Source organism: Melozone crissalis, unplaced genomic scaffold, assembly GCF_028551555.1.
Source record: "Melozone crissalis strain CALT ecotype California unplaced genomic scaffold, PUWL_Pcris_2 ptg000019l_1, whole genome shotgun sequence".
In the NCBI taxonomy this organism is placed as follows: domain Eukaryota; kingdom Metazoa; phylum Chordata; class Aves; order Passeriformes; family Passerellidae; genus Melozone; species Melozone crissalis.
The window spans coordinates 13806511-13866056 of NW_026535797.1; the positions used below are offsets into that span (position 1 = coordinate 13806511).

General features: G+C 49.7%; 3 protein-coding genes across 4 annotated transcripts; all 3 read right to left on the reverse strand.

Moving 5' to 3' along the window:
* Positions 1–10196: 10196 nt before the first annotated feature.
* FGF8 (fibroblast growth factor 8) lies at positions 10197–18179 on the reverse strand. The gene is made up of 5 exons (XM_054277229.1): positions 18148–18179; positions 18027–18063; positions 15778–15958; positions 11458–11564; positions 10197–10478 (listed from the first exon to the last, which is right to left on the reverse strand). The coding sequence occupies exons 1-5, from the start codon at positions 18177–18179 to the stop codon at positions 10197–10199; spliced, it is 639 nt and encodes a 212-aa protein (XP_054133204.1).
* Positions 18180–30660: 12481 nt separating this feature from the next.
* Positions 30661–34624, reverse strand: NPM3 (nucleophosmin/nucleoplasmin 3). 2 transcript variants are annotated; one of them, XM_054277298.1, is made up of 6 exons: positions 34561–34624; positions 32899–32984; positions 32091–32210; positions 31794–31887; positions 31261–31384; positions 31074–31145 (listed from the first exon to the last, which is right to left on the reverse strand). In XM_054277298.1, exons 1-5 carry the CDS (start codon positions 34601–34603, stop codon positions 31293–31295), a joined length of 435 nt encoding a protein of 144 aa, XP_054133273.1. In that variant the 5' UTR covers positions 34604–34624; the 3' UTR covers positions 31074–31145; positions 31261–31292. The 2 variants fall into 2 exon arrangements, with proteins under 2 accessions (XP_054133272.1, XP_054133273.1); XM_054277297.1 differs by lacking the exon at positions 31261–31384 and having other exon boundaries at positions 30661–31145.
* A 1442-nt stretch (positions 34625–36066) lies between these two features.
* OGA (O-GlcNAcase) lies at positions 36067–57963 on the reverse strand. The gene is made up of 16 exons (XM_054276819.1): positions 57750–57963; positions 54167–54218; positions 53744–53841; positions 52365–52495; positions 51556–51727; positions 50598–50696; positions 50169–50453; positions 49503–49661; positions 47877–48487; positions 47297–47471; positions 43707–43792; positions 42745–42849; positions 41083–41168; positions 39983–40175; positions 39029–39188; positions 36067–38346 (listed from the first exon to the last, which is right to left on the reverse strand). Exons 1-16 carry the CDS (start codon positions 57934–57936, stop codon positions 38210–38212), a joined length of 2736 nt encoding a protein of 911 aa, XP_054132794.1. The 5' UTR covers positions 57937–57963; the 3' UTR covers positions 36067–38209.
* Between the last annotated feature and the right edge of the window lie 1583 nt (positions 57964–59546).

Sequence of the window (59546 nt, forward strand, 5' to 3'; positions counted from 1 at the left end):
GAGACCAGCTCCAGAAACACAGATTCTGCCAAAACCCTGGGGTACAGGAAAACTTGTGCTCTCACTGCTGTTGCTGTGCCAGCTCAGTGTGAGAGAATTGCAGACATGGGCATGGAGGAAAATTAGGTCAAACTACCTTCTGCTCACATGTGAACTTATCCACAGTGGTTCTGGTGAAATTGGAGGAAAGACTGTGGCTTTACCCATCACAACTGAGACCAAAAATAGATCAGATGTCAATATAAAGATGACAGGAGATGGAGTCCTCGTGGGAGGGCACAAGGTCCAGCATTTCAGGTTTCATTATAAAATAAATGCTGGCTTTGCCTTAGAGATGTGCTGTGGCCATAGCAGCTGGATATAAGAGTCAGGAGACTGTAAGTGCCTTACCTGCACCTCCTGTGAGGACCATCCATGTCTCTCTTCTTCAAAACAGGCTGGAGTTAGAGTGGTCCCATCTGAATGAGGATTACAACTCCATGGTTGGTTTCAATTGCTCTGCAGGTCCTGCAAGAACCTCTTGGAAAGCACCAGCTCTGAGCAGAGACATCACCCCAGTGGGTGGTCACTGCATCTTTTCTCCTCTCAAGGTCCTGGACACAGCCAAGCCAACTCCAGACTGTATTGCCAGATGCTGAGGCCAAAACACTTGGCTGCACTTCACAAGAGATATTGGCAGATGGGAATCAGCTTTAAAAATCCCTACAAGAGCTCAGAGAGACCTTGGAAACCTGCTTGCTCTGCCTGGAGAAACTTGGTCAGGTGGGATGACACTGTAGGCTGGAAGAGGGCAAGATCAAGTGCTGTGAGTTGAGTTAGGCATTTTAGGACAAAAATGACAAATACTGAAATATGGGGTCCCTGCAGAATATCCTTTCTTCCTGTTCCTTAAGTAAGAGCTGTGACTTTCACTCAGAAGGCACTGAGCAGGTTTCTCTCATCCAAGTATGGCAGAAGACTGGGACAAACATTCGGAATATTCCCCACAACCTTGAAATCTGCTGATGTAACAAATCCAGTCAGCATTCAGGACAGAGTCCAATCTACAGTCAAAGCTGAGGAATTGGACATGAGGTTTAGAAAAAAAATCAGGTTTGTGGTTTTGTACCTCATTTATAACTCAGATTATTGCATATATGCATCGCTTCTCCCACTGGACCATTGCCATACCTTTTCTTGGCCTCTTACAGATTGATTCAGCTGATTTGCAGCTCTGCCAGAATTTCTATCAGATCTTAATCTTTCTGGTTACTGATTTTCCCCACACCTTCTCTAAAGAGGGGCCATGCCACTTGCTTTCATCTCTGGCTGCTCTGTGCTCACCCTGTGTCTGTGCAGAGCCCAGAGCAGCATCAAATGATGTGGCACAAAGAATAAGGAGGAATGAGGATGTGATACTTTGGCAGAATAGCTCTGGAAAGTCTGTGCTCTTCTCTTGCTAAATTCTCTGCTGAGGGTTTGGCTCTGTTTGCATTGGCTGCTGAAAGCTAAGCCAGCCTGGTGATGATGGAGCATTTTTGATGTCTAAAAAGAGCCCCCAACAAAACCAATCGTTTCTGTTTATAGCTGACCTTCTCTGGTATACAAAAAGTCTGCGCAGGCAGAGCCCATCCAGCTGCAGCCGGCAAGAGGCACCCACCAGCAGCACTGGAAGGATGTGCTCAGCAGCAGCTCAAGGGAATGGGACACAGAGGATGCACAGACTGGGACTGCTGCAACTCAGCCCAGTCAAATGCATAACCTGCAAGTAAAACATTTGCCCACAGACACAATGAGTGAGAAAACTGGGTTGTCTGCTTGCCCCAAACTCCTCATTTTTACTTTTGTAAGAACCAGTTTCCTCTTGTACACACTGGAGGTGGAACCCTGACTGATCTCCTGCATGCAGAGGCTCAGTGCACATGCACTGCCTGGCATGGGGGAGCTTCAGCTCAACCCAGCACCCCCAGTATGGGTGGCAGGGTAATCCCAATGTGGGAGAGAACACAGCTTCTTTTAGCAGGTGTCTGCTGAAATAAACAGCTTTGTCCTGTGTGCCCAAGGGTCTAATGCAGCTAATTACAGAAAACATGCACCATGCAGGGGAATGTACTGGTGGGAGTCTGGGATGACCATACTTGCAGTGAAAGGACAGGAGAGCATGGCTCCAGGCAGAACCAGATCTGCACCTAGAGGGGCCCTGCAGGGAGATCTCTGAAACAGCTGCATGGGTCTCAGGAGCGCAGGTCCTGCTGAAAGGCACCAGGTCCCAGCTCCAGAAACAGCTCAGGCCTCAGAGCTGAGGCCCTGGCAGGAGCACAGGCCCCTGAGTACCCACAAAAGCACAACCACCATGGTGCTGCTCATCAAGGTGCTCACGCCTCACCCTGTGTTAGAGCCTACATTTCACAAAGTCAACCTCTGCAGTGCATCCTCTGCGTGTTCAAAGTCTTTCCTTAACAGGTGGCTGTCCTCCTCCTCCCCAAACATGCTACAGCTTGAATCAGACACTTTGATCGGGGCAAAATATCCCCAGGGAAAAAAAGCTCTTGAAAAACCAGCAATGTGTTTGAACCAGCCTGCCAGGGCACAGAGCAGAACCAGGGCCTGAAACTGTGGAGGGAAAAGGATGAAGACCTGGCCAGCAGCCTCAAACAAACCCTGCCTGAACCCAAAGAGTAAAATACCCAAAAAGTAAAATACAGAAAGAGTATTTTATAGCCTTTATAGAGGTACTCACACCTGCAGAGGAGTCTCCATTGCCTTCCAGCAGGCACAGTGTCCCAGGCTGCTATGGAGACATCCCAAGCCTGCACATGCTGGTAGGAGCTGCTGTCCCTGTGCAAGCTCCTGGCTGGTGGAGCAGATGGAAATGCTGGTTTGTGGAAACACCTGAACATCCAAACCAGATACATTAACCTGTGCAGGTTTGCTGGCTGGAACAGTGACTGTGGAAGAGACCTGGACAATGAGCAGTTCCTACCCATGGGGGCCTAGAATGCTGTGATGCCCCCTGAGGATCAATGGTTGCCCTACAAAGAGTGGTGCCTGCCTTCCTGGAGCACTGTGTGGTGGCAGCCCTGTTCTGGCGGCTGCCAGCTCACCCCAACACAAGCCAATGACCCCTACTTTAATCAAAATGGATAAGAGTTCTGGTCACACCCTTGCCTGCTCTACTGGTGTGGGACAACTCAAACATTTGCCTGAACCAGATGCATTCACAAAATTTTGGTTTTAATGGTATTTTGTGACACAGGTTGGCTCCTCCACCGCAGCCCCAACTGCTGAGAAATCAATCATTACCAGCAGTTAGCTGTTTGATGGTTAACAGCCTGAACCCAAGCCAAACTGGTTGTTAATTGGGATAACAACTGATTTCAAGGGGTTGTTTTGCAGGGCCCAACACTCCCAACAATTGACTTGGAGTTGTAACTAGCAGCCAGGCAGCAATTAACAGAGCCCGGGGAAATTCGCAGGCCATTACCAAAGGGCTGGCTCCCAGCTGGGCTTCTGCTTCTCATGGGGAGATAGGGAGCACAGCCACAGCCCGGGCCGAGCAGGCACAGCCGGCACTCAAGCCCCCATTTCACATCCTGATAGTCAAAATTCTATGGATGCACAGCCTAGGTCTTATCCTACACATCAGGAGGTTCTTAGGGTTGTTTTGTTGTTTTTTTTTTTAATTGTTGTAGTTGGAGTTTTCCTAAAGTTTGCTATGAGCTTCCACAGGGACACCTTCCAACTCTTCTTCAAATCCCTTCCCAGGACTCTGCTGTGGTAGCAACTAGACCTGTGCTTATGTCTATCTGGACAGCTTATGGCACCTGCTACAGGAAACCTGATGTCTTTGGGACAAGGGCTGCTCCTTACTCTGGGAGCAGCTCACTAAGGAGATCCCAGCCACCAAGATGTACAACTACAGCAGAGTTTGCAAAACAATCACAGAAAGAGGCTGAGATTTTTTCCCATCTCCTCCTGCTATCAATCTTTGAGGAAAACAATTAGAGAACACTACTGGCCATATTGGCAGGAGAAGGCAGCCAGGAAGCAAGGACCCTTCACAGTGGCAGGGTCATGGCTAGAAGGGGTTACTCCATGGCTGAGCAGAGGCCTTGGATGGGAGCAGTGGCACAGATCAGGCATTCACCAAACTGGGGAGGCTCTGGCAGCCCTCAGCATCCCATTTCCAGTCCACAACAACCAACAGCACAGCCTTAGCAAAGTGATAATACCTGGACGTGGCTGGAGTGGTCCTTCCATCACAGCCAAGCCTCCCTCAGCCTCTGATCTCGGATTATGATTTTATAATGGACACCACACAGCCTGGAAGGACATTCCAGTGTTACAGCTACTATGAACTAAGGAGAGATGCTGTAAGTCACATGAAGCCCAAGAACATCCCCTCTGCTCCCAGAACAGCAAATCTGAGGTGCATTTCCTGCACAGCACCTGGCCATTAGGCAACCTGGAGTGACAGCCATAACCTTCAGTGTTGCATCACACTGCAACATATTCCAATACTTCAGCCAATCCACACACGAGCCCTCTCTTGTCTGCAGCTGATGTGGGTACACAAGAGGTTCTGCTGGAGCCTGGCAGCTGTTTCATGCTGACTTTGGCCCTGCAAAGGCTGCAGGCTCCCATTAGCCCAGTCCCAAACATCCTCCAGCATCTCCCAAGAGCTCCTCTGCTGTACCAAGCCACAGGGGCCATGTCTCCCTAGGCCCGTGGCTTGTCAACACCAGAGGCCACAGCACATCCTTGTCCAGGAGGAAAGCAAACAGCAAGCTCAGCCATCAAAGGTCCTCTGCAGCAAAGCCACAGGAACTGGAGGGCAGCCCCATTTCTAAGGGAGAACTGATAGTGCTGTAGGTGCGCCCGGGGAGGGGGCAGAAACGCTGCAAATGGGAAGCAGAGTGGTAATCAGGAGCATATGTGTAGGTGTTGGAGCATCCCAGGTGCTACAGAAGTGCTAAGTGTTATTACTGTGCCCAGGAAACTGGCTGTGAAAAACAACTGTACTCCACATCCCCCTCTCTGCACCTTCTGCTGGGTCTGGACCCAACTCCCCATCAGACTCAGGAAAAGAGGAACCAGCCTGGAGGTGCCTTTGGCTGCACCTTGTGGTCAGACAACCTGTGTGGGAAGGAGAGGAGAGGAGCAGAGAGGGACCAAGAATCAAAAGGAGCATCGGGTCTGGTCCCCTTGTGGCCAAGGAGATTTTGTGCCCTGTCAGAGTATGGTGCTGTCCCTCAACACAAGGTGAGCGCTGTAGCAGCACAGAAGGATGTTTCCACATGTGAGACCCATTTTGTGGCCACCCTGCCCAAAGCAATCTATCTCATGAGCTCTGGCCCTGGAGGGCCATTCCCTTGTGACAGCACTGAGCTCATTTCTGCTCCACTCGTGTCTCCCTCCAGGATGCTCCACTTGGTTCCTCACCAGGCCTTTCTGGTGTGGAGCAGGCACAGAGCAGGGCTGAGCCCTCCCTGCTGGCAGGATGCAGCCCACCAACAGCCAGTGTGGTTTGGAGTGGCCAAAATATGAGATCCCCCACTGAGCATCCCCGTTTCTGGCTATAAATCCCTCCCAAGGAGGAGTCTTCAGAGAGGGGGGCTGAGATGATCCACAGGCTGCAGCCACCCCCACCCCCTCCCCAGAGGAATTGCTCTCACACAAATGAAATGTGTGTAATTAATGGGCAGGGGGCTGGACAGGTCTGAGATGAAAGCGTTTCCTGGACTTGTCCTTCATTTGCATGGTATCAGAAGCTGTTCAGAAGGTGTGACTTTTCCCACAGGGAGCCCTCAGTTCGGTGGCACAATAAAGCCAGAACTTCTTACCCAGAATTAATTAAAGGAGGGGGAGGGGGATGGCAGGGAAATGTTTGAAAGCTGAGCCTGATGCAATAAACAAACAGCCCAGTCGTCCTTCCCAAGCTAAAGCCTGCCTAAGGGAGCCTGGGCAAGCCCCAGCTCTGCCACAGCATCCTAGAGCCCACCCTGCTCAGTGGGCACCCATAGCCAAGCAGACCTCGTGGAAAAGTTGTAAACAGAGAAGGGGTGGGAGCAGAGGGAGCCTGTGCCAAAAGGTTTGGGGTTTGTTTGAAAAAGCAGGGGTGCAGCCCCTGCTCAGACAGCACATTCCCCTTTTCTTGCCACTTCAATTTATTGCTGCCTGCTACTCTATTTCTCTGCCACAGAATCACAGAGTGATTTGGATTGGAAGGGACTTGAAAGGTCTTCTAGCTCCAAATGCCCTGCCATGGACAGGGACACCTTCCACTGGATCAGATTGCTCGAAGCCCCATCCAACCTGGCCTTGAGCGCTGCCAGGGATGGAGCTCCCACGGCTTCTCTGGGCAAGCACAGCAGCATTTAACCTGAAAGCAGCTCTTTCTCCTGCCTGGTGCTGCCCTGGTGTGTTCACCCCTCATTTCCTTCTTACCCTGTGTCAGCTGGCTGGACCAGATGGGCTTCCCTGTGCTCTGGTGAGGTGGAGTCTCCCAAACGCTGCTCAGCTCCAGCCTTGTCACTGTGTCCTCATGGAGAAGCCCTGTCCAGGCAGGGACACCGCTGCTGGAGCTCAGGATGGGGATCATCCCTGCTCCAGCAGCCAGAGCAGCAACGCTCCTCTCTTGCTGCATCTGCCACCTCCCTGCAGCCAGCTGGTGGCAGCGAGGGGGCTGCAGGGTGACACTGGGAATGGTGGCATTGGCAACACCACCACAAGGACTCTGCTGGCTCAAAGCAGAGGTTTCTGCCCAAAACACCCATCTAACAGCATGAGTTAACAAAAGTAAGCCCCCCTCCCCAGCCCTGTCCTGCATCTAGCCCCATCTCAGCACCCTGCAGTCCCCAGGGCCCTTGGACGGCTGTGATTCTCCAGCTCGGATCACACACCTGCTGGCAAAGAAGGAAAAAGGAAAAGTCCCAGGTTCCTGGGATGATGATTGACCCTATGCATTCAAATAGCAGCCAGAGTTCCTGTAACTGTGGAGGGACAGCAGATGCCACCAGGGACTGTCCCCACATCCCTGCATGGTGGCGGAAGCCACCAGCCCTGGGGACCCTGTACAGAGCACCCTGCAGGGCCAGGAAGAGCCTGAGCTCCTCCAGACTCACCAAGGATGAAGTGGTGTCAGTGCAGAGACAGGATATGAGGAACCATTAATTAATTCACTTACTCATTAACTTACTAGAATTAGGGTCTTTAATCTTCCAAGCAATGGTGAAACAACCTTTGTTGACTAGGAGCTGAAGTCAGACAAATTCAAACAATAAACAAACTGGAGCTGTAGTGCTCCATGGCCACCCAAAAGCCCTTCAATGAGAAGTGGCTGACTAGCCATGGAGCAGGTGAGCTGGGATCCCTTCCCAGGGTCAGGCCTGGGTGCCTTCACTGTGGCAGTGCAGGGAGCAGGATTTGGGGGCTGGTGTGGTGCAGAGCTGTGTGGGACACGGAGAGTCCATACCCACCCAAAGCCCAGGCTGCTGGCTGCTCACTGCTCCAGCTCTCAGCTGCATTCCAGGATGGCAGGGATGGGGGAACAGCCTTGCTGGAGGCTGAGCACCCACACCATGCCCTTCCCTACCGTAGCCGGGGCATTTGTAACAATACAGGAGACACGGGGCCAGTCCTGTGCCTCTGCTGCCCATACCTGCAGCAGGCACCTGGCACCAATTCACTCGTGTTCACAAAGCCATTAGGAAAAGCAGTTAGACAAATTAAAGGAAGAAAAGCAACCATTAAGGACTATCAAACACCATCTCTGCCTGGGGAAAGACCAGGAGCAATTCACTTTTAATTCCTGCCGTCTGTAAACCACAACAAAGTCTGCCCCCACTGTCATCCTCAGGCTTCTGCAGCCCTCGGGTCCCTCCTGGAACCGTCAGACAAAAGCCATCCATGCTGTCCTGTGGCTCAAGCAACATCCCTGATCTCCCTGCTGCAGCAGCGATGCTCAGGTGCAGGGCAAGGCCAAGTGCCCAGCCCTTTCTCTTCCCTCCTTGAAATTGTTGACAAATGCTGCCAGCTCAGCCAGGGCAAGGCTCAGCCTCACACCCACAGATCAGCTCCAGCCTGAGCACTCAGGGATGCCACAGGCACCCCATGAGCATTGCAACAAACCCAGGGCTGGCACCGGTGATGCTGAGAGGCACCTGGCAGGGCTGCCACACTCGGGCAGTTTCACACATCCCACAGTTTTATTCTGGCATGCTTCCATACCTTAGAACCACTCCATATCTGAATCCCTGATCAGCTCCTGTAAGCAAGACCCAGCACTGCAGCAGAGTTGAGCATTCTCTGCAGGAGGGGATGCAACAGCCCATTCTGCACAGCAAAAGAGAGGAGCAGATGGCAGCTTTCTCTTGGAAAGTCTCATCCCAACCTTGAAAGCAGTGGTCAAGGCTCCGTTACTCTGTCCCCATTCAGCCTGCAGTGGGCCTTGCTCCCACACCTCAAGAAGATGGCACTGCACATTAAATCTGGAATTTGCTGCAAGGAAAACCACAATTTCCACAAGACTCATCTGGCTCTACAATCTTGGGGCAGTCTCCCATTTTCCAGAGCCGTTCCCTTGGGAAGGGAATTGCACCAACCAGCAGGCTCAGCCCCATCCTGCACCTCACTGCCATCCTCTGTCATCCCTCTCCAGTGTCTGTCCAGCCCCAGCCCCGCCCTGGAAAGCATCAGGCTCAGTTAGACTAATACAAACTTTTAATGCACATATTAAATAAATATTTCAATCATTTCATATTCAATTTGTACACAACCGAAACAAAACAAAAATCCTCAAGGAAACAGGAAAAACCTCAAACAATCAAAAAAGATTGGATGAAAAGTCACCCCTGGTTCTGGCTCCTATCCAGTGTCTTTGTTTGCCCTCCCCGTGAAGAATAATTGGTTTAACCCTTTGGAGAGAGTCACAGTCCCAGGGCAGCATGTGCAGAGCAAGGCTGGTTGAGGATGTTCACTCAAGAGATTAAATGTTTCCTTTGGTTTGTTTTCTTTTTTTTCCTTCTAAATATAAAACTGGGCTTCTGTCAACACAAATTTTGAAAGAAACCCCCTCCTTTCCTGGGGGGGGGGGGTCAAGGGTGGCAGTATTTCTGATCAGAGATCTATAGGAGATGGTTGGCAAGGGAAGCACCAACTATTATGACAAGATACTGAATATCACAACAAAACAGCCTGAAATGGCTCCAGAATAATTTGTAAACTTAGTTTAATTTTATGGATGAAAACTTGCATCTCATAAAAAAATATAGACAGAAAAAAATATCAATTTTTGGTGAGAAATTCACATTTTCCACATGGGGAAAAAAATAATACCAGTTATCAGCCCGCTCCACAGCAGCTGTACCTTCGTACTTTAAAACAAACCAAATGCCAAAGATGCTCCCGTGGGTAAGAGGTACCAAGTCAGTTCAGGACTTTCTCTGGGGAATCCATCACCCCTGTCCCCTCCTGAGAAAAAAAGTAAGTTGAGAGTTGTGAAGCCAGCAGCATTCTCAGAAAGATGCGACTTCCAGCAACCCCTTGCTCAGCCAGAGAAGTGGGCACGTCCAAGGAAGGAAATCATCCAGTGGTCCTCACCCCAGGCGTCACAGTCAGCCCCCACTGGCAGGGTGCCCACATCACCCAGGCTGCAGAAACCACCGAGGAGGCCTCCAACCACCTCCAAAACACATCCCCTCCTCTTTGCTGCTTTCCAGCTTCTCCATCTTCTCCAGCAAGCACAGCATTAGCTCAGTTCATTTAAGTAGCACATCGCTTCCAGATTTGGATTTCTATGGTTTTTTGCTTGTTTGTTTTAAACATGATTTTTTAACTCCTTTCCCTCTAGAGCTACAAAAAAAAAAATATTACAAAATAAAGCGCAACCCCAAACAGACTAGAACATTTCTAAGTGAAGGGCTCTTCTCCCTTCACCAGTCTTTGAATGTTTCATTACTTTTAAAGCTGGAGTACAAAAATAGAGCCTCTCTCATTTTTTTCTTCTTTTTTTTTTCTTTTTTTTTGTAAAAACCAAACACCCCCCCCAAAAGTACCAACAACTAGAGCGGGTAATCTTTTTTATCCTCCCCCCTCCCTTTTTTTCTTTTTTTTTGTTTTCTTTAATACCCATATGGGAAAGTCTCTACATATAGTCCACCAAGCTCAGAGGAGCATCCTCCAGGAGAGATGCAGGCAGAGGAGGCGGGGCAGGCACATCAAGGGCCCGCTCTGGAGTTTCTAGTCCTTTTACTTCTCCGGTTGAAGGGGTAGTTGAGGAACTCAAAGCGTCTGTGGGGCTCGGTGGTCTGGTGGCCCTTGGGAAGCCTCTTCATGAAATGCACCTCACGCTGGTGCTGCCGGGTCTTGGAGCCCTTGCGGGGGCGGCCCTTGCGGGTGAAGGCCATGTACCAGCCCTCGTACTTGGCGTTCTGCAGCGCCGTGTAGTTGTTCTCCAGCACGATCTCCGTGAAGACGCAGTCCTTGCCTTTGCCGTTGCTCTGACAAGGGGACAGGAGCAGAGATTTAAGCAACGGGCACTTTCTCAGAGGGCTGCTTCTCACTGCCCCACCCTGCGCTGAATGCTGGCTGCAGAACTCGGGGGCAACCAAAGGCTCACTTCTCCCACAAGTCAGAATTGCCCAAAATGTGCTTTTCCCTAACAAGCTGCAGGGAGGAGGCATCGTGACACAAACACTGCTCGCTGCTGCTTTTGTACCAGTCCAGCTGGTCCCAGCCTTAACTTCCACCACATCCATGGGGGGACATCCCAGCCTTAACTTCCACCCCATCTATGGAGGAACATCCCAGCCTTAACTTCCCCCACATTCACAAGGGAACTTCAGCCTCCCTATCTGTGCTTATGGATGTAACCATAAGCAAACTCTCCATCCCAATTCACCTGCCCATCCCGTCCTCCTGGGGTCTTTAATAGAAGAGGGGCACCAAGGAGCATTGAATGGCAGCAGGAGTGACACAAGGTCAGTGGTGATGGTGCCCTCAGATGGTGGGGGGAGCAGGGGGTAGCCAAGAACTGAGCTCCCCCCATGATGGGCAGTAGCAGGACTAGAGAGGGACCCACATGGGGCAGCCCCCAGGAAGCAGCTGCCGTGGAAAATCCTTGCAGATAATCACTGGTCTGGAGGGATTTTGCATGTCCAGCCCCCCCACCACGGGAAGGGGCATCAAGGCACAGAAACTGCATGACAAACCAGTGGGTGGTGGGGTCTGGCCTTGGGGCCAGCCCCATGGAGCATCTTAACATTCCTGGCACTTGTACCATGTAATCGTGGAGAATAGAGCAGCAATCCGCCTATTTGTTCCGAGAGATAGAAGGAATGTGCCCCACAGGGCACCCGCCCACCTCTCTTGCTCCCCCTCAGGCTGCAGGACGGCTTTTCCCCTGCCCCAAAAGGCAGAGCTCCTCTCTGGGCAGTCCCCACTCAGGTCCCCTGCCCTGCCCATACCCCTGCACCCTACCTTGCCAATCAGCTTCCCCTTCTTGTTCATGCAGATGTAGAAACCAGTGGCTGCCCCCTTGATGCGCACGCGGCTCCCAAAGGTGTCTGTCTCCACGATGAGCTTGGCTGGGGAGAGAGGGAGGGAGGCAGGTCAGAGGGGCCGTGGGATAGGGCTGGCACAGGTAAGGAGATCCCAGCAATGCAGCCTGATGCTGGGCACTGCAGGCACCTGATCTCTGGCAGCTGGGCCAGAGAACCCCAAAATCAGGACATGAGGTTAAGATCCAGCCTGTCCCCCCTCCCCCTTAACTTGCCCCTCTGTCCCTGCATGACCCTGGACGTGTCCCTTTGCCACCTTGAGCTGTGCTGGATGGGGAGTAGCTCTGTTTTACCCAGCTCCATAGGGCTCGGTGGTTCAGGTGTCACAGAGGTGCCCCGGATGGATGCAGGGCAGTGGGCAGGGGTGGCAGAGAACAAGGCAGCTGCCCTGAAACTGGGCAAGTCTGGGTGTGCCTGTGGGCAAGAGCCAGACAGCACCTTCTGGAAGTGCACAGTGTGCTGCCAGCTGTCCCAGCCCAGGGGACCGCGCTCCGTGTCCCTCTGCCAGGCCAGGGCTGCAGGAGGAGCAGTGACTTTGCAGCTGGCAGGGGAGGCGTGAAGGGTACAGGCACCCTTTTAATGCCTTTCACCTTTGCACGAGTCGAGAGGGCGTATTGATTTGGGCTCAGTTTTTTAATGGAGGCATCGATCCACTTCCGAAGGAGCTATGCAAATTGCTGGGTCGATGGGCCGCCTATAAATAGACCTGTCACCTTCCCTCCCTGCCTTCACCCTGGGAAGCCAAGCCCCAGAGCCCATCCATTCCCAGGGAGGGGGGAGGATGGGGACAGGACATCCTTCCTCCCGCTCCTGCAGCTGCTGTCCCCAGAGCAAGCCCCGCTGGAAATGGTGGCTACCTGTTTGCACCTCAAAAGGTCTGTGCTGTGCCAAGCACCCAAGAATCCCCCACGATGCTGAAAAGCCAGCTGTGACTGCCCCATCACCTCTTGTCCAGCATCAGCCCACAGTACTGTAAGTGCTATCCAGCAAGGCAATCAGAGGACAGGCCGCAAAGGTTCCAAGCTTACACTCTTATTTTGGCTTTAAGTCCATTGATGCCTTATTTATCCTCTCTGATTCCTTTCACAAGGGCTGCTTAGTTTCTCAGGGCTGCAGCTCACTGCAGCTTGCACATCTCTACCCCAGGATGCTCAGCCTCCAGCAAGGCCCAGCGAGGGCAGTGATGTGGCCCTGGAATGGGAGGCTCTGAAGGAGGATGCTTTGAACGGCAGAAGGAGGCTGTGGGTGCACACACAAGTTAAACTGAGCCTAAATCACACCCTGGGCTAGGGGCAAATGCCTTTCTGTCTCTGCAGTGCCTCAACTCTGCATCTTATGACAGATGCTACTGAGGTCAATGGCACCAAGGGTGGGGACAGCAAGCAGGCAGTACTGGCAGCTGCTGAGCTGACCAATGGAAAGGTCATCCCCAAATTTGCTGGGGCCAACTGATTTGGTGCTGTTAGACAGGCCAAGCTTGATGGGCATGCATGCACCCCCTCCCTGCACCCCCTCCTGTCAATATCACCCTGCAGCATCTCTTGTCCCCAGGCTACCAAGCACTCACACCCCCCTACTCCTAGACAGGCACAGATTGAACTCAGAGACAAGAAATTTGGGCAGAGTGAACTCCAGGCTGTGCTGATCAATGCCCAGAGCCTGACAGGCACCTAGCATCCCCAAAACCACCCACGGGAGCGATGGCACTCTGCAAACAAAGCACTGAGACAGTGACCCCCTATTTATCTATATTGGGGAAAGGGGTGGAATTGATCTTGGAGGCAGTAAAAGGTTTGAGGAGAATTGATTTTTCTCTCTGAGAGATAGAAAGAGCTGGGAGGGAGGGAGGAAGGGAGGCATGAAGAGGGATAGAGGGAGGGAGGGAGTGGGGAGGCCTTGGCCCCAGTGAGCACAAAACCCTGCTTTAAAGATGCACATTGCTTCTCTTTTGGACTTTTCTCTTTTTTTTTTTTTTCCCCAAAGGGCAGCTGTGATTTACAGCCACCAGACGGGTTTGCTGGCCTGCACGAGCCCAGCCCATGTGTCGCTCCAGACCCCTTATCCACAGAGGATGAAGACAACCTGGCCCCTGGGACTTGCACCCCTAGACCCTTGCAGGCCACCTGTGAACCCTGCAAACTCCAGCCCCAACCCACAGAAAACCCTGGGCAGAGACAGAAATCAGCAAGCGGGCAGAGAGCTGTGCTGGTGTCTCCAGCCACTCGTGGGGTCGAGTCCCAGCTGCAGCTGGCAGTGGTTTTCTTGGTGGCAAGCACAGCCTGGGAGGGACAAGCTGGGCTGCACCAGCCTCCTGCCTTCCCTTAGAATTAAAAAAAGTCAATCAAATATTGACAATTAAGACAAATAACTGAAAACACCAGACTCGATGTTAAGTCGGCTGTAAAAATGTCAGCGTGGGGAAAGGGGTCATCTGCGAAAATAAATCAACCCCTTTTACATGCCCACCCCCAAAAATGAGACCAAAAAAAAAAAAAAAGAAAGAAGCAGAAAGAAGGGCTTGGGGAGGGGGGATCTTTGCTACAAAAGTGGATTTCTAAATAACATTTGGGGGGATTCCTTTTTTTTTTTCCCCTTCCTCTTTTGGGGAAGGGGGGAGGCTTAACGTTTTCAACTCTATTCTTTCATTTAAGTGACAGATTTATCCCAGTAAAATTATGTTTCATGCTCAAACTTTGAAGGGAAAGTGGCTACGTAAACGCTGAAAAAATGCAGCGAGACACACTTGATCCCCCAACTGGACTGCGAAGAGGAGAAAGTATTCAGGAAATGTTAAAAAAGGTGAAAGTAAGAAGCGTTTTAATAGTTCTTCCAGACATGGGGGCCTCCCTAGAGATTCATACAGAACAATCCTGAACCTCTATTTTAACATTTACAGACTTGCAACTCTTTTAAAACTTTACATCTGAAAAACTGCTTGTTCTCTTTCTGGTTTAGATCAGTCTTCATTTTCCTCCTTAGCTCTTCAAATGCTTAACCTTTTTTTATTACATTTTAATAGAGTTTTTCAAGCCACCACCAGTCCCCTCCTTCTGGCCGTATTTAAACCTGGTTGTTATTTAAATATGCACTAACTGGTTTTTAAAATCCAGGCGTTAGAGGTCTAAAACAAGATGGGATTTTCTTTTTTTGGCTTCAGAAATTAGCTACTGCCCTTTCAAGTTAGAGCTGCTCCAGGATGGGAATAATTCATTTGCAAGATTAATTCTGGATGTATGGAACATCACATGGAACCTGCACTGCGCTTGCACTGATAATGCCCAGCTTGGAATTTTCAGCCAAAGCAAAATGAAGAAATAGCCCCCAAAAACCAGAAAGGCAAAGAAAAGAATATTTATACTAATCTAGCCAAGGAAGAAAGGGAAAATGCAGCTGATGGCGAAGAGGATCAGTTGTGATACCTGTGTGCAGTGCACAAGAACACAGGCACTTCCCTGCCCCGGGTGCAGCACCAGGCCTCCCGCAGCCGGCCCCACTCACTGACCCTGGCGCTGCATCCGACCAGCCCAACACATCAGGAGCTCACACGATCAAAGTATCTGGGCTTCGAGAGTCCCCAGCAGAGGGACCGGTCCCCTGGCCCCAGAGAGGGTGGAGGTTTTGGGGAGGGGGTGCAGGGTGATGCAGAGGGGCCACGGCAGAGCGCAGGCTCTCACGCTTGCAGAGTCCCTGCTTTGTCTCTGGAGACACGGCAGCATCTCTGCCTGCAGCTGACTGCCTCGCTGACCATTTCTCCGTGATTTGTTTTGAGAAGGAAGGGATGGGACAGGAAAATGCCACTTTAGACAGGCCTAGATCAGGGAAGGCTTCCAAAGCAGTCATTCCCTTTCTCCACCCTGCCTCCGCTTTTTCAAATTTACTTTACATTTCTCTTTCAAAAGAAAGTCTCAGGGATTCCCATCCCTGCAAAGAGCTGGGATAAAATGCCTTATGATGCTCAGGATGCCACAGCCCCAAGCCCACTGAGTCAGGTGCAAACTGAGAATTAAAGGGAAAGAAGCAGAGCCTATCCTTCAAGAACTGGTCCCCTCCCCTGGCACAGGGAACCTGCCCTCACCTTGAATCACACAGCTGCTGATTACTGACCCCTATGTTCTCCTCTTACAAGCCCCCACAAGCCGAACGATTTTAACGATTTCTGGCTAACAAACAGGACGGAAATCATCAATCGCCACGCTGGGCTGAGAACACCTCCCCAGCTCCCCCCATGGCGTGTCCTTACCGTGCACATCCCCATCCTCTGCCATCGCATTGATTTTCTTGTTGTCCAAGATCTGCACATGTTTCCCGCTGGTCCGGCTGTACAGCTGGTAGGTCCGGACAAGCCGCCGGCTGAGCTGATCTGTCACCAGGCTCTGCTCCCTCACATGCTGTGTAAAATTAGGTGGGGACTGAACAGTTACCTTTAGGAAATTAAAAAATATACAACACACCATTATAATCTCTACTCCTCAGCGGGGCAAGCGGGCTGAGCTGAGATCGCTGGCCTCCAGCTGGGCTTTACGGGAGGCCAGGAGCCAGGACCGCGGCGCTGCCTCCTGTGCCATCAAAGTGTCTCCAGGAGAAGGAGCATTAAGCTCGGGGACACAGTGACCAGAGCCCTGTAGAGAGCTGTGCCCTCTCCAGACATGCCCTAAGCAGAGGTGCTGGTAGCTCGGGAGCAGAACAGGGCTTGGTGACCCCAGAGGCCCCTCCAGGACTCGGTGGGTCCTGACTGGGACTGGGGTACCTTGAGATGGGCATCAAGGCTGGGAGCTGGAGGGGATCAAGGTGGGACATACAGGACAGCACTGTGTTGTCCTCTCAAGGAGCTGATGCTCTCATCCCACACCTCTCTCACCTCTGCAGGAGCACACTACGGCTCCAGATGCCCCGGGCACACACCCCAACAGTTTCAACAGCTGCCTGTCCTCTGGGTCTCAGGCTCTCTATTTGCTCCCAAGTACCCCACTTATTAAGCTCTTCAAACACAAAGTTCACAGAGATGATGGAACTATGAAGCATAAGAATTACAAGAAAACCATAGCCCAGCACAGGTATTTAGTGGTATAAGAGCCCAAGGATATCAACATGCTACCCGAGCATACACAGCTCTCATCCCCTCTCAGCTGTTTGCGGCCAGCACGGGGTCATCCCTGGCCCCCGCACACCGAGCCCTTTAGTCCCGAGCCGCAGCTGAGCCCATCCTCTCCAGACCCGACACTGCTGCTCCTGGGCTTTGAATGATTTTCACGAGCGGCCAAACCTGCTCCCCCCTCAGCCCCAGCTCGCGAGCTGGCACAGAAGTCTTTTTCCCCCCTCGTCTCAAATCCCTCTTTTAAGTCTGGAAAGTTTCGCTGCTCCCTGACATTTATAAAGATGTATTCTGAGCAAATGTTAGGAGATCACTCCTTTCAACATCAGAAGGCTGGGGCTACCCCCCACCACCCCCACGTCAAATGGGAAGATTTCCTCCTGTCTTAAACAACAACAGAAAACCACAATAAAAGCAAAAGCCGCTGCTCTCCAAAGCCAGCTTTATAGAGATATCTCCCCTTGACAATGTCATCTCTCTCCCTCTGCTTCTGCCTGTGCATGTGTGTTTCCTATAGAAGGGTTTTGGATAATGCAGCAGGATTCTCTCCCCAGCTCTGATGAGGGTACCATGTGGAGGAGAGGTCATTAGCCATGCTGCTATTTGGTCTCCATCTCATACTCCAAAATATTACAGCTATGTTTTTATACAACTGCACAATCCCAGTGCCCCACTCCCTTCACTTTTCAGCTGGAAAGTCCATTTTTTTTTTCTCCCCCAAGCTTCCAGGAAAATAACAATAATTTTTAAAAGTAGCTTAGAAGGGCATTTTAAACAAAGCTTCTGCACCTGTAATCTCAGGGGGAAGGGGGGCTTCACCCCGGTTTGGAGGCGCACCGCTCCCAGCGACGCGTGCCTGCTGGTATGCGGGTGTTGCACAAGCTCTGCCCGGGACGTTTAATCTATTCATGTCACTTCTGTCTCTGCCGATACAAACCAGCGATGCTAAAGTCTGACACTTTTAAGCTGAATCAAAACCTGCGCTTTTTACTAAGGGCTTTTGCAGGGTTTCTTTTCCTTTTTTAAATTCTGCTTCATTTTTTTTTTGGATGAAGCAATATGGGGGGGAAAAAACGAAGCAGAGGGACGGGGGTATCCGCAGTGTAATTAGAGGTCGGGGGGACAGGAATTAAAGCTACTTTAAGATAACCCTGCGTATCTCCTTGAAATCTCGGTACTCTCTGCCTCGCAGCCGGAGTCCCCCACACCTTATTTTGCGTCCCGGGAAAGGTGGGGTCCCCCCTCGGCTCCGGCTTTTTACAACCAGGCAACTTTTGTCTCCGGGGTTTTAAACTGCTCCTCTTCCCTGTCTCACTCCCTGCCCAGCCGCTCGGCGGCGGCGGGGCACCCCCATCCCCGCGGGGCGAACAAAGCCGGGCAGCCCGGCGGGCGCTTACCTGGGCTTGCAGGCAGAGGACGAACAAGTGCATTAACCTGGCAGGGGGAGAAGCGGGAGAGAAGTGTGAGCCGGGGGGGCTGCGGGCGCGGGGCGGGAGGGCTGTGGCTGCCGCTACTCACACGTAGCTGAAGAGCGAAGAGCAGGGGTCCATCGCGGCGCCGATGCGGGGCCGGGGGCCCGGCGGCGGCGGGGAGCGCCCGGGGGACGCGGCGCTGTCTCGGGTCCTCGGTTCCTCTCGCTCTGCCGGCACGTCCGAGCCCCAAAGAAAGGAAGGCACAAGCGGCTACAGAGGGGAAAGGCCCGGCGGCCCCTCCGCCCGGCCAGCCCCGGGGCGCTCCCTGCCGCGGGGAGCCCCCCGCCCGCTCCGCGGCCCCGCTGCCGCCGCGGGAGCCGAAGCCGACCCGCAGCCCCGACGGCGGGGGCGGGCGCGGCCGGGGGGCGGCAGCCGCCACGGGGAAGCCCGGCCGGACCCCGGCTCCCTTCCCGGTCCCGGCGATACCTGCCGAAGCGAAGCGAGCGGCGGGCCAGGTGTCGCCGGGGCTTGGGGCTCCCACTAAGGGCCGGGCTCCGCGGCCAGTGGTCGGCGGGACTCCCTCCCCAGCCCGTGCCTCAGTTTCCCCATCCGTAAAACGGGGTTTAAGGGCTCGGAGGGTGGGTCGGGGACGCCGTTCCCCCCGCTGGGGGTTCGCCGCTCCGCGGGCGCGTTGTGGATTGGGAGCGGGCGGGCGAGCCCTCCCGGGACGTGCCAGACATTAAAAGGATTACCGGAGGAGGGGGATGGAGGGGGCCGGAGTTTCGAGAAGGAGTGAGGCTGAGCAAATTCCGCAACCGGGCTGGGGAGCGGGACGCCCCCGATTTCTCCGCGAGCATCCCCGCCGGGCGCTTACCTTGTAGAGCGGGCGGGCGCCCTCAGGGCCGGCGCTGCGGGGCCATGGGGCCGGGCGGCGGCGGCGGCGGGACGGGGCTCAGCCCCGCAGCCCGGGCAGGGCCGCCGAGGGCTGCATTGTTCCGGCGAGCCCCGGCCCTCCCGGCCCCGCCACCTGTTGCGCACCGGGGCGGGGGCTGCGGCGGGGCTGCGGCGGGCGGCCCCCGGGGCCGGTACCTGGCCGGGGCCGGGGCCGGCGCCGCCTGCTCGGCGCTGAGTGACAGCTGCTAATTTGCCGGCCGTGCCCCGCTGCCGGTCCCCGCGCTCCCCGCGCCCTCCTTTATCTTATCAGAGCCCATAATTACAATTGCTATTTTGCTTCCTCGAATCAGCAATCAGCGCTATCTGCCGCCGCTGGAGAGGCAGCTCCTGTCAGCCGCCCCTGAGTGACAGCGCGGCGGCTGCCCCGCCGCACAAGCACAGCCACACTCACACACACACACGCAGCCCCACACACAGCCCCGCATACACAGCCCCGCACACGCACAGAGCCCTGCTCACACACACACACACACAGCCCCACACACACACAGAGCCCCGCACATGCACAGCCACACTCACACACACGCGTGCACGGCCTGCCCGCACACACACACAACCCCCCACACTCACAGCCCTGCTCACACACACACAGCCCCACACATGCACAGAGCCCCGCACACACACATGGCCCCGCACACGGCCCCACACATGCCTGTGCAGCCCTCCTGCACACGCACAGCCATGCAGGCACACAGGCAGGCTGCACACAGGCACACAGTCCCTTTCACACACACACAGCTGGCACATACGTGCAGCCTTCCCCCTGAGGTGCCCTCCTCCTCACTCGCACCCCTCACACACTCTGCACCCCCCAGCACAGCCATCCTCGCTTTGCTTTGCTTACCCCTACCCACAAAATACAACCCTCTGCCTCACACACGATCACACCAGCTGCAGCCACAGTTCTCTCTCTCACATGCACACTGACACTCAGCCTGTGCATTTTCCCCCTCGCTCAGGCTGCTTCCCCAACAGCCCTAGACACAAGTGCACCAACACCTCTCCCCGCCACACAACGTGTCTCCCCAAAACTCTGCCTGCTGTCACTTCTGGGGATGGATACCCCAGGGTTCTCACCTGATCTTGCTCAGCATCCTCACTGCTGAGGGGAACTGCAGGCAGGCAGGGGAGCCTGGGCACTGGCCCGTCACTGGACTGACCCCACAGGGCCCAAGGAGAAAATAGTCCCTGCATCAGTATTAAAAAACCCAGTACAGCACAGGATGACCAACTGCCTTGTGCTGGCCAAAATTAACCCAAAATTTGGTTCATTGTTCATTTTCCTTCCCTTTTTTTTTTGGTGCAAAAAGATGTTTCTAGGAGGTTTCCTATGTGTAGGAAGAAGACTTGGGCCAAACCAGCATTTAACTGGAAGCATTTAGGAGCACTAGGAACAGGCACTGAAGGTGCTCAGCAGAAGCAGGAGCTGGTTTCCAAGGGCACGACACATTCACACACTCAGCTCATCAGTACAGCACATGGTCAGGAGAAAAACCCTCCAGGCTGAGCTGTGTGAACTGTTGATGTACCACAGCACAGGTGAGGTGGTTCCTCCTATTCACCTCTCTGCACTGTCTAAGGAAAACCAGAGCAGGAAACACCAGACACTCCTGATGCTCTAAATTCAGGCAATCTGTACTTTTTTATATATTAAAAAATCAAGGAATTCAGTCTATTTGCCAGATGCTGCTCTCCTTCACCAGTGGCCACCTCTACGTTATCCCTGGCGGGTAGGGGATCAGGCAGGCACATGTTACCCTGCACACCACAGTCCACTCAATGGCACCATTTCCAGAACAGCCCAGACTGCCTTAAACTGGGAGATTTATGGAGTCCTGTGCGGGGTCAGAGGCAGCTGCAAGCTGACAGTCCCGTGTGCCCCCTGCCCTCAGCAAACAGGCTCAAGTGCCAGTCATGGCTGTAAAATCCAGCCAGTGTGGGATCACGCAGGGGTGGCCACACTTTGCTGACAGGGGATGACAGACGACGCTCCTGTCAGCCATCCTCAGGCCTACAGCCAGAGCCTCCACAGCCCCCATCCCAGCCCACCTTTGGGAAGGGAAAAGGAACGAGCAGGTCAGTGACAGCAGCCAGGGACAGGCAGCATCACGGCTGCTGGGCTCACTCCACCTCTGCTGCTGCCTTCGATCGTGGCCACAGTCTGCTCCTTGCAGGGAAGAGGGGGGCCTGCACAGAGGCATTTGCCTTCTTCCCTTGGTGCTTCCCAGCCCACCTGTGTTTGCATCAAGAGTGACACCCCTACCTCCTTTTGTTTTTAAGTAAAAAAACCTTTTTGGATAGGCTCTCTCCCATGCCAGGCAGAACAAGGGAAATCTGCCTCCTGTCAGCTCCTTCACAGGCCGTCTGAGATAAGCCCCCTGGTCCACAGGGTGAGGGTCCCCTCCATCCCCTGGCACAAGGCTAAATGGCTTGTCTGGCTCTCCTGGGGAGAAGAGAAACTCCAGCCCTGTGCTCCTGAGACCAGCTGGGCTTCAGCCAAACTGCTGTGGGGATGGTGGAGGAAAGCTCTTTGTGGCAGAAAGGCCTGGGGGGCTGCTGTGCCCCCAGCACACCAAGCAGCCATTGGGCTGTGATCCCTGGAAGAGGCTTACCAGCATGGTCCCACCAGATCTTGTTCTGCTGCCCCTCTGCTCCATTGCCCTGCAGAACTGGGACCCTGCTTAGACTGGTCAGGTACAGAAGGGTTTTCCTTCAGAGAAGAGCTCATGTTCATGTTCATGAGGGATGTTAAACGCTGCAGATGAAGCATTAGCAGCAGAGATGTGAGCTGCAGCCCTCCCATCCCCTTCCCCACAAAGCTCAGGGTACCATGGTGCAGCCACAGGGCTACAACACCAAGAAGCAGGAGCTGAGAGAGGAACAGGACACAGAGGCACCTGATCCAGCCTGGCTGGGGTCCAGGTTTGGTCTCAAACTTTGCCCACCTCCTTCATCCGACACAGAACCTCCTGGCAGCTGGGGAGTGTGGACGCAGCTCCTGGAGCAGCCTAGACTGAGATAAGACAGGAAGCAGATCAGGAGAGGCTTTGATATGGAAGGAGCAGCAGGTGAGGGGCTGTGAGACCCTGGGAGGGGTCTGTGCCCTTGTACAGCAGGGACTGGAGAGAGCACAGCAGGTGCTGAAGAAAGCTCTTCCCATTCCCCTTGTGATGCTCAGCACGGCACCCCCCAGCCCAGGGCCACCCCAGCACCATCCCTTCTCTGTTCCAGGATCTCCTTTAGCACATTTGCAGAACAGAGCCAGATTCCACCTCCAGCTTCCTGCCTGCTTCTTTACCATCCCTGTCTGGCCCAGTTCTAGCCAGAAATGGCCCACATACACCCTGTGCAGGATGACAAACAGCGGTGTCAGCTCCTGCTCCCCACAAGAGACCAAAGCCAGCAAGGAGCATCAGCCTAAACCTCTCCACTAGCACCCCTTCTTCCAGAAAGGCAGAGACAAGGAAAACAACACCAACTGCAGCTTTAGGGGCAAGCAGTCCAAACTGGGCTGAATGGAGACAAGGGCTCCTGGCAAACAGGGAGTTCACATCATAAGAGGAATGTAGGAGAATTTGGAGTGAGGGGATGCCAGCAAAACACCAACAGGAGTTTTGCCTTGAATACCTCTTTCAAGTAGGGGGAACTACCAGGGGAGAGTTTCAGGGGAAACTATCAGGTGGAGAAGCAGCCAGGACGTTGCTGTCACTCACAGAGAAAGGCCGAGAGGCAGAGTTCCCTGCAGGCAGGGACAGAGGCAGGAGCACAGCGCTAATCCCGAGCGATGGAGGAGAGCAGTACCTGCAGCAGCACTCGGCAGCGCCGAGCCCCCAGAGGGCGAGGAGAGCTCCTCTCTGCAGGTGCAGAGCGCTCAGACAGGCTCAGAGCAGTTGCCTGGGGACTCTGAAAGGTGACAGACAGTGTAGGCAGCAGGCTTGAGGGTTAGCCAGAGGCTGGGGGTCACAAAGGTGGGGACACTGAAGTGCAGGCAGCGCTGCCCAATACCTGAGCATCTCTCCCTGCTCCAACACCATATGAAGAAGAGCCAAAATGCACAAACCCCAGAATCCTGTAATGTTTTACAGCCAGGCCTGGAGGATGCTTGGCCATAAACTAACTTTTTCCAGCCCAAAATAAAGACATGGAGGTTTCCCAGCAAAGCCAGAGGGATATTAGTCCGCTCCACCCTCACCCTTCCCAGCCCCGTGGCCCAGTGCCCCCAGCCCTGCCTGCTGATCCTTCACTGCAGCTTTAATGGGCCGTTTCAGAGGCAACAGCAGCTCCTCCATGGCTGAGCAGCACGGAGCAGCCTGGGGCAATCCCACTGCTCACCATTAACCTGCCCCCACCCCCAAAGGGAAGGAACTTGGCGAAACCCCATTGGGATGTGTTACATGGGAATGACCTTGTCTTCCCTACCCACAGCACCAAGGCAGCCCCAGGGCAAACGAGGAGCGGGGAGGGGAGACACAGCCCACTCACAATTAATTCTTCTCTCTATTCAATTACTAGCAGCAAGACTGAGGCATGTTTTGTGGGCCAGGAGACTGTCCCTGTGTTCTGGTCACAGCCCCCTGTGCAGGATCAGCCTGTATGGTGTGACCTTCTCTGGTGACTCTTCAGCAGCCTGCTCTCACAGCTTCCTTTCATGGAATCGAGCTGACTCCTCTGCCCCTCACCATCTCCTGTCCCTCCTATCCAGCAGCTTTCTAGAAACACGGCCTTTGCTTCCACAATTTCAGTCTGTGCTCCTGCAATTGCAGGTGTCAGTATTGCCCTCACCATCCCCGAGTGGCCCCGTGTAGGCTCCCAGGCAGCGATGCTCCTGTGGATCAGAGAAGGCAAAGCTGGGCTCTGCTTTCCATCCAGGCTGGGCCATGTGGAGGAGAGCACACAATTCACAACAGCAGGTCTGCCAGCACAGCAGGGGCAGCCTGGGTGGCTCAGCCTGGGGCAGCTTCACTCCTAGCTCCCAGGCAGAGCAGAGGATCCTCCTGTCATCCAGGACGGTCCATGGATTCCCACACGGATTTTCCAATGGTTTTAAGCATCCCCTGCATTCGGGTCTGTTGAGGCTGCTGCTGTTCTCACCTCTGCCATCCCCACCCAGCACGTGCGGTGAGCCAGGCACATGGGTAATGGACTGGCAGAGCTGAGCAAGACCAAGAGCCTTGTGGAGGGCACTGCAGGGGAGGCACATGCTCAGGTCCCATCCATCTGCAAGGAGAGGGGAACTGGGATGGCTCTGCAGCTACCCAGCTCAGGAAGGCATCCCCACAGAGTCCTTGAGCCAGGCAAGCCAGAAACAAAGACCAAAGGGTCCCAGCGAGGGCAGTTCACGTGGCATCAGCTCAGGGAGAAGGTGACATCTCCAACCCTGCAGAATTTAAACCCAAGGCTGAGTATTTTTGTGCAATTCTGCTCTGTATTGAACAGGGGTTTGCAAACAAGGAGCCAGACCAGGAATGGCCATGACACGTGCACGGGGAAGGGGTCACACCCATGGACATGTGGATGAGTGTCCTCGTGGGCCTTGGGCAGCTCCACTCCCTTCCTGACCCCCTTGTACAAGCAGCACCTCCAAAACCTGGTCCCAAGGCATTCCTGGCTGGCACAACTTCCCCAGCATCGCAGCCCCAGCCCAAGCTGGGGTCTCCAGGCACACATCATCAGGCAGGGCTGGGAAAGGGGGGGTCAAAGCCAGGCTGGGGAGGCAGGGGCTCCACTGGCCACCCAGGAAGGTGGGAGCCATCACTCAATGCCAGGTGTCACTGTCCTGTCTGTGGGATGGGGTCTGTGGCTCCTTTAGCATCACAAGTAGCTGAGACAGAGACACAAAATGCTGTTCCTTTCTTCCTCATTTCCCAGGCAGCCCCATCAGGCAATTTGGCTGGGTTTGGGTCCTCTTAGGAAGAGGACTTCTACACCCAGCCCGCAGTGGGGTTAAGCCTAAAACCAACAGCATGGCCCGGGGGGGCTCCACGTTACTGTAACTCTACCTTCGTTTGTTTGCTTACAGCATCCACCCAAAATGCCCGTGTGTGTCTCTGGGCCTCTGTGTCAGTGGCAGCTGAACTGCTGACCCCAGGAGTTTGCAAAACATCAGGGTTATGGCCCCTTTGACATCCCAGCCCAGCAGAGCCTCAGCTCATCCTGACCCTGGCCCCGAGGAGCCAGGCCCCAGGGCACCCCACATGGCCATGGGGACACAGTGGGGCCAGGGGGAGTGAGCCCCACAGGAGTGTTGAGGTGGGCACACGTGGTACTTGCTGCTGTCCAGGCTTGGCTGCAGCCCCCCACAATTCTGTGGAGCACCACAACACAGACCTGCCCCAAACCCCCTGCTAGTCCTCATCCATGCCCAGTCCTTCATCTTCTGTCAAGCCTACAGCCCCCACTGGCACAGGAACTGTGCCCCTTGCCAGCTTCCATGCCCAGGCCATGCCTGGTCTCTGTGCTGCCCTGCAGACCTCTGTGTTTTGGGAAGGTGGGGAACATACGGTCACAGGCAAAACAACAGCCAGAGCCTGGAGACAGTCTGTAATTGGCTTCTCCCCAGTTCCAGCTGTGGTAGGGACTTCATGCCACCCTGGAGTGTGGCCGTGGCATGCACAACCCAAGCTGCCATCATGGTGCCAACACCATCTCCAGGATGTGCAGGGGTGGGTCAGGGCTGCAGGGAGTCAGCCTAGGCACAGGCGCAAATGCCCAGGGAGTTCAGATGGAGTTTGAGAGCTCTCCAAACATTCTACTTCCATTTTTTTCTCCAGAACTAAATTCCTACCTCCCTATGGCCAGGCCCCACTGCCAGACCATGCTGCCTTCCCCTGTAAGCTGGGCATTAGGAGGACAGACCTGCCACAGACAAGGTCCCTGTCTCCTCTGCTCTCCTCATCCTCTACTCTGCCCATCAGCAGCAACCCTTCCTATCCAGCCCCCAGACCTCATGCACTGCAGCTCTGTGCCTCCCCAAGAGCCTGTCAGGGGAGCAGGGAATGGAGGTGTGGAGTAGTGTGAGGTGTCACCCAGGTCCTGTGCAGAAATCACCAACAAGGATACCACAGAAGGGAAATCCTGCCCATCCAGGCCAGGGCTCTGCCACTGACATCCCTGAGAGAAAAACTCTGAGAGATCCTAAATCCCTTGGGACACTGCCCAGATGCTCCATGCAGGCCCCGTTCCCTGGATGCCACCAGGCTGGCAGGGACACGTGGGCAGTAGTGGCAGTGCCAGGGACAGCCCAGAGCAGAGAGATCAGATTGCACCTCGAGGGTTGGAGGGCGGGACACCTGAGGGTGCTGAGCACAGAGCTGCCAGCACTGCCCTGGTGTGAGGTGGCTGGGCAGGGGCTCAGCAGGGGACAGTGGGGACAGCTCAGGGAGCCTCAACCCAGGCTGCCCTGCATGGAGCTCTCTGCCATGGCCCAAACACACTCACTTTCAGCACCTGCTTTAGGTGTCTGTGAGTGTCTGTGAATTTAAACCCACTCAACCCCTGCTCCAACATTATCCCGTGCTTCTCCAGCTGTGCCCTTAGTGCACAACAAAAAGCCACAGCAGCCACAGCAACACCTTCATGGAAACGGCCCCCTCCTGCATTCTGGGCAGCACTGGGGCTGGGGACACGAGTGCATATCACATTATCACAGCCTGTCACCACCCTGGGCATGAGCTAACTCCTGTGCCAAGGTGTGAATCCAGACATCTCCCGTGGAACTGGGAGCAGGAGGAACCTCTTCTCCTCCCACAGAACACTCAGTGGGTGAACAGCCCCACATCCAAGCTCCCAACAAACTTGAGGCAGCCTGGGGAGGACCCAGCTTGTGTCTGAGCACCAGCATGCAGGAGATGACACCAGATCTGAGCTTCACCTTTTCCAGCAGAGAAGGCCATTCCCACACAGTGCAACAGCACCATTTCCCTTTGCAAGGCATATTGATGGGAAGAGGATGGGAATTACTGGCAGCCTGGCCCTTCCAGACCCTGCTGCTGCCTCCCTTGTTTACAATCTGTCCTCAGCTCTGCCCGGGCCTGCCCTGGCTCCCTGAGGCACTAGCAGAGGTACCCGTGCCCACTGTTGCAGGATGGAGCAGGGATGGCACAGTCAGCTAACACTCCAGAGAGAGGACACCCATCACACCCACCATCAGGGCAGTCCCAGCTAAAGGTGGCTCTGCTGGCCCTTTTTCTGACTCCTGCTGCCACCAGGGTGCCACAAGGCTCTCTGCCTCCTTTGCAGAGCTGCTGCACCCCGGGATAATGGGATGCTGCATCTCCTGTCGTGTCCCCCTTGCTTCCCTCGAAGCCCAGGCAGCCAAGACTCAGAGAAAAAGATCTTTAGCCTGGACCAGCGTGGGAACCAGCAACAGGGAGCTCATGGAGCAGGGGACCAGCCCCACCTACAGCACAGTCACAGCTGTGCTGCTCAGCCACCCTGGGGCCGTGGTCTAAGCCACAAAGAGTTGAAACCCAGCCAGAACTCTGATGGGGCAGGACCCTCTGGGGCATCAAAAGGAAAACCACTTCCTGGCCACGCTCAGCAGAGCAGCTCCCCATCCTCCTCCTCCATCCCTGAAATAGCAACTCAGACCTGACCTCTGAAATCAGAGCATCCTCTGGGAGCTGCTGGCCTGGCCCAGCCACCCAGAGGGAGGAGGCAGCCAGGCCCCAGCCCAGCGAGGCTGCACCTGAGCCAGCAAGCAGCCTGAGCCTCTCACCAGGAGCAGCAGGCTGGTTTGGGAGGGCTGTGGTGTGTGGCACCACGGGTGCACAGCCGCCCTCATGAAGGATGAGCTCCACATTAAGCTCCATTCCTCTGCTGCATGGCTCAGCCAGGGGCAGGGTTACCCACTGCTGCCAGAGCAGGGAGGGATCTATCACCAGCTGTACCAGCATGCAGAGCCCTGAAGCAGCAGAGAGGGGATGCTCAGATCAAATCAATTCCCAGAGCAATCCTAGAGCCACCTGGACTGGGGCATCATTGAGCTCCCCAGGTACTGGCACCTCCACACCCTTAGGTCTCCGGCATGGGGAGCTCCCGTCTGTACATAGAAACACAACCACTGGATTAGCCCTCACCCCGTGGAAGGCAAGGCAGCCCCACACCAGAGCCCCAGCCTCACTCCCTGTGCACAGAAAGCCTCCTGCCCCCCAGGAGCACCGAGTGCCCCCCAGCCCAGCCATGCCCGAGCCCACCTGCTCTTAGGCAGCCCTGTTTGTTTGCCCAAGGTATTTGCAGCCGGGGGCACCTGCTTTGATACCATCAGCTCCACCAAGGAAGCTGCTCACCTAGCGTGACCCCTGTAATCCCATCCTTCCCCATTAAGTGCTGTGTGAGCAACCCCCCTCCCAGCCTCCTGACATTTCAGCATTTATCTCCCTCTCCCCAAGCTGAGCACATCAAGGCTCTGACATTGCTGGGGAGCAGGAAGCAAACCTCCCAAAGTCACTCAGAAAGGGGCTTGGTAGTACCAGCACATTCCCGCCCCTCTACTGCTCCCTCTGCGTTGAGTGCATCCAATTCCCACAGCATTCCCTACAGCAGCACTGGGGACCAGCCAGCATCCATGACACGTCTTGAGCTGAGCTGGTCCTGCAGTGGGGTGCACAAGCTTTGTCCCCTCAAGCCTCCTGCCACCACCCTCATGTCCCCCACGGTGCCACCTTTGCCCCTGGCAGGACAGTCCTGCCTGCCTCTGTTCTAGCTACCTAGACATCCTGAAGTACACACACCAGCAGCCTGAAATAATCTCCTTTTACTGTTGAAGAGGCCAAATGCTCCTTCTCGTTAGCCCACACAGCCTCTTCCACTGTGTGAAGCAACAGCATCACCCTTCCAGGACTGAGCAGTGCCCATTCCCTCCACTCATCACTCCCCATCAGGCTGGGAAGCAGCTGCCTTCCCCAACCCTCCCTTCCAAGAGTGCCCTGTTAAAAATGGTCTGCTGGCTCCCGTTCCCCTGGAGTCAGGCTGCATTTCCTCGGAGCACAAGCACAGTCAAGGTCTGGCAGACAGATTATCGCTGACCCCTTCGAGGTGCACATAGCCAGGGAAATCTGCAAGGTGATGGGGTGCCAGCCCTGGCAGGGGCTGGGTACTGTCCCAGCCACGGCTCCATCCAAAGCCCAGGACTCCTTCCCCGTGCCATCAGCACAGGGCACTGGTGTGTGTGCCCACCGACACCTTTCCAATATCCACTGCCTCACAGGGAGATGCCACAGCCTCCCTTCACCCAGCTCGGCTGCAGGAACGTCCCGCTACTTGGGACATTCCCAGGGCAACGGGATTTGCCGAGAGATCCTGTGGCGCCCGTGGGCACGGGCACCGAGCGCCAGCCCCGGGCACACGGGATGGCGGGGGGGACAGCAGCCCTGCCAGCCACAGCCGCCCTGTCACCGGAGAGGAGCAGCAGCAGGGCGGGATGTCCTGTGCACCCTGCCGGGGCAGGGCGGCCATGGGCCGGGCAGTCGGAGCGGGAGCTGCGGTCCCGGTGCCCCGGAGCGGCCCGCAGAGCCCGCCTGCCCCCTGGCGGTGCCGCGCTGGCCCCGCCGCCGCCGCAGCCCCCGCATCCTCCCCCGCGCGGCTGCCGGGCTCCAGCTCCTCCGAGCCGGCTTTCTCCGCTGGTGCCCCCCAGGCAGCCGAGATCGCGCTCCCCGGGGCTGGGACGCCAGCGGTCTTGGAGACATGGAATTTTTTGGGACTTTTAAAGGCCATCTAGTCTAACCCTCCTGCCGTGGACAGGGGCATCTTAACTAGATCAGGTTGCTCAGAGCCCTGCTCAACCTGATCTTGAATGTTTTTGGGGATGGGGCATCTACTGCTTCTCTGGGTGATCTGTGCCATTGTTTTACCACCTCCAAGGGTGGTAAAAAGCCCTTCTTCCTTATATTTGATTTTAATAAACCCTTTTAGTTTAAAATTATTACCCCTTGTCCCACCACAAGAAGCCCTGCTAAAACATCTGTCACCATATTTCTTACAAGCCCCCTTTAAGCACTGAAATGCCACAGGAAGCTCTCCCCAGAGCCAGCTCTTCTTCACTCCTTTTCCCTTTGCTGCTCAGGGCTTTGAAGTCTCATTCTGAGAGCTAAGCAAGGTCTGTTTGGGGCCAGAAAGAAACAGTGAGTAAGTGCAAAGGAGCTGCACAGGTTCCAGAGGAGAGAAACATAATCTAGAAAATAGCCTGAGCTGAGGATCCACCCTGGATTTCCTACATGAGCCCAGGCTACTGAGAAACTCACTGTCCCAGGGCACCCACAGAGCCAGCATGACAGAACAGTCCATGGTGCTTCTCAGGGACAAGAGCCAGTGTCTCAGGCAAGGAGGACAGGGACAGGCATTGACATGGGCCAAGAATGCAAGACTGATTGCAGAGAAACTGCCAGAGAAACATTTAAGGGCAGAACCAGCCACCATGGGTGAGAAATGGCACCTGGCTGAAGTGCAGAAAGGATCAAACCCTCTCCAGGTACCCAGGCCAGGGGGACACAACTCCCCAGCAAAGGTCACAGCTCAAACTTGCCCCACTGAAGCGTGCATGGGAAGAACCTGCAGCCAGCAGGGACCTTCCCTCAGACCCGATGCCTGAGAGATCTTTATTGAGTGTAAGAACAGTTCTTTACAATGCAAATTGACCCAGAACCTCCCCCAAATCAGAGGCTCCCACCCCACCATAACCGCAGCTGAGAACAGAGCATGGGCCCCACTTTTACACTTCCAAGTAAAAACCACCAAACTGTGAGTAAGCAAAAGCAAACACATTAGAATCAGTGAAAGTGCCTGTCCCACACTGGCTTTACACCCACCTGCTGGACATGGGGCCAGGACTGAGTGTTTCACAGCCAGGGAAAGGGGGTGCACAGAGCAGAAGTCCAGGACAGCAAAAAGGCACAGGGTAAGGATCACCTCCTCCATCCCCAGCTCCCAGAACAGGGATCAGAGACAGGGGATACACCAGCAGCAGCCATCCAGTTTTGGGATCACCCTCCCAGGGCTGTGTGAAAGGAGACACTTCAGTGCTGGGAGCAGCCTCTGCTTCCCAAATAGTTAAAACAGCATTAAAAAAAAAAAAAAAAAAGCAGCAAATGTTGAGGTCATGGGAACTGGTATCCAAGGTAAAAATCATCCAGGGAGAGAAGTCCCAGTGAGTACCTAGGGGAAAAACCAGGGTGAGATCAGCAGACTTGAGCAGCACATTCCACCCACACTTGCCACACCAGTATCACAGCCACCCAGATCCTTCCTCCAAGGCAGCCTGGCCCCTCACCTTGCCTGGAGACAAGTTACTCCTTCCTCCTCCTACTTCTTGGCTGGCATAATAGGAGGAAGGTCCTCCTCATCCTCCTCAGACAAGTCATCGTCCTCCTCAAAGGAAGCATCTTCCCTGTGCACTGGGACACACACAAGTAATTGTTACTCACCAATGCATGTCTGTGCAAATACAGCTGGCCCAAGAGACACCCCAGGAGCAGAGCAGCCCGAGGGGCTCTGCACCAGCTTTCACAGCAGCTAACAGTGGGAAATAAGCAGCATCCCAGCTGGAGGGAGGTCTCAGAGGGGAATGGTGACAAGCAGACATGAAAAAAGGGGACAGTTTGTGATATCCAGACCCCTTTTCCCATGCAAGGCCTTATGGTAGGGAAGGAATCCCTGCACTGAGATGGCCCCTGGGGAACCAGCACAAAGGAGGGACAGCATGCATGCCAAGCAGCACCCAGCAGCTCCCTGGATGTTGTTGACACTGGAGCCCCTTTATCCCCCTCACTCCTCCCAAGCTCTCCCCCACCCCTCAGTCCTTACTGATCCTGTGCCAGCCAGCCAGGTGCACTGGGCCAGAGCCTGCTGCCAGCCGAAAGGTCACTGGAGGCTGCAGCTTGAAGTTGTCCAGACTCAGCTGCAAAGAGCAGAGATGGAGCTGAGTTAGGGGCAGAGGCAAAAAGCAGAATTTCCTGTAGTTCCCAGTACAGCACCTGGCCCAGTTAAACATGTCCATCTGCAGCCAGGCCAAGGGCACCCAGGGCATTTGCTGTGAGCTGCAGATCCAAGATCCTGTTCCCTGCAGCCATCCACCCCTGAGTCCTCAAATCAGCCTCTTACCAAGGGCTGGCATGACAGCTTCAGGTTTGCCACAGGCACAGCGATTTCTTGGTTCTCATGGTTCCGCCCAACGACTTCCACCACGTTGCACTCGTCCTTGGCACCATCAGTGAGGCAGACCTGGGTGGGAGTGGAGACTGTGAAAAAATCCTCTCCCAAGGGACACATCTGGGACAGCTGGAGCCCTCCACAGGACAAGAAACCCACAGCAATGCTACCAGCCCAGATGTCATGCAAGGTGTGGGGATGCTGCTCCACAAGACAGGGAGAGCACTGTCATTGCAAATGTCCCCTGACTGCCCCAGAGAGGGCTCTGTGCCTTTCCCAGCTGCAACAGCTGTTACTGCAGTCACCAACATGGATGGCACCTGGGCTGCATTTTCTGCTGATCTGATCCATGCTGACAGGTTCTGTGCTCCCAGGATAGAAAACATCCCCAGGAAGGGCCAGGAATGAAGCCCTGCACCTATCTGGGCTTGGGGAGCAACAAGCCAGAGACCCAGGTGGATCTGGTGTGAAGCTCCAGCAAGGTCAAATAAAAGGGAAAATGTTTTTTCTTCACCATCTGTCTGGAGCATTCCTCTAGCCAGCAGTCTCCTGCCACCATAGGCTTTGCACAAGCACCTCTGTATGATGGATAATTGTGACCACTCTGTGTCATGCCCTGAGAGCAGCCAGTCCTGGGACCTCAGCCAAGGGAGTCCCCTGATCCAGCCCAGCCAAGAAAGGAGGATGAGTCTGGAAAAGGGGCATAAGGATATGGGCAACTACAAGAGAGAACAAGCACAGTAATTAACATTTCTCTTACCGTAGACAGTGATAAAATGTGGTCAAAGTTGTCTTCTTCATCCACCTGAAATGTGTAGGATTTGGTACTGGCAGTCAGCTCACAGCCTAGAAGTAGGAGATTAAAAAAGCAGTAACAAATATTACACAACAACACTCACTACAGGCAAAGGGGTCCTTAGGGGCAGCCCTGGCCAGGCAAGAACATGGCATCCTAAAACTTTATTTTCTCATGTAAGGAGCAGCATCAGACCAGGGCATCCTGGGCTCCAGGGTCCCAGAAAACGACACACCTGCCTCTGCACCATGCAGGGACAAACCTGGTGTCCCCAAAGCAGGCTGCCATGAAGCAATGCCCATGGGCACCCAGGGTTCCCAAGCACTGGCAGGGCAAGGTTCTTCCCCTCCAGAGAGCAGAACAGTCAGGGCACACCACTGTGGGAAACAGGAGGGAGCAGACAAAACAGTGACTCTGCTCATGCCATCGCCAGTTCAACTTTTTCTTGAATGGGAGTCTGGAAGCAGAGACAGACACAGAGTGCCAGACCTGAACGATGAGGCACAACTCAAGGGGAGGATGCCAGCCAAGCTGCAGGGAGCTGGAGTCCCTCAAGAGAAGTTTTGAGACATATTTTATTACATACCTCAGACAGTTACAAAAACAAGGGAGATGCATAACTACATCCTCAGCTCTTAGGATCAGGATTCAGTCGACTAAAGGGAGGAACTAAACTGCCCTGGATGCGTTTACTTATTGCAGGATGATTCACCAATGTGAGGCTGACTGGAAAAACACAGAGCTGAGCTCTGCATACCAGTGCCGGCACTTCCACGGGAGAGGAATCAGCCTGCACAAGCACAGCCCGGGGCAGGACCGCTCTCTGCCATGCTTATATATTGAACTTACCGAGGGGAGGACCGAACGACCGAACCCCGGGTGCCCGAGAGGCCTGTGGGGCTGTAACTGCGCTCCTCCCGCAGGGCGCGGAGCCGCGGCCCGGCCCGGGCTCACACGGGTCAGGGAGCAGCGCAGGGCCCCGCCTGGCCCGGCCAAACCCCTCCCGGAGCAGGGACCCGGACCCACGCCCCGCGACAGGCGACCACGACACGCTGACAGGGAAACGCGGGGATGAACCGGAGAAGCGGGAGAGGCCGGGGGGAGCTGGGGCTGCGAACCCGCCGCTCCATGAATCCCAGCCCTCTAAAGCCGCCAGAACACCAAAACCCCACGCGGCTCCCCAAAGCCGCCCCGGGACCTCCAGCGTGTGCCTGCTGCCTCCCGAGCGCGGCCAAACACGTGTGTGTCCACACCGTTCTTCCCCCACGGCACGATAATGCCCTCCACGTGTCTCTCCATACCCACGTGTCTCGCTTGCCTCCTTCCCCCACAATGTCTCTGCTGCCCCCGGTCTCTCTCTGACACTGCCCCCCGGCTCCAGCTGCCCCCACACGCGTTCCCCCCCACCCACACCAGCCTTCCCAGCCTCCATGCCGTCCGCAATACTCACCAAAGTCTCCTTCTGCCCCGTCTCTCTCCTGCCCCCAGCTCTCTCTCACTTTCCTACGTCTCTCTCGTCCCCGCACCCCCGCCTTGTGTGTCACCTCCCCAATTTATCTGTGACCCCCCCCGTGTCTCTCGCTCCCCCTGGCCCGAGTCCCCGCTCCCCCGGCCGAGGCCGCTCACCGAAGAGGACGCTGCCGGGACAGGCGGGCCCGTGCGGCTCCATGAGGCGGCGGCGCTGGGATCGCTCTGGCAGCGGGGCGGGCCGTGCAGCGCCGAGCCGAGCCGAGCCGCTCCGCCCCGTACCCGCCCCCGGGGACCGAACCAAAAGGTCCTGCGGCAGAGCCCCGCCGGACAGCTCAGTATCAGGGTACTTCCTAGCCACGCTGGGCCTTCAGCTTTTACTGACCCCACCGCCAGCCGTGGAAACGCCACACCGGAAAAACGGCCCTTGCTACCGGCCGCTCAACTACCGCCCTTCTGGGCGCCATCCCGGCCCGCGGCAGCAGCCGCCCCAGCACTGAGGAGGAGACACAGGGCACATGCCCAGCCCCAGGGGGCTGAGGGTACGAAGAGGGGTATCGGGGAAACAGGAGGGTGACACGCATGGAAGCAGGACGGCAGCTCTTCATCTCTATCCCTTTAACCATGGACAAGAGCAGCGTGACCCTACACTGGGGACTGCGGCACAGGAGCGTTTGAGCACAGAAGGCAACATCCTACTTCAAAATCTACGGCAAGGAGAGGGCTGGACTGGTCTTTCAAAGCAGAAAGGGAAGCAGTCTGCTTGGTGCTGCAGAGGAGCAGCCAAATTAAAACAAACCCCAATAACAACGAGCTCACACTGCCTTCTGGGGACAAACCTGGCTCTGCTCCTACCGCAGAGACCTCTGCTAGCCAGCCACTCACTTTGCTTGAGCTGGAGTAGGTTCAAGGAAAACCTGACTGAAGGTTTGAAAAGCTGAACCAGGTCCCAGAAAGAAGCAAGTGCTCGTGCAGCAATGGTTACACAAGCACACCCATGCGCTCCTCAGCAGCTGCTCTGCGCAGCCACTGACCCTACCTGACCCGTCTGCAGCCGCCACCCCGGGCGATGGAGGCAGGAGCATCCACTGCTGCATTATGCTCCCTTAAAGGAAGAGTCTGGGGCAACATCAGAGCCCAATCCCTTTTCCCAGGCCCACGTGTTGTACAGAGACAAGTATGTCATAACCTCATGAAATAGGCTTTAAGAAAACAGTCACCTATGTGCAACACATTACTCATTTTAAACAGAGAACATTTACTGGGCCAGGAGAAAAGTTTTCATCTTGTAACTTCCCTGCTTGGTTTGTGTGTTATCCTGTTCTCCACACTGCACAGCTTCTGAACCACCACCAGTGAGTGCATCCGTGCAGCAGGTGGACAAACTCTTGTGAAATGACCTTAGGAAAAAGCTGCTTTTCATACCCCTGGCCCATCCCTTTGATTATTAGCTGTCACTCTAAGCAGGAAGCTACTTGCTTTAGGTATCTCAGCATTTATGTTCCCAAGTTAAATTTTGTGGATGTACAGCTGCCAACACCAAAACCAGACACAAGCCTCTGACAGCTGATCCCAAGGGCATTAAACACTTACAGTGTGATGTAATGTACATCGCTGAACCACTTCTGGTTCTGGACCAGCTCATTCACAAAATACACATTTATATACATTCACTTCTCAATTTTTATTCTATTTCTCGCATGGTCTTCAAATACAGTTTTACAGGTCTTTTTCTGCTACAGATACTGTTGATCTAAAACAGATTAATGAAAGTGGCATTCCAACCTTAATGAAAATTCATAACCATGAAAGATATGTCAACATATCACTTTACAATCCTAGAATGATGGTATTGGCCTGACATTCCATAGGCTTAGACAATTAACTTCTATAATAATAACAAATTCATAGGAAGAGAAAATGTGGCAACTCCTTAAAAGCCAAGAAATAAGGCCACAAGCATCCTATGCTGTAATGTTATGCATCCAGATGAAGTAAGTCGAGTCTGGTATCCATGAAGAAACAAAACTCTCCCACCTGGTAAATCAAGGTTATCAGCTACTCAACATGCACTCAAAGCTGTATAAAAACTAGTAGCATTCAGCTTGGACTTAATGAAATCCCACAGCACAATCCCATACCTCTCTCTAAAAATGAAATGAACTTGTTTCAACTTAAATACATCGCTACCGCATTAAAAATCATTCACATTCTGCAGAAAAAAAAAAATAAAATAAAAAGAAACATCTTGCACATGACTGCACCAGAAGGCCAAACACAGCATCTCCTTACAGGTTGCAGAGAGCATTACTGCAATCTTAATGCCATTCATTACAGGTTGCAAATCAACTTCTATGCAGCTGGAGGCTTGTAAGAGCAACCAAGCTTCCTTTGTGCACTACTGAAAAAACCCCAGGAAAATTTAAACATAAGATATAGACAGCTTATGGCAGCAGGTGGAAGAAACAAAGTACTGCAAAGTGCATACCACTGTCCAATCACCTGTCTGGGACACTGGGACTACTGCAAAATACCATTTCCATTAAATGATCCAACTACCTGAATACCAGGTCCCATATGACACCAGTTCCAGCCCATCACCAAGCATGTCCATCCTGGGTAAAAACATTAAACTCTTGGAACATTTAAAAGTAGATAACCATTTAAATAATGTGTAAAAATGTGCTTATTGTGGCATTTCTTATAGAAAAGTTATTTGATACAAATGTGCAGGACTTGAAGACCCTGATTTAATCAAACTAGTACGAACAGGCTTTGAAACATGGTGACTCTTCCAAGGACAAATCCCAGCTGTGGGCCAGCTCTCTCTCCCTCTCACCATCTTTCATCCATAATCCCATGTGAACGTTACCAAAATTAACGGGTTCAGCAAAGCATCCTGTGAATTGCTGTTTCAGTCCCAGGAGAATGATACCCTCGAGCAGTGACAAACTGCAATCTGAAGGAAGGGTCATTGGGATCTGCTCCCCTCTCCCAAGATGGTCAGTACCTAGCCCTGGATATGAGGCACAGTAAGAAAGGTCAGTGCTGAGGACAGACTTGTTCTCGATTGTGGTTTTAGGTTTTTCAAAAGTGCCATCTTGGACCTATACCATTTCACTTTTCAAAAGAAAAAGTTACAAAAACCAGTAAACAAAAAGTTAGTCAGCATACATCTAGGTTTATATACACTGAAATTTACAAGTTTGTCATTGAGTGACTTCTGCCACAGACCACTGCACATTTGTCCCTAACAAAACAAAAAGCTTGAACCAATGGTCATTAGAAGTGACAACGGGTCATTGCTTTATCAGCAAGCATAAAGGTAGTAAAAAATAGAACTGTAACTACTTATCTTTAAAAATGCTGATTGACACAAGCAACCCCTCCCATTTCTGCAACCTGCAATTGCACATCCTGCTCTATGACAGAGAACAAAACCTGCATCTTTATAGGCATTCTGCCAGAGACCAATTTTCTGTTGACACTTGACACAGAGAACTGTCATCAACCACAGCACCGACTGAGAGGGATTCCTCTGAGAAGCTATAGCCCATGCAAGATTCCTTGGCACTTCACACAGGACCAGGAGAGGACAGGGTTTCTCTTTGTTTAACAACGTTTTCAGCAGCATTATCCCCTTCCAACAAATGACAGTCTGAATGTGTGATGGGTGATTTTCGCATAGCCCCTTTTACCAAGCTGGCTTATTGCTGGCTTTGTGCAGTTAGACCATATGAAGATCCCCACCACTACCTGCCCAGCTGTTAAGGGTCTACAGTACTGGAACAGTTCACTGTCAAGCACTTCAAAGGCTTCTTCCAAGGATAACAACATCCTTTGGAAATCCTTCCATTTTAGCAATTTCAAAACAACCCAGCTTGCTGTAAAATTCCAAGATTCTTTTATCATCTGGTCTCACTTCACAAAAAGCCCCACGGGAGCCTGAAGAAAGAAAAGAAACAAAATACTGTAGGAGAAGAGTTATCATAAAAAGCACAGACATCAAATATTACTAGAGTTCCCACCAATTTCATGAGGTAAATCAGTGATCCAATTCCACACGGAGCATAGTGGCCAAGAGTTAAGATTTATGCAGCACAGCTGACCATCCCCTAAGGGGAGTACACACTGCATGCATCCATCAGTCTGAACAAACCCTCTGCACACCTTTCACTGCACACAAAAATATCTGATGTTGGCTCCAAAAGCAGCATTGCAGGAAGGCACCAAGTGGCATAAAGGAAGTGTGAGTGTGAGGTGCACAGTCAGGGCAGGCAGCCAAGCACTTCCCATACTGAAGGTTTGGTAACTACCCACCAGTGCACACAGCCAAACTTTAAAACAAGCATCATTACCAATGCCAGCAGGAAAAATACAGACTTTTGTGCAGTGTTCAAGATGTAAAGATGTGTGCTCTCAATGCCAAATTGCTCCCTCAGTCCTGCCTATCTTCTAATTTGCAGGATAATGGCTAAAATGAAAAGCTCCCTTTTTCAAGGCAGGAACAGAAGTTAGCTGTTCAAAAGCTTTTGCAATTATTTACCCAAATCTTCCCAAGTTTGCCTTGCACCCTAGAAATGACATGTAGTTAGGAAACAAGGAATTCCAAGTGCAAGAAATTTACCATTAGCCTTTAGAGAAGAGAGCAGGCAGGCCATCATACTCTTGGCCACACTTGGATCTGTCACTTTTTTGTGGATATCAATCTTTATCAAAGATGGGAAGTTAGCAAGGAACGATTCTGGCAATACTTCTTGTTCTTCATGGAAGCTTAGCATTATTTTCTGAAAAGAATATTAGAAACAGGTATTTAATAATTATCCAGCTTTTCATTTTCATTCATCTTTATCAGGGGAGACTGTTTTGCTCATGGAGTGTACCCCCAAACCAGCAGGCTTTTCAGCTACACCTCCTGATGGCTACTTAGTTCCTCATCTGCTGAACTGCAGTCTGTACTGTCTAGACAAAAACACTGGCTAGAAAAGCTGCTCAGACCATCAAAGGAGGCATGCAAAGCTCCTTCTCAGTGACCCATACTTCAAGTGAAGGAAAACACAAGCCAACACAGAACCAGCAGTTTGCACACAGATACTTATTTCTTTGCCTTTTTAATGGGCAGTTTTAGGCTGCCTTGCACCATTTACAGCTGTCACACTCCACAAACAGCTCAGATTTTCACACCAAAACCAAGTGCTCTTGAATTTGTTTTCCCTACTTAAACTGGTAAGATTTTCAGTGCTCTACCTGCAGCATGGGGAAACTAACACTACATTCTGCAGTAGAACAGAGCAGGAGCAATACTTTACTTTCAAAATGTAATTTTCTCCAGATGAAGGTGCTTTACATTTACTGCATGGATTACTACTCAAGTACACCTCATGGGTGTATTATAGCACATAGCTGTATCTGACTGCCAATGAATAATTCTACTGTCTCCTTCTGATACATCAGATGCTTTAATACATGCTCAAAGTCTTCAAAAAGGTGAAAAAACTGAATTTCATGTGAGCTCAAAAAAACAAAGACCCACTTTGCAAAGACTTCAGCATATAGTTCTGATCTCACAGCTTATACCAACCTCTGCTTCAGACAGCTCCTTGTCACTATTTGGTTTAGTATATTTTTCTTGCATGAAAGGGATCCAAGACATTTTGCATTTCTTAATGAAGGGTGTTACATCAACTGTTCCCAAAGCATAGCCACATATGCCATCCTCATCTTCTAAGACAAAGCAGTAATCCAGGCTGAGGGTGAGCAGACCTCCAACTAACCTGCAGAAAAAAGGTGCAAATTTAGTCAAAAGAAGGTGTGCTTGACCAAGTATGTCCTTCAGGTTCCACAGAGGAGACACCAGAGTCAACCAAAGAAGTTGAGTCCTCCAGTCATGGAATTAGTTCCAACAAAGCACTAACTGACTGATCAGCTGTCAAAACTTAGCTATGAGCAACATCTGCACCTCAGGATTCCACTGCTTCATTCCATACACACTACTCTTCAGCTTTTGCTCTTAGTTGCTCTGCTGCCATTATTTCCTTGCTTTCATAACTGCCTTTGGGTATTGTTTGACACCAGTTACACATCCTTTCTTAAGTGCCTTTCTGCCACCCAGAGCAGACTCTCTATAAAATTCTGTCTAAAATAAACATCTAAGACAAAAAAAAAAAAAATCCACTCAACGTAGCTAATTTTACAGCTCATTTTTAATGCCCCATTTTTTTCATCACTTATCCTTTTAAAAAGTTTGTACATGTACTTCAGAAAAACTTGAGGCACTTGGCTGGGAGACTGCACCTCAAAACCTGTCAATTCTATTTTAAGAACTACAGTAGGTCATAAAAAAAAGCAGAGGATAACTACAGACTATGGACACTCTCATTATACACTTTCACAAAATCTGAAATAAGACACTGTGATGCACACCTTTCAGAATACAGAGGCTTCAGCTAAATTTATTTTCTAACTCCTCACTACAGGCAACCAGCACATGAACTGAGACATAAGTGTCAACAGCTTCTTTAAGAAACCAAGACCCCAATTTCCTGAGAGTAAATTATTTTATCTACTCTAAATGCTCTTTGTATTCCTCCCACACACAATTCTAAAAATTCAAATTAAATACACTATCAGGACTTCATCCTTCAGAACCACCTCTGCAGGACACTTGCTGCTAATACATACTTGTCTCCAATTAAATCTGGTAAACTATGGAAGGGTTGATCAGCTCCATCAGCATACATTTCTCTGCAGATCTTATATACAGATGCCTAAGAGGAGAAAAGAGATTATTTCAATTTAGCAGTCACATTCAAAAGAGAGTATGTCATTAACAGCTGCACTGTAACCTAGTACTGACAGGCACCCAGTCACCAGAGATCAAAAGCATCCATCTATGCCAAAGGCTGGCATTCCCTCCACCTCCTCCCTGAAGGTAACTCAAAGTTGCCTTCAAAAACATCGCAGTTAAATTGGATGGCTGGGAAGGAAAGGCTGGAGGGCAACCTCCTGCTCTTGTAACAGCACCAGATTAATTCTGAGGGTCAGATACCGAAACACTCAGTGAAGACCACCATCACTGCTACAAAGTCCCTTCACAAATCCTCTGCTGCTCCACTTAGGCAACTCATCTCTGCAAAGGATAGATACATCCTGCATGTTAAAAGGCTTTCATCTGGAACTCTTTAAAAGAGCAAATTTGAATTAGTCACATCTTAAATAAGAAATTTCACCTTTTTTTTAAACAAAATTCTTTGCATTTGACACTTTCTTCCTTTAGTTAAAGAGTAACTCCTCAGAAAAAATACTGTTTATGACTGCATGCTTAGCTTCACCTCTAATTGCTAAGGTGGTTTAGAAATATCAATTCCATTTTCTACCAAAGAACAAGCTTAGGTGGAGTCCTGCACAAAGGTTTGGAAAAGGCTGCTTTACTGTTTGTGAGAACAACACAGGATAGAGCTGGCCCAGAACTGGCAGGAAAAGGAGTCTTCATGTCAGCCTAGTATGTCTGACTGGCTTCAAAGTTAAGACTTGTTTGAAATACTGCAAACTCAACCTAGAAATTCCTGTTTCATCTCAGTCTACCTACCAACACAAGATCTCAAGCTGCATTAACCCCTACATTGCTTAAACTGCATCCATAAAGAGTTAACTAACTATTGGCTGATACTTCACTATTCTCCATACCATCTAACAGGAAAGAAACTACACTACAGATCTATTCAGAAAACAGAAAAGGTGAAAAGCACTAATCAAAAATGACTAATGGAATTTTCCTGATTTTGAAGTATCAAACACTCCAAAGCAGATCTGACAACATTCTTTTGAAATCAGAACAAAAAGCTTCCAACTGTAACTAAAATGGTATGAATGGCTGAACCATGATGCCATTTTTCAGCTCCATTTTGAGATGCAGTATCAATGTTCTGCCTATACAGCTCTGCAAATACCAGCAGGTACCACAATAACCACTGAGTGAAACAGGCATACACACCCACCCTCTAAGCTTAATTCACTGGATGTTTCCCTGCTGCAAGAATTCTTTTACCAGCTGGACAAATTTAACTTGTCTTTCATAAATAAGGAAGGCACTCACAGATTTAAAAGGGTGAGGGGGTGGGAGGCTGGGAATCAAGCTGTGGGTGTACACGAAGTGCTGCACAGCATATTGCTGAACCAGAGGCATATCATTTAACCTCAGTTCTGTGAGCTAGCATTTGTACTTTGTGCAAGACATCAGGACATCTGCTTCATTAGGGAAAAGGGGACTCAGCAATAATCACCGTTGCCATGAAAGAAAGTGCATCACTAAGAGCAAAAGTGACAAGTGTCAAAAGCAGTTACCTCATCTTTAGGGAAGTAGGGCCGTATGGTGTACACTTTGGAAGTGGGTGTTAATGGAGGTGGTTGAAAAAAGAGGTCATTTGCCCCATCAATAGGCAGCAAACGCTGTGAAAACAAAATATTTAATGTAACTGTATGAACAACAAACCCCATCACTCTTGGGTGTGCACTGCAGACTCCCAAAATAACATTTGCTACTTGCTACCCCAAAAGAAGGTGGGGTTGGTATGCTTTACAAATGCAAAGACCTTATTTGAATAGAAAATATCCAATTGGTGTTCTAAAATATGCAATTGAAACAGCACATTAAGAGTCTGTTAATCTTAACTGCTTTAAAAACTTTTTACCAATCATATCTACACTGTCTAAGAACACAGAATGTCAGGAGGAAAGGTTTGGTCTGAAGAGGGTTAACTGGCCAGAGGAGACGCTTTATCCCAAAAGCAATGCGCTGATTCAATTTGCTGCGCGCAGAGCACCTGTGAGGGGGGAAAAGTACAGCGCCTGAAAAATCCATGAACAAATGTGCACATGGTACAAACAGCGAGCTAGGAATACTGGCCAATCGAATTCCTCGCAGTAAAGCACAGTACAGCATCATTTCCAGAGGAACCAAAATTTGGAGGACGATCCCTTTTGCTCATGGAATTCCCATTGGCAGACAAGCATGCGCGCATTGTGCAATTGCGGGCGCAGGTAAAAATGCTGTGCGACCTGCAAAGAAACAATGTGAAATGTACAACTAAAGCCGCTGCGCTTCGCATGCGCGTGGGACAGGCAGCATCTCCTTGAGAAATTACTGTAGAAAGGGGAGGAAAATTATTTTAAACCAAGCTGTAAGGCTAATGGGCTTTGGACCAGAAAGCCTTCGGCAGACCAATCCTTCCAGACCTCTGATGTGCAACAAAAGGTTTCTCATAAAACAAAGAAAATGTCATTCAGTTGTGAAGTCATATTGATACCTGGAACTCTCCTGCTAGACCACCTCTAAAGGCCCAGGGTTCTTGGTCTCCACTTAAGAACTGTGCTGAAGATTGACTACGACACCCTGTTGAGATCAGATCCAAGCGGAGAATGTTACGAGAAGGGGGATTTCCTGGGTGTCTTACATGTCCAAAAAGCTAACATACACTTGTGGAAAAAGCTCTCTAACTGAGCTAGAATCCAGGGCTTGGGGAAGGGGAGGGGCTGTAATAATGTATAATTTATAAAGCTTTTGTGCTTATGCACTAAGTGGGGTATTTCGAATTTTTGATTACCTGTAACAGACAGGTGAGACAATTCAGCTACACACTTCATTCTAGACCAGAAGGCACAAGAATGGTGCCCTGCAGAACTATGCAGACTTCCCACACATTTTGTAGATTTTTTTTTTTTTGGGGTATTTGTGTCAGAAACATTCATTTAATCTATGAAAATCTGACATCTTGGAAGCTATGTGGCTCAACAGATACTACCATAAATTTTAGATCAAACAAATGCCATTATCACAGCCCCTGAAAAAAAAAAGGACCTTTCTGAAGTCACATTTTAGTACTGATTGTTTCTAATCTTGTCAGAAAACTAGGACTAGCAATATATGTAAACAGTCTGGAACAGATCAGGCAGCCAGGACAGCTGCATGAAACCGCAGGCTTGCAAGAGACTACACAGATTTACATAATCCAGGCCACACCTTCACAATATCGTTGGCACATTAAAAAGCTAAGTAGTGTTAACTGGAATCAATTTACAATTTAACTAATACACCTTGGTGGCCACTACTAGCTTTGCTTTTTGTATATTGATTTTAATTTCCACAAGCATACTGGATGCACCAGGGACCCTGCTGCTCAACCAGCAGCAGCAGGCCCACTGCAGTGCTTAGCTTTAGCCTGCACTTGCTTTAGAAAAGAAGCTTCCATTGGCTGTTTGATTTTTAACACCGTTCTGCCAGCAAGGCAGTGCAGCCTTCACCAAGTAAGATAAATGACAGCTCTGGAGAGACAAAAAAGCCAAGTGGTGGCTGGAGTGGAGATCTCAACTACCTGCCTAGTTTTCTGACAAGAGGAGCAGCGCAAATTCTCTTTTCCTTTTGTGGACAGCAATCTACCTCCTGTTCAAGTAACAGTCTCAGATCAGTACAGACAAGTATGTTGTGCTAGTCAGAGAGTCCCAAAGTGTGCCAAGTTTGACATTCATGTGAGTTTAGGAATATAGGTTCAATATAAACTATCCTAAGTATGGTAAATTTCAGATATAATCCAAACATCAGAATTCAAATTTGGTTCACTCCCACATTTTAGAATTCTCACATAAGAAGAGATCCTTCCCAAAGAGATTTAGTCAAAAACTTGGAAGACAGTATCTGTCTGTCCTTTGAGACTACAACTTAACTAGCACTTCCAATAATTACAGTAAAGAGCTGTGTGAATGAAGAGCTGTATAAATGAAAATCATAGTTAATGCCTGAGTCGCTGCGCAAATGTGACTTCAGTTCATGCCTGCTGTACATCTAATCTATCTGAGCTGCCTCACAGACAAAACCTTTCCATTTTAATTAATTAATGACGACGCGCTGTGAACATCTGGCGCTGTCCATCCCATAGCAGCAGAAACTTGTGCTGAGGATTCTCCCATCTGTACACAATGGGGAAGAAGACAATAGAAGTCATTAGTAATCCATAGTACTGTACAGCCACACTAATTTAAGGGACTGAATGCTAGCTGGACTTGGGAGGAGAGGTGAAAAAAGTGAACATCCAGTGGACCATTGAGCACACCACTGTGAAAACTAACTTGTTTGGATTTGTAATGTACTTGACTTTATATAATGAGGTATTTTATCAAGGACCTTTACACTGTATTTACACCAGTGATAAAACACAAGCTGAAGACAAAAATGGCCCCTCTCACAGAAGCACTGTTAGCATAAGAGTATTCAACTGTACAGGTGAATAACCTTTAATTTTTCAACTAATACCAGTGTGGGTACTGGAACAGAACAGTGCCAAAGTTAACAGAGTTGGTGTTTACTGAGTTGGCTTCTGCTGTGAACCACTCCAAATATTTTATGCACTTAGAGACTTGAACCTAACTTTACAGGGACACTGAAAACAATTTCAGCTGAATTTAGTACAGTCTGATAATTCTGAAATGCAGTCTGCATTGGGCCCTTGATGTTTTCAAAGACTACAAAAACCACTGTTCCCTTTATAGAGCTTTGGCCTAGAGTTGTAAGCAGATTAAGTTATCAAGAAGAGAGCATTTTGTCTAGCTAAATGTCTACATACAGCAAGGATAGTAAAGTTGGAGGAGATGTGTCACACTTAAAAATGCACAAACTAAGGCTTTAAAAACAGCATGAAGTTGTTCAAGTAATGTTAACATACTACAATGCTGCTGAGTTTTCCTCCCCCATCTGGTTTTCTTCTCTGTGCTTTGCAGAAGGCAATCTTAAAAGCTCTCTTCTTTATCAACTATGAGTTTAGAGATCAGATATTTAATAAGCACAAAACGCAGGAATTTGTTAGACATAGAACAAGTTGATGATTTAATAGGTCTTCTCTGTCCCTGTTTAAATCTGTCAGTATTTAAGAATATAATTTAAAGACAATCCAAACACTAGGATTAGACCAAGGTTGTGTAATGGTTAGCCACTGTGAGGTTTGTGACAGCTACAGAAAGTGTGACTTGAAACCATCAGCTTTGCTGTCTGCTGTGTATATCAAGCAACTCCACAGCATATTCCTTACAGATGGATTGAAACCTGAAAGTGAAATGAGGTGACTAGAATTACCCAGGCCATGCTGGTGCTATTTGCCAACTCAGGATCTCTCAAAAATCTTTCAGGAAAAAAAGCAACAAAACAAAACAAAGTGCCACACATTAAAAAAAAAAAAAAAATACTGTTTCAAGATCATTTTAAGTCTCAGACTAAATCTGTCCAGAGAGCTCCACAATTTCCATCCATTATCAAAAACTAAAATATAGATTAAAAAAAAAAATTAAAAAATCAGCAATTTGGAAAGTGTTTAAAGGAAATGATTTTGCACCAGAATAGCCTTATGCTAAAGCTCGCATGCGCACAGGGGCTGGGAGGATCACCTTCCTCATGGCCAGGCCCATTGAAAGGTCTGTTGAAGACAGCAATAATGTTATCAAGACAGAGCAAACAGCAGATGGCTGAGGTGATCACATTTCGTAGTGTCATTTCCAATCAAAGATCGGGGCACCCAAGGAGTTACATGGCATAGTCCAGTGTGCATTCAGTCAAGAGTAAGTTAAAGTCAACACTTACGTGTCAGATGAGATTCAAGTTTCATTAGCCCAAGAAGAAAATCAAGGTCTCCAATCTTAAGCATCCAGCAGACTTCACTTTTAATAGCAAAGCAAACTCACTGCAAGCATTGCTTCAAATAGCAAGACAGGAAAACCTTTAAAACAGGGTCAAACGAGACCCTCTGTCCAAGAAAACACATTCACCTAATGCTTCAGTTTTCCCCGTGGGCTAATTAAAAACACAGATATAAAATAATCTATCTGGGATTATAATGGCTCCCAATGCACCTACCTAACCACTGCACAAAAGATTTCACCATTGACATAATACTCTTGATATCCCAGACGTAGGAGTACATGTCATAAAGGATTGTCCTGTTGGCACAATTGGAGAGGCGAGTGAACATGCCCATCACCAAGCTGCACATCTCTTCAAACTTGGCTGCTCGGTTACGCCATTCTTCTATCTATGAGAAAGATCCACAAGATCAAACACAGGCTCCTGGAGAGGAGTGGTACTCTAAATATGGAGAAAGACTACACAATTCACTATTTCTTTTTACCAAGAGGGACTACCACACCACAAATGACTCACAGATAGTCTCTATGGCTGTTAGAAGTGAGGCCAGTACAGGGAACACTGGTCAAATGCAGATACTAGGCTGCCTTCACAGCTGCTTGGCACTACAGGGCTTAAAACAGTAGATTCCACTGGAGGAGTCAAAATTACTGTGACCTGTGGTTCATTACACACTACCCTTCAGGTCCTACTAAGTAGAACACTAAATAAAGTTGCTTGGAAACAAACAAAACACTAGATAAAATTGCTTGGAATTTTGACATAAAAGGAGAGAAACAAGATTTGCACTCACTTTTTCAGCATCCTTTCCTTTGCAATTTACGCTGACAACACTGCTGTTTGCTCTAAGCCACTGGAATTCCCTCAGCATCTGTGCACCTTTGGGTCCATGTTCATAAGGAAGGTAAAACAAGTCAGCAAGAAGCTGTAAGTCCTCTAAAGTCACTGGTTCTACTGCATAAAGAGGCTTTTCATTCGGCCCAGGCACAAAATGTTCTTTGTTAATTTGCTCATCAGTCTGCATAGGTGCAATGTCACTACCAGAGTCCTCCTGCATAGACATCTCTGGAGACTTTGACTCAACTATACTCTCCTTATCTGTATCCATTGGCTTCAGCTCCTCTGCCATCTTGGCTTCAGCAATATCTGTCAATATCTGGTTTGCATTCTTGTCTGCATCATCTTGTTTTTCCACCACCATGTCCATTGGTTCCTCATCAGATTGCTTCTTCTCCTCCTCCTTGGCCAAGGCTGGTGAGTCACTGCTCAGTGCCGCACCCTGGCTCATGATGGGCTCCTGGTACACCGTGGTAACCACTGTTGCTGCATTTAAAGAGGATGGTGCCACCAGTGGCCCGACATCCCCTACAGAGGTTTTAGCACCACTGTGGGCCACTTGCCTACCTGAGAATAAAAAGAAACAAGTTTAGTTTTCAGTACCTGCCAACTAACATTCAAATCAGCAACTCCTGCAAGTGATGGATGTTTTTGTTACCACAGCATCCCATCAGCACAGCTTCCTTTTGGTACTTTGCCTGTTCACTTCTGTCAATGTAACTCTAACTATTGACTTTGAGCTTTGCAAGTTTCCTTTTCACATAACTGGTAAGCAAAGATAGGATGAAGAAAAAGTTAGGAAAATTATTGAACATTTATTTTTAACTATGCCATCAGAATAAAAAGCTCTCCAAGTAACTATTTTTGCCTCCGCATCAAATGACTCGGTGAAGTTGTATTTGAATATAAAGGACAGCTCATAATAAAAGCTTAATACGATAAGCTGATGCTTAAATATTTCAAATTCAAAACTGTCTTTAACCTGGGGAAAATTGAGACATTCAAAACCTTACCAGATACAATCTTGGACAACATGCTCTAACTCACCCTCCCTGACCAAGGTCATTAGACTCAAGATATATCCCAAGCTCCCGCTGTACAAAAACAGGCATACAGTGCCAGAAGGAACTCAGCTGATTTATGCAGACAAACTTAGGAAAGTAAAACTATCTTAAAACAACTGGAAGAACAGGGAGTCTTCGGGACCAGGACTAGTTTTTACAACAATCCAACCTCAACTCAAAAAAAAAAATAAATCCCAACTGTACTTCCTATTCTCTCAGGTTCCACTGAAGCCTAGTAAGAACCAGGACTAGCAAAATCTGGACCCTTTCCAGCCTTCTATCAGAAATGCCAAAAGATAATATATCAAGATTGCTTCTGTTGATCAGTCAGAGCATTACAAGCACACTGCAGATCAAGCATTCTTACTTTTTAATTAAGGTTCCCCAGTTACTAAGGCAGAAAATATTTCCAGCAGAAGTGTATGAATTGCCAGGACCTGTAAAATATCTTCAATCTAAACACAAATACTGAACATCTAACATCTACCAGCCTCAGAATGATACCAAATCATACTCACTGCTGTATTGCTGAGGTACTCCAAACTCCTGTAACCATTCTGTTAAGGCCAACTTCAGGGCCATTTGTGGGCTGTAGAGAACATCTGTTTCAATATCTTCATCACTCCCCTCATTTTCCAATTTAATCTGGATTGAAACCGTGCTGTCTTCAGTATCAGCTACAGAGACAAATTTTAAAAGTTATCATGTTAGTTTAATTTAAAATAACAAGGCATTCAGTAACTCAGGGGCTCACTTGACAAAAAGGACAAGTTACTAGATTCTAATTAGAAAAAAAATGAAAATTATGGTCACCACCAATGTCAACACAGAAACCAGACATTGGCATTCAGGGTATCTTCTGATCTGAACTGCTTCTATTCCAATTAAATCATATCCATGGACACATTTGAAACTTGGGTGTTAAACCTGTATTCCAAGAGCATTACTTACATAACCAGACTAAGAAATTCTTTGATACCATGTGCTACAGATATGCCCCAGGAAGTCAGTAAAGCAAGATCATTATCTTTCAGGCAACTGCCATTTACTCATGGAACAGAAAAGGCTAGGTGATCATAAGAAGAAAAAGTTGGTGAGGAAGAGAGAAAATCATTAAAACCACAGAGAATTGGAATGATTTATATGGTTAAGCACAGATCCAGCAAACAGTTACACATACTTACTCATCACCACATCTTTTCTCACTCCATTCATGTTAGACTTGTACCAGGTTGCAAGCGTGTGAATGGCAACATAATTGGCTTCAAATTCACAGTTTGGATTGGTCAGAACTCCCTTGAGTCGAGGGATGAGCTCAGTTGACCGACCCTTGTAAGGCCCAAGAAAAAGCCTCTTCTGATCATAATCATTGGCATGAATGTTATCCCAGATAACTGGGGCTCTCCTGATGATCTTAGAAACCTCTTCAATGGATTCTACCGGAATGTCTTTGGATACAACTTTCGGACCTAAGCAGGAAAGAGGATGATCAGAGGGCTTTGCATATACTCCAAGATTGAACCCCCAAGTAGCTGGACAGTTTAGTTTACAAAATACTTATGAGAAAATACTTAACACCAGCAAAATAAAAGAAACAAGCTATCAATCTTTACCTGTCCATAACACTTCAATTCCAGGGAGCAGTTTTTCTCCTACAGTCCGTAAATACGGAGACTGGGCAACATTTGGGTAACAGAAAGTTCCACAGTACTCTGCACAGGAAAAGAGAATGTCACTGTCATTAGAAGGATGCACATGTGTGACAACATACCCAATTGTCCCACAAACACATTGAGAGAATACCACCCTTGGAAATAAAAAACATTTATAAAATTAATCAAGTAAGGCCCAAAAGTCTAAAGTATAAATAAAAAGGACATTATGAATGATATTCTGCATAAATATCAGAAACAAATGGTAGTGAATTATTTTAAATTGCTCAAATGTCAAAATTAGGAAAAAGTTAATCAAGTCCTTAAGTACAAGGCCTGTTACAGCAGATAGTATCCAAGAGAATGAGAAAACCCCAACACTCATTACAAAGTGCAAATATCTAAAAACTGTCACACTGGAACATATATCTCTAAAGTTAAGGTCTGCAACAGAACCACAGTGTAAGAGGATAAACTAAAAATAGTTTTTGATAAAAAAAGCAACTCAGTGACTAGTGAAGTGAGCAATCTTATTAAAAATAGGAACCAGTGACAGCCATAAGCACAGACTACCTCTACTTTAAAAAATCTTAGAAACTAACAACCTGCTAATTCAAGAAGCAAAGATTTCAGTTCAAGTTAGGAAAAAATAAATTTTCCATTAGCCTAATTCTCAGTTCAAACTTCCTGAACTGTTCTATCAAGCTGCCTTATTTGCTTGGCATTGAACCTTTCAGAGATTTATAAATTTGGAAAAATCTTGGCATACATCTGAATAATCAAACTTTGTACATCAATTTCTTCAATCAACCTCAAAATACTCCTTAAGGCAGTTATTAAATGTTAAACCAGGTTTTCAAACAGTAAGGTAACAGTCCCCCTCCTTTAAGGCTCAATGAAAATATTCTGCTTGTTTTACCTGTAGGACAGAAAAGGAATGTGTCTGGTTCTCCTAGATATTGATATATTTCATTTGTGATTGAGACTTGAGCATGAGCAAAAGAACTGAAAACTTCTTTGTCTGCTGCACACATGTTGTGATCAATATCATCAAACAGCAGTGCAAAAGATCTGCAGCCAAACTGAGAAACCTAATACAAGAGACAAGAGTAAAATGTTTAATTTGTTAAATTATTATTCTTTCTTTTAATCAAACTGTAGGACTTTTAGATCTAACCTTAGAGACAGCTACAGGAACAGGGATATAGCTCTATTCACAATGAATGCCTGCCTCTGACCCATAACTCTGCTTTTCTCAAAGATTAGATCTTTAAAGACCTGCAATCTGTTCCGGTTTTAACCACCCAAAGCTGATCTCACAGGATGGACAGCTGGGAAAAAAGCTAATTCTGTAACAGCTCTTGGACAAAGGAAAAGAGTCAGGAGAACAAAGAAGATGGGCATGTCAGGTCTGCAAAGGCATTTACTGTGGGCTAGAGTTCTTCCTTTAGCAGTGCATCTTGGCTTCAAGATTCCGAAATACTCTGAAGACAAAAACGGCCTTCAGCATCCAATACAAGATGGGAACTTTTTTTAAAATCAAACTTAGCACTGGCTACTTTTGCAATGCAACTTGAACACATCCACTGGAATCATTCAGAGGCACCCAAACTAACACCAGTGCTGAAAAGGTTCAAGGAGCTGGTGAAAAGCTGCAAGAGTGAGCAAGGAACTGGAGCTTCCAAATTAAGCAGCACTGGAAGGGTGCCAAGCTTGTGTCGTCCTTACCTGGTCCAGCTTACGCTTCAATGTGGACACCTCTTTAGGATTGGAGAAAGTGATGTCAAGTCCAGGTGAGATTGCATAGATGAATTCTATTTCATGCTCTCGTGCAGCTGATATTAGAGTCATTAGCTGCTCTGGAAATCAAATTAAAATATTTCAGAAGGACTCAATTAAAAAAATTTCTCAGGGATCATCTAAAGTGTATTATAAAGTGCAGATACTTCTTTAATCATAATTAGAAAAAAGAATTGCTGGAATTTCTTGAAACTAACATAGCAAAGAACACCAAATTATTTGGAAGATTTTTCAGCAATTATGCCAAAAGGAATACAACAACTGTCCTTGTATTCTCATTTTCCATATTAAAATTTATATAAATATTTTAAAAGTTTTCTTTATCTCAATGCTGTGAGACAAATATGGACATAGTCTGTTTCCACAGTACATACATCAACAGTTCCAGAATTATTACTCACTTTTCCCACACATACTAACAATTTATTGCAGTAATATCACCCCATGTGACAGAGGTTCACACACCACTCATATGACTGAAGCTTGGGCACATGAAAAAGTGGGGTGTAACACCACCACGTTACTACTTCATGTGCAGAAGTAGTTTCCTTAAGAAACAAACTTGCAATTGAATTTTTCATAGAATGAATAAATGTTTTTTATAATATGAATAGAATGAATAAATATTTTTAGCATATTTAACAATCTCTGCTGTTATTAGATATTACCTTGCAGTATCCTGTATTTTTCTGCATTGATCCAAAGAGGCATCCAAGAAGGATTAATTTAAAGAGAGTCTAATTTTTCCCCTCACCCAAGGAAAACTATAATCCCTTCAGTCTAATAAACCATCCTAAATCTCATAAATGACATAGGTGGATAAAACAACTCACACTAGCATGAACAGATCTTTTATGTTCTGACTAATTGGTCAAGAGCTGTTTTTCTAACAGGTACTCTTTTCATTGAGACAAGGATTTAATGAATCACATAAAAGGACATGCTGTTTGCTCATCAATCTTTTTTTCCTTTCCTAAAGCAAATAATTTCTACTACAAAAAATGTTCAAAAGACATTCAAGAGCCAGAGGAATAAGTCTAAGCAACCTTTCCCGTGACAAAAAATAAATCCTGTAAGACAAAGCCTTAAAAGCAGTTTCAGAAATCATCTGCAGTTATAGCTAAAAGAAGTAAATCCATGCTTGTTCCAAAGCTCCCATAAACACACCTGCAGGGTATTAAAAAGAGGCTTTCAGTCACCTTTGGGAATGGCTACTGTGATTAAACACACACAAGCATACATAGCAATAACCAATTCATTCAGAAATCTGCTTCTAGAAAGCACAGAGGAGAAATAAAGGCAATTACCTGCTTCCTCCACAGAGTACATTTCTCGCCAAAACATCCTGTGCTTGTAGTCATCCTTTGGAGCATACAGGTAGGTATTCAGTCCCCACTTCTGAAGCCTAAAAACACAGGAAAAAAGCCTTCCAATAGCCTACAAATTCAGGAATTCTGTATTTTACTTCATGCTATTCCTTTACTCAATCTGCTTTGTTTTTTTCTTCATTGAACATTGTGTTATTTTATTAAGTCACAATAACTTTAAGCACGAATTATATTGGACAAATTTGGTATATGCAAGATAAAAAGGTGAATACAAATCCCAAGAATACAGATATTAGGCAGCAAGTTGCTCTAGGTTAGAACAACAATTCTTTCCAGACTTAAGTGGAAGTTTATGATTACATTCCGATGGAATGTGCTGCAGTAAGAGGAAACATGACTTGCCTTCTAAAAAGTTCTTTCCTCTGCTCCATCACCCAAGGTCTTCCATAAAATCCTATGGGCAACAAGATTAGAATTATCCAGTTAGATTATGCCTGTTCCATGAAACTTTGTATTACAACTCACCATTTTCTTCCTCTTTTGCTACATTTGTCAAAAAGCTTCCCAAAGCAGAAAGGGAAAGAAAAATAGTTAGCATGAGGAAAGTGTTATAACCTAAAGTGATCTAAATTTTAAATGCAATTATAACTTGTTTTATCTCTTATGATCTAAGGTCTTATAATTTTGGCCACTGAAGCAATTAATTTTCAGAATGCAAACTGTGTTCCTGAGCATATGCCCTTGACAAGTCAAGTCAGCATTTTCATAGCAGCAGACTGAACAGTTATAACCTAATTAAACTACCACACCAGACACCTACAAAACAGATATGACTTTAAGGTGAACACTGAAAACACTTGAAAATATTTACCAGCTCAAAAATGCTTAACTGGTGGTACAGACTAGGATTTATATAAGCAGAATACATAAACACATATTGCAGAAGTTGATGTGTAATTAAAAAAAATGTGCAAGTGAGTCAACAAAAGGCTTGGGATTTTATTTCTTTTCTGTTTAATAGGATCTTTGTCAAAATTTAGTTGCAAAGTGATATTCTACTTTATCATTTCCACATTTTACAAGCTAATACTATGTCTGTGAATAATCATATATAAAAGCATCTACCCAAGTGATTGTAGAGTGTATTGAAAGTCATACAATTCCATGGAAATTGCAACTGCTTCTGGCTTTAAATCTAATCTTTCCATTCTAGAAACAATACTTGTTTAAAGCACTCTCAATGCCCTTTTAGTCAAGTCAACTCACTTAGACCCATGTGCAAACAGTTCAACCACAAGTAGGCACTTGAAAACAAAGCTTCAGCTTGCAGGCCCTGCAAAGACCAGAGACTAAAATAAAATGAAATTTAATAAGCTCTTCCTTCCAAACAGCACGGCCACTCAGTGATGGATGACACTACTAACACACAAAGCTCACACGTCCCCATACAACACCAGCTCAAAAGGTAAACTGTATCTTCATTGCCAAAGCTATTCACCCTTGTAAATCTGTAAATATTCAGTCTTATTGAGGACACAATCACCCTTCTACCTTCAAAAACTCCAAACTGGTACAACTGAAGACATTTTCTATATATTATATTTCAGTTACATGCTAAGTGTACAATGCTCTTTTAAGAAGCTTAAAACAAGAGGCTCAAGTTTAAGAATTATTCTCTCTAAGAGTGAGCTCAAACTGCCTGGCACCACAACGTGGCAAAACTGAGCAACTACTCCTCCTCACAACTGCCCAGTGCAACAGGGAACAACAAGAGAGAGCTGGGAGGCCTGAAAACCTCCCAGTTTACCTCACCCAGAAGGAATTTCTTATTTTCACTATAGTTTCCAAACTCTGACTGATGCTGCGCTGAGGAAACTCAGGAACTCTCAAAAGAAGTGAAATCCTGTGAAACCTAAAGAATTTCCCCTATGCCTCATAACTTCTTCATGACACTTTGCTTTATTTGTAATACTGCTGTTTCAGACCTACAAGCCTAAAGCAGAGCACAGCCTCCTATTAAAGAAAAAAAAAAAGAGAATCAGTTATCAAAAACTAATTAAATAAGGCTGAACAGAACTGGCTAATCTGCAGCAATACTTTTCCATCTGTCACATTTCTTAGGTTACTACTGTCACCAGCCAAGTACAATTCTTGGATCTTTCTCTCTAACTAAAAAAATCGACCTAGTTTTGTATTACTCCCTCAGGACTGTGTGTCAGGTTAATACAAAGTCAAGAGATTAAGCCAAAATACCTCATCCCATTACCACGCTCTCCATCACTAAAAGTCAGGACATCCTAGAGGCAGTGCACCAAAGCTTTGCATCCAGCAATCTCTTAGACCTTATTACTGTGCAAAACAGTGAATTTGGGAAGTGGCACACACTCTTCACACTCTTAGAGTGCACACCCAGTGTTTGGCCAATTGCCCTCTGCCTTTTCTACCAAGATCTAAAATCTCCATCTCAGCACTCTAACCTCACCACACCTTAGTCTGTGTTGACCACTACTTTATATTTAAGTATTTATCTACACTTCTGAAGTTAATTCCTGTTTTTCTCTTAACCCTATAATTCCCTTGAGTCACTAATGAGACAGATGTTTTCACTCACTACCATTTACCTCCTTCACGACACGTTTTTCTGTTGGTGGTGGTTTTTTGTTTGCCTTTTTTCTCAACACTCCCCTATTCCTTTTCTCCCATACACATATTATTGTCAGACTGGTAACTCCTAACCAGTGTTTGAAACCTTCTTCGGGCAGAGGCCATTTTCTCACTTTGTTTTGTGCACAGTACACTCAGGAACACCTGCAACAAAATATATGCTGAGGCAATCAACGATGTAACTAACATGACAAGAAAATTTATTATAGTATTCTCAGTGGTTCCAACAAAAGACCTGGATGAACAACAAACGTTCCAGGTGTATCAGCAGGAACATGAGAAAACATGTTGCTACAATCTGTGTTTTTCTTCACTGTTATGTGTCTCCAAAGCCCTTGATTTGGTATCTACCTTCACAGAATGAAGTCCATTAGCAGAAGAAAGGCATTTTTCTCCACACTGTATTCAAGCCCTACCAACTCACCTCTCATGGTCATATTTACAGAACCTGAACGATTTTTTAAAAAGATACAAACAGAAAACAGTCTGCAAAGCAGTGCAGATACTAACTTTGATTAACTGCCTGTTCCCCTCTCCATTCCATCTGCTAATATTTTTGTTTTCCTATTGGAAAATCATTATTGGTATGGGAAATAAACAATTTAAAACCAACCGTTATGCTGGGAATAAACCATTTTTCCTGCTGACTTTCAACCACCTACCTTAACTGACCTGTCAGAAATGCATTACTGAGAACTACAAAAAGTCCCTTTATTCTGCAGTTCAAGAACAATTTAAACATTTTAATGGTGCAACTATGCTACAAGACAGAGGATTATTCGACAACTAAAATGATACGATAAAATATGTTAGAGAACAAGGTGCATTTAATATCAATTACTGAGCAGAAGTCCACGGAAACACCTATTTCCTACTCAGGACTGAACGCGAGCCTCTGGAGCGCAGGAAGAGCACACACAGCCGAGATAATCGCGCGGTAGCTCTGCTCTCGCACTTCCCCCTTTGGACACGTAGGAGCAAGCGAGGCGCAGCACGGCCTCAGCCTCCCGGAGGAACCACGGGCGCGCTGGGTGCCGGGCCTGCCCTCGCCCCGCCGCACAGCTGCCATCAAAGGGCGCTCCCCTCTCCGCCACCAGCCCCGGGGGCAGAAGCCCCGCCCGGGAGCCGCGGCTCCTCCCCACCGTGGCGGAGTCCCGGCCAAGAGCCGCACGCCACCTCCCCGCCGAGCGGGCTCCTCCGGGCGGGGGAGGAGACGGCATAAGCGAAGCCAGCCGGGACCGGCCCACCCCCGTCTCTCACGGATACCGAACCCCCCCGTACGCCCTGTCTCCCAGGGGAGACCCCCTCTGAAAGCTCTCACCTTCGACGACTCCGCAGAGGAAGCGGCGGGAGCCCAGCGCGGTCTCCGTCTCGGTGTCGGTCTCCTCGCCCCCCGGGACCGGCCCTGCCGCGGCTCCCGGCGGTTCTAAGGGGGCGCCGGGCACGCCGGCCGGGTTGGGACTGCCCTGGGGCTCCTCCAGCGCCGCCTGCCCCTCCTTCTGCACCATCCTGCCGCCCGCCGCCAGCGCCGCCGCTCGCTGGGCCGGGCCGAGCCGAGCCGGGTCCCTGCCGTCCCCGCTCCGCGGCCCCTTTGTCTCCGCCGCTCCGGGGCCGCCGCCGCCGCTTCCTGTTTACGGGGCGCTGCGCCTGCGCGGGGAACCGGCCCCAACCGGTCCGCGCCGCTCCGCCCGCAGCCGCCCCGCTCCGCGGGACCGCCGCGGGGGCAGGGGAAGCGTGTGCCTCGGCGGGAAGGGAGCGAGGAACGCGGGCGGCCGGGACGGCGCCGGTGGAGCGGGAACAACGGGCTGGGGCGCGGGAGGCTCCTCAGGGAATGAGGCGGGCGGGCGGTGCGCGAGGTCTGCGCAGGCGCGGGGCGCGGGAGGTCGCGCACTGCGCGTGCTCGGCGGGGCCGGCAGCGGGAGGGGCGAGGCCGCGGCCGCCTCAGGGCGCTTGCGCAGGGAGGCAGCGCGCGCCCACGGCGCACGCGCGAGGGGCCGCAGGGACCGAGGGGGAAGCGGCAGTGGGGCAGCACGCATGCGCACTGGGGTTTGTGTAGGGAAGCGGCGCGGAGGGGGGAAGGAGGGTGGGGAGGGAAGTGTTTACCTCCGCTCTGCGCCTGCGCCCCGCGGCGCAGCGCCCCGGCGGGAGTGCGCCTGCGCGGGAGTGGAGGGCGCGCGGGCTCCCGTGAGACGCGCCCTACTTCTCGCGCTGCCGCGCAAGCGCAGCAGGGCCTGCTGGGGACAGCGAGCGGCTGAGGGGGGACAGCTGCGACCCTCACGGCACGGGCGATGGCACGCCCGGAGGTGTGTCCGTGCCTGGAAGAGGCCACGAGAATGCTGAAGGTGGGACGGTATCAGTAGATCAGAGGAAGGCTCTGAGGTCACACAGCGTCTCTCCTGCTGCAGCCGCAGGGGAGCACCCCAGGGCTGAGGTGGCCTCTCTTGTGACTGTGTGGGGACATTCCGGCAAGGCGATCCTGCCGGCCTTCCCAGCACTGAGGAGGCTGCAGCAGGTGCCAGCCGGCAAGGAACAAGTTAATAAAGAGCTGCCGCAAACCCCAGCTGGCGAGGAAGGGCTGGATAAGGCCTGCAGACATCCGGGCAGACACCTCACGTTTCAGCCACATTTCCGCTCATTCCCACTGACAGCAGCTCGGGCATGACAGAAACCGAAGGCGGCTCCGTTTCCGGCACCGGCAATGAGCCTTGGCCAAGGGGCATCTCTAGTTACCACCATCAGCGGGCCAAAGCTTTCAAGGAGCAAAAATAGAAATTGTACAGATACCCTAAATAGGAACCAGCTAAATTGTATTGACACACGAGCAGACTTTACAGAAGGGTTAGAGAGGAGAAATGCACAGAATCTGGGTGGAGAACGCACAGGACTTTCACGCACCTCCAGAGCTTGGTGATAACCACAGAGTCACAAAAGACCCTGAAGGGTGCTCATATCTCTGATCATGGCAAAATAATCCTACAGTAATAGTTCTCCCAGTGTTGCAATCTCATCCTTTTACAAAATGCTTGTGTTTCTAGGCAGTGTTCAGGGCGCTGGAGTGAATCACTGCCCCAGGCTGCATCAGCTGCCTCATCGAGTTGCTCAGCTGTTTTACCACATA

What these genes read in the sequence shown, in the direction of transcription:
- FGF8 (XM_054277229.1), bottom strand. Translation starts at nt 18,179, where the DNA reads ATGGACCCCTGCTCTTCGCTCTTCAGCTACGT. An exon ending in TCCTCTGCCTGCAAGCCCAG is followed by an intron (nt 15,959 to 18,026) that starts GTAAGCGCCCGC and finishes AATTTCCTAAAG; the next exon opens with GTAACTGTTCAGTCCCCACC. An exon ending in AGGGGAAGCTGATTGGCAAG is followed by an intron (nt 10,479 to 11,457) that starts GTAGGGTGCAGG and finishes TCCCCTTGTCAG; the next exon opens with AGCAACGGCAAAGGCAAGGA.
- NPM3 (XM_054277297.1), bottom strand. Translation starts at nt 34,603, where the DNA reads ATGGAGCCGCACGGGCCCGCCTGTCCCGGCAGCGTCCTCTTCG. An exon ending in ACATTTTATCACTGTCTACG is followed by an intron (nt 32,211 to 32,898) that starts GTAAGAGAAATG and finishes ACTCCCACCCAG; the next exon opens with GTCTGCCTCACTGATGGTGC. An exon ending in GGCTGGCTGGCACAGGATCA is followed by an intron (nt 31,146 to 31,793) that starts GTAAGGACTGAG and finishes TTTTTCCCCTAG; the next exon opens with GTACTCACTGGGACTTCTCT.
- OGA (XM_054276819.1), bottom strand. Translation starts at nt 57,936, where the DNA reads ATGGTGCAGAAGGAGGGGCAGGCGGCGCTGGAGGAGCCCCAGGGCAGT. An exon ending in AAGGAAAGGATGCTGAAAAA is followed by an intron (nt 47,472 to 47,876) that starts GTGAGTGCAAAT and finishes TCTTTCTCATAG; the next exon opens with ATAGAAGAATGGCGTAACCG. An exon ending in AGGAGCTGTCTGAAGCAGAG is followed by an intron (nt 39,189 to 39,982) that starts GTTGGTATAAGC and finishes TATTCTTTTCAG; the next exon opens with AAAATAATGCTAAGCTTCCA.